General features: G+C 42.5%; 6 protein-coding genes and 2 long non-coding RNA genes across 18 annotated transcripts in view; 5 read left to right on the top strand and 3 right to left on the bottom strand.

The window, feature by feature from the left end:
* Window positions 1-1,741, bottom strand: part of rnf19b (ring finger protein 19B) — a 17,456-nt gene extending 15,715 nt beyond the window's left edge. The window contains exon 1 of the mRNA XM_029166600.3: window positions 1,340-1,741. The gene's annotated coding sequence lies outside the window, so the exon portion shown is untranslated. The remainder of the gene's footprint in view (window positions 1-1,339) is intronic.
* Window positions 1,742-2,721: 980 nt separating this feature from the next.
* ak2 (adenylate kinase 2) lies at window positions 2,722-9,141 on the bottom strand. Of its 2 annotated transcripts, XM_029166602.3 has the most exons (7): window positions 8,935-9,137; window positions 7,806-7,931; window positions 7,297-7,407; window positions 7,069-7,163; window positions 6,265-6,337; window positions 4,949-5,168; window positions 2,722-2,935 (listed from the first exon to the last, which is right to left on the bottom strand). In XM_029166602.3, the coding sequence occupies exons 1-7, from the start codon at window positions 9,031-9,033 to the stop codon at window positions 2,928-2,930; spliced, it is 732 nt and encodes a 243-aa protein (XP_029022435.1). In that variant the 5' UTR covers window positions 9,034-9,137; the 3' UTR covers window positions 2,722-2,927. The 2 variants fall into 2 exon arrangements, with proteins under 2 accessions (XP_029022435.1, XP_029022434.1); XM_029166601.3 differs by lacking the exon at window positions 2,722-2,935 and having other exon boundaries at window positions 3,143-5,168; window positions 8,935-9,141.
* A 94-nt stretch (window positions 9,142-9,235) lies between these two features.
* Window positions 9,236-17,554, top strand: LOC114866014 (uncharacterized). Its single transcript, XM_041072974.2, has 13 exons — window positions 9,236-9,662; window positions 9,883-9,960; window positions 10,545-10,652; window positions 10,911-10,988; window positions 11,150-11,292; window positions 11,369-11,493; window positions 11,574-11,753; window positions 12,098-12,482; window positions 14,592-14,766; window positions 14,876-14,920; window positions 15,481-15,632; window positions 16,370-16,494; window positions 16,574-17,554. Exons 1-13 carry the CDS (start codon window positions 9,599-9,601, stop codon window positions 16,767-16,769), a joined length of 1,854 nt encoding a protein of 617 aa, XP_040928908.1. The 5' UTR covers window positions 9,236-9,598; the 3' UTR covers window positions 16,770-17,554.
* Window positions 17,555-27,478: 9,924 nt separating this feature from the next.
* Window positions 27,479-29,930, top strand: LOC114865614 (CD209 antigen-like protein C). Of its 2 annotated transcripts, XM_055513025.1 has the most exons (9): window positions 27,479-27,651; window positions 27,774-27,813; window positions 28,283-28,339; window positions 28,461-28,568; window positions 28,668-28,745; window positions 28,911-28,982; window positions 29,153-29,304; window positions 29,378-29,502; window positions 29,589-29,930. In XM_055513025.1, exons 2-9 carry the CDS (start codon window positions 27,798-27,800, stop codon window positions 29,755-29,757), a joined length of 777 nt encoding a protein of 258 aa, XP_055369000.1. In that variant the 5' UTR covers window positions 27,479-27,651; window positions 27,774-27,797; the 3' UTR covers window positions 29,758-29,930. The 2 variants fall into 2 exon arrangements, with proteins under 2 accessions (XP_055369000.1, XP_055369001.1); XM_055513026.1 differs by lacking the exon at window positions 28,461-28,568 and having other exon boundaries at window positions 27,483-27,651.
* A 3,719-nt stretch (window positions 29,931-33,649) lies between these two features.
* LOC114865613 (CD209 antigen-like protein C) lies at window positions 33,650-51,990 on the top strand. Of its 9 annotated transcripts, none has more exons than XM_055513019.1 (9): window positions 33,650-33,790; window positions 34,090-34,149; window positions 34,439-34,471; window positions 34,701-34,787; window positions 35,063-35,125; window positions 35,702-35,812; window positions 36,170-36,321; window positions 45,016-45,140; window positions 45,227-45,586. In XM_055513019.1, the coding sequence occupies exons 1-9, from the start codon at window positions 33,730-33,732 to the stop codon at window positions 45,399-45,401; spliced, it is 867 nt and encodes a 288-aa protein (XP_055368994.1). In that variant the 5' UTR covers window positions 33,650-33,729; the 3' UTR covers window positions 45,402-45,586. The 9 variants fall into 9 exon arrangements, with proteins under 9 accessions (XP_055368994.1, XP_029022714.1, XP_029022713.1 ...); XM_029166881.3 differs by lacking the exons at window positions 45,016-45,140; window positions 45,227-45,586 and adding exons at window positions 36,401-36,522; window positions 36,608-36,913; XM_029166880.3 differs by lacking the exons at window positions 45,016-45,140; window positions 45,227-45,586 and adding exons at window positions 36,398-36,522; window positions 36,608-36,913.
* Window positions 41,578-47,073, bottom strand: LOC129604877 (uncharacterized). The gene is made up of 2 exons (XR_008696182.1): window positions 46,720-47,073; window positions 41,578-43,939 (listed from the first exon to the last, which is right to left on the bottom strand). It is a non-coding gene; the product is annotated as an uncharacterized LOC129604877 (long non-coding RNA).
* LOC129604878 (uncharacterized) lies at window positions 49,876-51,027 on the top strand. Its single transcript, XR_008696183.1, has 3 exons — window positions 49,876-50,027; window positions 50,281-50,337; window positions 50,851-51,027. It is a non-coding gene; the product is annotated as an uncharacterized LOC129604878 (long non-coding RNA).
* Window positions 51,991-52,789: 799 nt separating the features above from the next.
* LOC114865620 (CD209 antigen-like protein C) lies at window positions 52,790-55,342 on the top strand. Its single transcript, XM_055513027.1, has 7 exons — window positions 52,790-52,914; window positions 53,874-53,996; window positions 54,096-54,173; window positions 54,339-54,410; window positions 54,574-54,725; window positions 54,799-54,923; window positions 55,010-55,342. Exons 1-7 carry the CDS (start codon window positions 52,887-52,889, stop codon window positions 55,182-55,184), a joined length of 753 nt encoding a protein of 250 aa, XP_055369002.1. The 5' UTR covers window positions 52,790-52,886; the 3' UTR covers window positions 55,185-55,342.
* Window positions 55,343-64,200: the final 8,858 nt, after the last annotated feature.

The raw sequence follows: 64,200 nt of genomic DNA, 5'->3' as shown, positions 1-64,200 counted from the left end.
ACACACACACACACACACACACACACACACACACACACACACACACACACACACACACACACACACACACACACACACACACACACACACACACACACACACACACACACACTCCGTCCAGTGATGCTCATCAATGCACTGGAAGGTGGAGGCAGCCAGATTCCGGCTGGGAGCTTCTATAATTAGAGGAGCGTTCGGGGTCTGTTGAATGTTTCATGTCGGGCCTGCGGGCGCCGAGCGCGGACCCCTTCGCGCCGCCTCGAGAGCAAACACTGGGCGCGAGCGGAGGCCGAGGAAGCGGCGGAAGCAGGAGCGGCTCGTGTGACAGCAGCTCCTCGTTTCCCAGCTACTGTGTGAAACCTGAGCCACATAATAACAGAGGGGCAGCGCCGCGGTGCATGAGGTAATGGTCCACGGCCGCTGGACGTTTGGACCTTTTGAGCTGATTCCAGAATTCATCCTCGTTAACCTCAGCCACGATGTGAAAAATGAGGAAACCGTGTCTCATTTGTTTTCGTGCTGGATTTTTAGCCACATGTCGCTCAGGCGTCATCTCCAGTTCCTCATCCGTGTATTCAGATCTAATCATGTTAGAACATGCGTCCACGCTGGTGTTTTCCGCTCTGCCTTGGAATTAAAGGAGCCATCGTAAAGCTTCCACTGCCTCTGTGTCATTTAGCGAATCGACCCGCTAATTAAGGCGTTTTCTGTCACGCTTTAATCACTATTTAGAAAGATGGAAAAGATCATATTTGAGCCTTTAATGACTTTGCAGCTCCTTAACAGGTGCTTATCTGCATTTACTGACTGCAAACACACCAGGCGAAACCTGACGGAGGCTTATTATTAGAGTTCTGTTTGTTTAAGGGGGAGATTAGAACACATTAGTTGTTTTTATGGCCACAGCCTTTGCATGAAATCCAGCTGGAAAAGTTCTCCACCGTTTTCCAGCCTGAGTCACAGGACGTGGAAGCCGAGCGCCGTTCAGCCGCTCTGCCGCCGTGATGGAGCGTTTTACAGCGGACGTCCAGCTGCGGGAGCGTCTACATCACATCTGCTGCGTGTCCTCTGAGCAAACAGTGGGCTGGGAGTGGCGGGAGTTGAACTCTCAACCTCGGACCCTGCTTCCATTTTGCTGCTTCTCCTCAGAAACCGTCGCTGGACGCCTCCCTGCGCGAGCGGCTCTGTCTCGCGTTATTTCCTGCCTCTGGTCGGAGCGATGACTCTGTCGCTGTGAGTCCTAACATGAACAGTCGCCTCTGCGCCTTCACGTGCGGCTAATCACAGCCTTCCTCCGGCACCTCTCCCACCAACAGCAGGGCTCACCGCCGGTACTCACCCGCTCCGGACCGGATTCCTTCGACGCGGCGGCGCCCTCCTGTTCTGCGGCCGCTGCGGGTCCACGCGGCCGTCCGCTACCGGGCCCGGTTCTGTTCCGTCGGGCTGTGGCGGCCTCTGGTCTCCTGCGCTCCGCGAGCGCAGCGCTGAACTCTGACTAATCTCCGCAGCTCGCTCCGCGTCGCCTCTCGCTCCGCCGCCCGCTGACGTCAGGAGGAAAGCCCCGGCCGGTGACGCAAAGCCGTCGGCTTACGGAAACCCCGCCCCGTGACGTCACGCCGCCCGGTTCACAAAATCACATTTACAGTAAAGATCATAAGGACACAAGAAGACTCATTAATTAGTGCTTAATTAAAGGTGTTGTACAAATAAGAAAGCATCAACGACAGTAAAACAGTCTCTGCAGTAATTTCAGAATCTTCTTATTGAGCTTCGTAAGTTGTTCAGCTCCACTTGCTTGTTAAAACGTCCTTATTCCGCTTTCAAAGTAAAACAATTGGGAGGAATAAACGTGCTTCATCTTCAGACGTCGTGGTTTAAACAGCACCTGAAGTTTCGTTTCCGTGTAATTTTGAAATCACCTAAATTCCAGCGGAGGTCACAGCTCTGAGTTTCTACTGTAATTCATTTCTACTGAGTCTAAACGTCTGTTGAAGTCATAATCAAAATGCTGTCAGACGAGTTTGTTTATAAACAAACCTTATTTATTGTAATTACAGGGGCTGGTGTCAGAGAGACAGGAGGTCACAGTGATCTTATATCATCATGATCTAATCAGTTCGTTCTTGAATCCAAGTCTGAGGAATAGAAAGAGGCGCTTTGAAAAGGATCCAACACACAACCTGTCACCAGAGGCACAACTGAGACAAGTAAAACTAAAGCGTTTCAATTTAAATCCAGCCAGATCCCATTAAAATGTGACATTTCATTCAGGCTGTGGAATCGTTTGCTTACGTATTCAAACTACACATATTACCAGTATCTCCAGTAGTTCAATGTACTGGATTTCACACCGAGCGGTTTTCTTACAGAGGGAAATAAAACTGATTTTAACCAAACTGTCACAGCTGGACTTTCCTCAGACATAAATAGCAGCTCACATTCAATTAGAAGGAGGAAACGCTCCAACTTTAGGTGAGCCTGCTATTCAGCCACATTTCATAACCAGACTGGGATTTAACTTAGGGACTTTATTGGTCAGCACAGAAGGAACTAAAACTCACCAATCAAACACAATTTTATCTTATTTTACAAATAAACTATATAAATGTGTGACTTTTGGAACACAAGGACCTACTGTAAATAGTGTAAGTGACATTCTTTCATTAATATTTGTTTCAGTGAGGTAGAAAAGGAAAACCCCCATAAATGGACAAAATATGATTATTGTAGAAAAGCAAAGCATTTATTAGACAGGAGACAGATCCAGATGCCTTTGTTCATTCCAGCCTGAGGAGCCTGACACCACTGCAACACGTCTTAACTCATGATCCCTACTGTCCGGTTCCCCTCCCTCCAACTGTTCACCCACCCGAATTCTTTTTCCAGCTCCAAACCTTGGGCTCGGGGGAAGTGGAGCCGCGCAGCATTCAACCAGCTGAAAGAGAGAGAGGGGCGGAAAGGCTTCAGGTGAATCACAGGAGAAACAATCATGGGCCATAATATGCTTAGAAACTGAACCTTCAGTGAATCAGGTGTCCAGAATTTACTTAAAGACTAAATCCACAGGGCTTCAGTTGGGCTGAACTCCCAAAGGAGCAGAGGAAACGGGCCTCACTGAGCTCACGCCAGAATATTAGGAGAAATCTAGCATGAAATTGTCTGATTGTGCCAATAAAAGCCTGAAATGTGCCTTCTGGGAGCGCTCAGCATCTGCTTTTGTTTTTCATCACAACAGCCCCAAGAGAACAGAAACACATCAGTATTCAAGGGAAGGTGCAGGAAACACAGTCTGCATGCAAGATGTTTCCACTGAACACAAACACCAGGTGACTACAGAGCAGGGAGGAAACCAGCAGGTGGGAGAGGAACACGAGCCAAGGACGAATCTCCACAACCACCGTCACAGGAAGAGCCACAAAACAAAGCCAAGGCGTCTGACAAATGCTTCACTCCCAGTGTTTTTTCCTCCTTTATGTTCACTGTGACAGGAAGCATCAGTCAAAGTGGTGCCGTGAACAAAGCGGTGAAAGTGGAATTCACTGCAACAAAAAGGAAAAACAACACAAAACAGTGTCTGAACGTCGACTGTGGCTTCGCTCCTCGTCCCGTTTCAGTTTGTACAAGCTGCGACGTCAGCGTTAGCAGCACGAGGTCTGACAGGATCGCGACGCAAAGAAACTACTTTACACCAGAAACAAGAGAAAATAAACTGCTGTATTATTATTATTATGAGAGTTGGATGAACTTTGACTTAACCAAGTGACATATTAAACCTGGAGCTTTTGACTTCGCCTGCCTGTTACTTCCTCATGTACACAACAGGGTGAAGTACGATCCAGTATCAAATTTGAATTCTCCCACAGATCCAGACAAGTTAACTCATCCAAGGAATGCAGTTGGATCTAATTAAATTCTAGACAAAGCAATGAGCAATAACAGACAACGCCTGTGGAAAATCACAGCAGCTGGTTGCTGGTGATCACTTACAAGTGTGCAGTGGTCTGAGATGATGTCACATTAATCAGGCCAGGGTCAAAGTTTCAGCTCCATGAAAACAACGGGTGGTCTGTTCTAATGACTGATAAGAGAGTAGGTCACATCAGACACATCGAGGCAGTGTCGCTGATGTAACGTCCAAAGCTCAATCATGAGTCCAGCAGAAAGAGGATAATAAACAAAAGGAAAGTCCCAGAGTTTGAGGAAACTGGACATTTGGACCTTTTCGTTCATTTGTGCTGAACTCGAGGTCTCACAACGAAGCATCAGCAGCACTGAAACCTGCTTCAGTGCCTTTAGTTTAATAGCAGCTAATGTCTGAAACAAACCTGTTGCAGCATGAAGCTGTGGCTCCGTGGATAAAACGGTTAAATCATTTCATGGATCCTTGATTTTCCCTCTTACAACTATTGTTGGAGGGGACGAATAAAAGGAATTTGATTCTGTGAGGTGCATTTGAAATGACTGGCAGGTTTGACAGTGCATGTCTGATGCCTCTCATGTCTCCACTTTAAGAATAAAATGAGGACAAACAAAACATCCACCACTGGAGTGCGAGAATCAAAGACACTGAAGTAAGAAGGCCAAAGTCATTAGTTCAACAATAGCCGACCATTCAGCGAAGGAAACAGTGTGTCACTTCCAAATGTCAAAAGCTCACATTTGACTGGTCTACAGAGAAAAGCAGAGGAAGCAGCAGCAGGTGCCGAGTGCTTATGGATCAGTTCTGCCTCCTTGTCTTGAATGTGGATGAAGAACAGACAACTATGCAATCTCGTCTGTTTCTACAACAGGGACGGAGTTGCTTCAATCTGCTGGATCTTCAAAAGGCTCAGTGTCCAAATTCCAGGTTCACACATACAGTTACATTCTGTTGCCACTGAGGGGGAAAAGAACGCGGGGAGGAGGATTACGGGAAAGAAACTTTAAATGAAGAACACTTGGTCTTTACAGGCGGTGGCACGGGCCGGGACCTCCGTGGCAGCGGTGAAGGCGGCTACGATGGAGGCGAAGACGACGTTGGGGTTGAGCGAGGCGTCGATGGCCGTGTGCAGGCCCCGGGCGCTGTAGTACTGCACCAGGGGGGCCGTCTGCCGGTGGTAGGCGTCCAGGCGCGAGTGCAGCGTCTTCTCGTTGTCGTCGCTGCGGCGGATGAGCGGCTCGCCGGTCACCTGAGAGCAGAGTGGGACAAAAGGAGACCAATGGGCGTGAAGTGACAGAGCAGGACGGAGCCATTCAGGCATAAACCAGGTCAGCGCTCCTGAACAAACCAACTTAATTAAGTGTCACTACACGCCTCTACCTCCTCACCACACCCGGGTATCATGTTTACAGATCACTCATGATTACGTGTATCCAGCTTAACTCATGTCTAACAGGTGGTGCTACAGTCTGTTGACTGAAGCATTTGCTAAACTCACCTTATAAATCACATTCTGATGTTCCGTCAGTTGAGCCTTTCTGCTCTAGTCTCTCAGACACACAGTGTGTTTCATGCAGCGTTACATAAGCCTCTTGGATGCACTGATGTCCTAATTTATCTGCTGTCATAACTCTAAATAACTGTGTTTTCAGCAGGTCTGGTGAAATCGTTTATAAACGTCACAGGCCACAGGGACTGTGCTTGTGACTGAGTCAACTGAGCTTCAATCACCTACAAGTTACAGGTTGCAGGATTATTGAACCATCACAATGTAAATGGAACAACATGTGGAGCATTCTACCTGTTGCAGACCTGATTTGCAGGTTGAGCCCACTTTAAAGCTGGACGATGCCATGTGCTGCTCGTATTTCACTATAACACATCGACTCATCAGCAGGCGTTTAATGAAGGTCGTAAATCCAAGTGGGAGATGAGTCATTTAATACGTTTTATGGAACAACCCTATCATTTACACACGTGGGATTTTAAAAACCCATCTGTGCCCAACCTGTAAAAAACGGACTCGGTTCAATCGATAAAACAATCAGCGTCATAATGCTTCTCTCTTCACATTAACAATCCATGTTGCAGGTTTGAAACACATCTGGTGTGACAGATGTCTTCATGAACACACATACAGCATTAATCTCAATTGAATAAGGTCGGTGGCTTTTTATCAGATACGTCATATCTACTAAATCAATAGTTAATCTTATTAATCTCAAATGCGTCAAAGCTTTTTATTGAAACTGGCTGCTGGTCACCTTTTTCCTGGCACCTACTTGATGTAGGTGGCAGTTTAGCCACGAGTGGTTTGTAAGTGGGTTAATAGCGAAACTACTTACGTCATCCTTCATGGGCGCTTTGGGGGGGTTGAACTCCTCGTGGTAGGAGCGGCCACTTGGCTGATGGATGAGTCTGGGGAACCAGAGAGAAGACGGTAAGAAGGGGTGGAGGGCAGGACAAAGACGAAGGAGGAATTAGAGCCAGTGGAGAAGAGGACAGAGAGGTGGACAGCCGGTGACTCACTCACGGCTCATCCCACACTCTGCCCTTGTCCTTCTTGGGCAACAAGCAGCAGCTGCCTCGTCCTTCCATCCACAAAGAACCCAGTGGACAGAAAGATGGCAGCTTAAGTAGTTAGCGTTATGCTTTGTCTAGCGACAGCTGGCAACTCAAACGCATACATTTACTACTTTGCCTTTTTGTTTACTCTTAACATACTTGATGTGTTTATCCAAACTGTACTGCAAACTGCAGTTTGGCCACTGAGCGGCAGGAGAAACCAGACTAACAAACTGAACTGACCCAAATGACACAATGTTGACTGCCACCAAGTGGCCCAGAGGTGGAGGGTCTCGGGTAAACATCGACACACATAACAGCTGATCTACACATCTGTGCATGTGAGGCGGGTTATGAGGGCAAATCTGTTCACACCCAAACATAAATGCTTAACATAAAGGAAAACTTTGATGATGCCTGAGAAAATATGCTTCACTTTGAGTTAAGACTGCTGAGAAAGACAAGACTGAAAAAACAACATTCTCATACTGTAGACGTACCAACCTGGGAATTTGTCAGCCACTAATCTAGCAGCTACTGGGTGTCTGGGCATAAAAACACACCTCAATGTCCGTCGCTCTTACCTGCCACAGATCCTGCGGACCAACAGGGAGTCCTCTATAGCAAACTCAATCACAGAGTCCAGCCTCTCGTGTCTCTTGTCCAACAAGTTATCCAGCTGGAGGACACAAAGGTAGATCACAACTAATCCAATAATCAGAATACTACATGCTGAATTATGCACTAATTTAGAATAAATTAATGTCTGAAAAGCATCTAAGGAGGAAAGTAACGTGTATACTTGAACAAACCATCTCTGCCTGTTTGACCGTTCGGGGGAAGCCGTCCAGGAGGAACCCGTTCCTACACGGCGGTGTGTCCAGGTTCTTTTCTATGAGCTCCACGACCATCTCATCGCTGACCTGGAGGAACAACATTAGGTCCTTATCTTGACCACTAAACTACAGCCTACAGCCTGTGTGAGCTCATCACAGTCAACAATACCAGTGTGCACAGCAGTAGCATCTGACACACATCACTATAAAATTATGTCCTGCCAAAATAGCAAAACTGTTTTTCCTAATTAGAATTTCTATAGTTAAAAAGATTTAAAAAAGAAATTAACTTTTAATCTGCGCATTTGTGTTTTTCCTAAATGGTTGTAAATCATCTTGGCAGATGTTACTGAAGACAAAACATCCCACATGTGGTGATGTGAGACTGAACATGAAAGACTTTAAAACCAGAGTCCAACAGAGCAAAGGGGCAGAGAAAGGAAAACACACAGAGCTCATGAGAAGCAGATGGGAGGAAATCTCACCAGTTTGCCTGCATCCATGGTCTCCTTGAGCCTCTTGCCGAGCTCGGAGCCAGACGCCACCATGGCCCTCAGCATGTCTCCTGTGGCCAGGTGGCAGACACAGTACTGCTCTGCTAGTCGAGGAGCCTACAGGTAAAAAAGCCCCTCATGTTAACAGTATTTATCAAAAGACAGGAAATATCAGTTATCATTCAAAAAGGAACAATCAATTTCAGTTGTATTCTACCAAGTGCTAGTCTACAAAATATGATTAAATTTGCAAACAAATAAGTTAAACTAGTTGCTTATTTATTAGTAATCAATATACCAACATCCTCCTGAGTAAATCTAGAGCACTTATGATTTAGTAACGACCAGATTACAGCTCCACTCAACACAAATGTACAATCTGTCCAAGTTGTCGGAGCATGTGCACATGGCTGATGGAATATTACACCACACAGACTGAGGGAGCTCATGTCGACACACGCCTTATGGCGTGGTCCTGCACAAGCTCCTGACTCAACGCATTCCATGACAGATCTACTTTCCTGCATTCAGAACATTACAATCGTCAACTTTTAATGCTGTTTTAACATTAATTTAATGCAAACAAAGATCATACCTTAAAACAGCTTTCTGCTAGAGCACCCAGAGACTTCTTAATATTATCCTCTATAATGTGTATTAAGCACACATGCAGTGTCTGTAGTTTGGCATCTGGTATCTGTTGATACAACACTGCAGCAAAAGGTCTAAATATGTAAAACGTATTCACTTCATATCTGTAACTGCCTGTTGTTTATTTTATTATGCATCTGGAGTCTTCGGGAGAGCTTAGGATGCATGTGTGTTTTAAACTGATTCCATCGTCCAGTTGTGGTTTTGAACTGGACCGATTTGGCAAAGTACAATAAGGCTGATCTTAAGCCGCGGGTTAAGATGGTTTAACGAGAAGCTAATTTCGTCATGAAGATCGTTTGATCGCTTGTGTTCATTTAAGGAGGTTGTCATAACGTTTGAATTAGTACTGATGTTTAACTCAGCAGCAGGTAGGTTAGCACTGACGTTAGCATTAGCTTGTGTAAACCCCACCATGCTCTTCACACTGACATTATCCAAGCTAACGGCTAACAGCTAGCTCGCCTACCTGAGTCCCCTTCCCCGCTCCGGGCGGCCCGAGCAGGACAGCGCGGATCCCCTCCTGCACATCGGCTATTGCCTCCTTCAACTGGGCGCTGGGAGCCATGCGGGGACTTGGACACCAGCAGGGCACTAACTTTACTCAGCAGTCGGCGTCGTCCTAGTGTACTTCAGCCAAGTTGGCCGGAAAGACAGCGAAGAGCCTCCTTGTCGCTACAACAACTAAACCCCGCCCACCTACCAAAACCACGGTGTTTGATTGGATCCAGGATTAGTCAGTTAAGATCGGTGCTTGTTAATTGGATGGAGTTCGTGCTTACTTTATGGCGTAATATCCGCAGACGACTTCAATGACATATCTAAAGTCACACACACAGTGCATTTTCACCGTTTTTATAATTATAAAGACATAAAAAAACAAAATACATGTATTTGTGCTGTCATGAAAAAAATATTCAAGACGTCCTCGATAGGTGTAAACTGACTGAACAGCTAAAGTTAAAGAGGAATAATTGAAGAATTACTGGCATCTAAAATGAGAAGTTAAAAACCGTTCTAAAGGAAGATGCTGTTTAAACTTCCTTATTTTTAGATCTGACAGGAAGCACTTTCTTCAGTCTGTGGAGAAATTATTTGGGTTCCAAACTCTCTAATGACCAGACAGTATTAAAATGAGCGGAGAAGAGGTTTTGTACTCTGATGTCACATTCACTAGAACCAAGGAGAATGAAAGAGGTGAGTCTTATTAAACTAAAAGAGGTATGTTTAATATAAGATATGTAAAGTTTTATTTTCACACAGCTAGTTAGTTAGTGAGTTTTTGTCTTGTAAACTGCTCATAATCCACCAAAACCTGTAAATATGTTTTGTTTGTCAGAATTTGTCTGAATATTAATGTTCATGATGAGTCAGATTAATGAAGCACATTCAACAGCAGTTTGTCTTTGTGTTGCAGAAACGTCTACTTCAGGTTATGACACAACTTACTCTGAAATCAGCATCTTAAAATCCCAACCTGCTGCGAAACCGTCAGGTCAGTAGGAAACAAAGCGACTAAACAGGTCGGCAGTAAGGTCAAAAGTTAATGTCTGTGTTTTTAAATGAGAGCTTTGTCTGTTAGGAGCCGCTGATGCTCAGAGTGGAAACTAAATACAGCAACTCTGAGATGAACCTGAGTTAATTGTGTACCGTAACTGTGTAACTGTGTGTATAATACACTTAAAAAACTAAAAGTTGTGTTTTACACATAAAAATAGCTTCCATCAGGATGTGAATTCTGCTTCTTAGTATGAATGAAACGTCATCCGCTCTTTGTGAATGTCATTTAACCAAAAAAAAAACGAAAACCACTTGTTAGTTTATTGTTAGTTCCAAAAGGAGGAAGTGACTGTGATTACAGCCTTTTGCCCAAAACATCGACTGTTTCACAAGGTACCCTCCTGTTGCTTCACAGACTCCTTACCCCACTTCGCTTAGACAAACGTTGATTTGTGTCACCAAGAGGTGATCACGTTATACTGTTCAGTTGTGTCACTGAGCTTCGTTAAAACAACCTGCTCACATTTTGGGTAAATGATGCCCCAGAGTAACTGGTAACAAGCTCCTGCATGTTTTCAGATACAGGTATTCAACAAGAGGCATCAAACAAAGGGTCAAAGGTCACCCCAGCCAGAGCGTCCCTGCTGCTTCTCTGTGGCCTCCTGGCAGCTGCTGTCATTGGGCTCTGTGAGTTTGTAAGAGTTATTCATTAAAATGCCTTTAAATTCATGTAAAGCTGAGAAACACAAACCAAGTTTGATTGTCAATAATAGAATTAAATGAAATCACGAGAGATCTTTGTTTGAAAAGAAGAATTTACAACTATAAAATATCATTTGTTTTTTAGAATTTATTTTACAGTTGATGGTTGAAGCACATTACCATATATATTTTTAACAGTTGTTTTTGTTGCATAACTCATCTTCAGTGATTTTTCTTTTTCAGCTTTTGATAATTTCCAAACCAAGAAAAATCTGCAAACAATGGAACGGGAAATTAAAGCTTTAAAGAGGAATCTCACAGGTGAGAATGTATAAAATCTCCAAATGTAAAGACCTCATTTGTAAAATAAAAAACAGTCAGGTTTTCTGTGTTGGCTGCAAAATTAAAAGTTAGTAATGTAACTGCTTAAATGTTTTTCCTGCTTCCAAATTACTGAAAAACGTCCTTTACCATGTTCAAAGTTGAACCATGTCCAAAAGACTGGGATCAACATGGGGGAAGCTGTTATTATTTCTCCTCCAATAAACTGACCTGGAACCAGAGCAGAAGTGACTGTAAAAGTCGAGGAGCAGATCTGGTCCAGATAAACAGTGAAGAAAAGCAGGTAGAAACACTGCAGCAGCTTCATCACATCTGAACACTTTATCACACACTAAACTTCACCATCTCTTCCTGGTCAGTGGTTCCTCGAGTACAGAATTAGAGGAAAAATGAATAGTTATAACGACTGGTTCTGGATCGGACTGACAGACTCAAAGGAAGAAGACAGATGGTTGTGGGTGGACGACTCACCTCTGAACACAAGGTTGGACTCGTGGAAACCTTCTTTCTATATCAACGTTAACAATGTCACTGACATGAACCTTTATGTTCAACATTTCCCAGTTTGTCGTTTTGGCACGGCACAGGACCAGACAACTGGACTGGAGAAGATCCTGCTGGAGAGGACTGTGCTATTATGGGAATGAAAACAGGAGCTTATAAGCTGAAGTGTTGGTTTGACATAACGTGTAATGGAGCGGCACGAAGTGTTTGTGAGAAACCAGCTGAAAGTGGACAACGCTGAGTCTCACACGTCTGAAATCCAGTCAAGCTGGAGTTTTCAAAAATGTGCTGCTTTAGCTTCAATGTAAATACATAAAGCTCAGGTAACAAATTCTTTGCAAATGTAGTGAATCGTGTTTCCTCTTGGTTTCATTTCTGGGAGTGGATGTAAAAAGGTGATAAACGAGTCCCAGTAGCAGTGAAAAGGCAAAAAGGAAAAAGGTAAAAAGGCATAGAAAGAGTGGAGACAGATGGTGGTGGTGGAGTTTGATGGTGTGGAGCTGCCTCAGCATGTGTCTATTGGGTTTGTTAAGTATTCAGACAGAGAGTTGGTTCCAAGTCCGGTGAGATGTTATAACTGCCAGGAGTCTGGACACGTGGCTCTGGTCTGTAAGAGAAGGAAGAGGAGGTGAACATGACTATGGGGAATGTGGTGAGGGGGTGGAGCCAAAGTGCTGCAACTGTGGAGGAAAGTACAGCGTTGCGTTCAGGGGGTGTGAGGTTTTAAAGAAGGAAGTCAGGGTGCAGCAGGTGAGGAAGAAGAAGAGTATGACGTCTGTAGAGGCCGTGAAAGAAGTGGAGAGGAGTGAGATGAGGAGCACAGGAGGGGAAGGACTTCAAGATGAGGAAAGGAAGCAGCAGGAGGAAAAGAGGGAGCGGGATAAAAAGAAGAAGTGGGGGACTTTCATAGCGGGAGTCATCAACGCTACGTCTGACATCAAGTCTAGGAGGAAAAGGATTCAGGTTATTGTAAAGGCTGCAGTTCATCATCTGGGCATCTGGGTTAAAATGGGAGGATGAGGGATGAGCTGAATGAGCAGGTGAGTCATTCTAGAGATGCTGTCAGGTGAACAGGAAAGAGGACACAGAGCGGGGTTTTATAGTGCAGACGGGTTAGAGGGTAGAGAACAAAACAGTGTTTTTGTGTGGTTATGAACGATGCACATTCAAATACAGAGGGTGGCGGTAATGCACCAAGTTTGCAAACCGCGATAAACAAGAAGAAGAAGAAGAAGAAGTTTGTTGCCAGATCGTTTGTTACGTCTCCGTAGTGAAACCTTCCAGCAATCACTCCAGTAAATCCCTGTTATGACTCGTGTCTGCTTTGACTCTGCCTTCAGCCTTGTGCCTGTTGCTGGAGTTGTTTTTGTTTTTGTTTTTGTCCGACCACCCTGTTGCCTGCTGTTCTGGTGCCGTCATTATTAAAGTCCTATTTTACTCAAGTCCTGTCTCTGAGCTGTGCGTTTGGGTCCTCCTAAATATTTATATTATATATAACATTAAATATTAGATATTGTATCTTGTTACCAAGAAGCTGCATGAATGAATCTTTATGATGAACTGATGAAATGAATGTCTAAACCAGATGCAAACATGCATTAGATGTGGGCAGGTGGTTACAGTCGTCTACAAACAAGCAAAGATTTAGAGAAGACAGAACATTGCCACATGGGGTTATTCTGTTGTGAATCTCCTCCCAACCTCAGAGGGCGGCACTGAGCAGCTGGTCTCCCTCCGGGAGCATCATTAACTGGAGGACTATTTAAGTGGAGGACGGAGACTCCTCCAGTTGTGTTTCATGGTGGACCTTGTGTTTGAACCAGTCTGACCTCGAGCTCTGGCTTCTTGTACCACGGTTGGTTACGTGTGAGTTAGGTTGTGTGCAGCTCTGTTATTTTCATTTGTTACATTAGAATTTTTGCAGAGAGGCGAAGAGCCCAGTTCTGTAGTGTTTGAAGTTTTGTTTGCTCACAGTTATCTTTGACCTGCTCAGTGCAGTGATTTTCAGTTTCCTTATTTTGTGTTTGTAGCTACTCCTGCTCGGCAGTGTATTTCTGTTTAGTTTGTTTAGGGAACCTTTTGCCTACTCTGGTAGTGACCCTTAGTTCATTGTATTTTCGGTGTATTTATAATAAACTCCAATTGGGATCTGCCATCCTAGCCTGTGAATGCATTTGGGTTCCGTTCTGTGTAACATATTCAGAAATATTTCTTATCTAAAACTGTCCTCAGTAGGTTTGTGCCACAAAAGACAAAGCTAAATGAGGGAAGGAAGTGTAAAGTCACACATACAAACTAAATATAAACAGATGAATTTACAGATCATGTTTAGCTGTAAAATCTTCTAATCTGTCCATCTCTGGGTGTGAGAAAGTTTTTATATATACACAAAACCAAATTAATGAAGCAATGGAAACTGACGATGACTCAGAGTCAAAAGCAGCTGTTGATGCTGCACAACTAAAATAGGAGTTAAGGACTTTTAAGGGTGAGTCTTCAATGTGACTCTAACAGTTAGTTTTCATGTGAGCTTCATCACCGACTGACAGCACTAAGACTGAAGTGAAGACCTGGACGACTGAGCACAATGAGCCGTGCACAGAAACACACCAAAGGTGAGACGACGTCTTAAATGTCTTTATGTGGGTTTAACAAAGTGACTGTTTGTGTCCTGGGTGAAACCTGCACGTCTGTAACGGGCTTTAACAGAACACTGCTACAGTAAGAAAGGTCTAGAGGAGCGGAACCCAAAATTCTCTTCAACTGTTCAGGAACCGATGATGAAGAAGGTTTGATTCATCTGATAATCAGCTCAGTTACAACAATGTCAAAATGAAAATGTACAAATACAAATGTAAACGTGTCAGAATGTGTCAAAAGAGAAAACAGGAACATTATGATGTTAAATAATGAGATCTAGTTTTACAGCAGCAGCAGCAGAGATGAATAAAGTCTCTGGTTCCACAGATATTTATGAAAACCAAAGAGTGACAGACATGAGGATGATTGACAGCCAGAGAACAGGTGAGTGAAAAACCTGCAGCAACAGTGGATTTGATGCAGACGCGTCATTTGTGAGGAGGCTGCGTTTCTTTAGAGCCGTCGTTCATGTCATCGTGTCCACTCTCCTCCATGTGTCCAACAGGTGAACGAGCAGAGTCCAACACGGGGTCAAAGGTCAGATCAGAGAGAGTGGCCCTGCTGCTTCTCAGTGCTCTGCTGGCAGCTGCTGCCGTTGTTATTTACCGTCTCTGTGAGTTTGTGCTATTTAAAAGCATACACATATGAAGCCACGAATCATATTTTTGTTTTGTTGTTCATGTTTTTACGCTCCCTGATTTTAACTTTTAACTTTTTATCAGCCTCTGACCATTGTCGAACTAAGGAAATTCTCCAACTTCTGAAAGGTGAGACTGAACTTGCCTTGACGATGTTTCGGTTTGAAGTGACCACCAACGTCCCCTTCCTTTCCGCCATATTGAATTTTACCTGTAGCGTGTTTTACTCTTCCGCCACCACTAGAGGGCGGTGTTAGCGTCCACTTACGTGGCCAAAAAGGCTCAACTGGGCAGAATTACATTACAGTAATGATTTACAGTAAATCACATTTTATTACAGTAATTACTGTGGTAATAAAACCCATAATGTGATGTACACGCATGTGTTCGCCAGGTCCTAAGAGGTTAATGAAAAGGCTGCAGGTAAATTGTGGGTTTTAAACTGTTTAAAAACATTATCGTGCATCTTCACATGATGAAAATAAATCAATAAATATAAATAATTTAAATCTACCAACGTAATATTGTGTAGCTGCTGATTAGGATTCTTCAGGGAGTCAGTGTGATGAGAATCAACTGTGAGAGAGAAGGAAAGTTCATTTTCTCTGTGACAGTTGAAACACAAAACTCTCACGTCACCAAAACAGGTAAACGTTTTTTTCTCCTCTATTTCTTTCATGCGTTCAAAGCTGAACCATGTCCAACGTGTGAACCAGGCTGGGATCAACATGAAGGAAGCTGTTATTATTTCTCCTCCTATAAACTGACCTGGGACCAGAGCAGAAGTGTCTGTAAAGGTCAAGGAGCAGATCTGGTGCAGGTGGACAGTGAAGAGGAGCAGGTAGAAACACAACATATTTATGATTATTAAGTATAATATAAATGACATACTTTACTGATTCCCTTGGGCAAAAGCTCATTTCCCAGTGGCATCAACTGGGCTGGAGTCATCAAACTCTTTCAGTGTTCATAAATAAGCAATTAACCTTATAAATCTATACCTATAATTATATTTAACATTTTAAATCAAGTATGAGCAGACTTGTGATGGCTCAGTGAGTATAGTTAGTCTCGTAAGCAGGAGGTTGCTGGTTCGAGGCCCACCAGGTCCTGCAGTAAATGTGTGTATGTATGTAGTAATACATGGCCTCTACTAGTGAGGGAAGAGGTCAAATGCAGAATACGTGATTTCCCCCAGGGAATCATTAAAGTATGTCTTGTCTTATTTTATGTAGATATTTCACAATTTAATATAAGGTTCCTCATTACCTGTAAATCAGGTATTTGAACAAATGTAAGGTTTACGTGTAAAATTGCATTAACTTTACGTAATAATTTATTTTTAAGTTATGTAATTTAATGGCATAACCTTAAACTGACTGAATTTACCGTCACCTCTTTTAATGATCATAAAATGTGATAAAATTACATGGAAAATTTACATGTAATTAAATTACAAAAAGTTTTAAGCATTATCTTTTTTTGAATGGAGAAACACTGCAGCTGCTTCAACTCTTTACATCTGAACACTTATGAACACCGATCACACACTAAACCTCACCGTCTGTTCCTGGTCAGAGGTTCCTGGAGAACAGAGTTAGAGGGAAAATGAATGATGCTCAGGACAAGTTCTGGATCGGACTGACAGACTCAGAGGAAGAAGGCAGATGGTTGTGGGTGGACGACTCACCTCTGAACACAAGGTTGGACTGTTGATCGTTTTCAAAACCACGTATCAGTTCTGGTGACATGATTGTTTACTGTTTGTTCTGAATTTGTCAGCTGTTCTTTCTGGAGCTCGAAGCAGCCGGACAACTATGCAGGAACTCATGCAGAGGGAGAGGACTGTGTGAGGATGGGGCTTAAAGGAGGAGCCAAAGACCTGAGGTGTTGGTTTGACAGAGTCTGCAGTGACCCTCAGAAACACATATGTGAGAAAGCAGCAGCACCTGGACGTCGTCCTAACGCTCATCACTGAGACGTCCTCAGGTCACGATGGAGACGCTGAGCAGCGCGTCTGTTAGTGAATAACAGCGTGGAACGACCTCCCTGAGGCCTCCACAATCTCCTGCTCTCAACTTGGTGCATGTTCTGTTTAAATAAGCTGCAAAATCACATCTTTAAAGTCTCGCTTCACTTTACTTTTTAATTATTAAAGCTGTACATTAGTATTTTAGATCACAGCGTGTGTCTGTTCTTCAGGTTTCCATCATGGAAGCTCTGAACACAGACAAACTCAAATAAGTAGGATTTAACAGGTTTGATTGAGTTGATACACGAAATGTGACCACTGTTCATCATGATGTAAAAATATTTTCATTCATTGAGTCTATAATTTCTGTCTCCTTTCATACATTATATAAAATGTACTAAAGTGATTGTGTTATTACAGCTTCATTGTGAGAAACTGAACACAATTAATAAATGACTGATCACTCCCAAAACGTGCAAATTACATGTTATTCAGAAAAAAATTAACTTATTGATGCATCAGTAGAAATGTTAAAACTTCAAAGAAATAAATGAGGAAGACCAGTTTATGAAGTGCTTCCTCATCGCTGTGTTACAGGAAGTCACAGTCTGTAGTCTGGTTCTAGTTCTATCAAACGCTTCAGTGATCACAGCAGCAAAATGCCTGAAGCCGAGGTCGTTTACGCTGATGTCAAGTTCACAGCATCAAAGGAAAACAAAGGTGAGACTGAACCTGTCGTTGACTGTATATGTTCGTAGTCTTCATATGTTCACGATGAAGGACGATCATACGATGCGTCGCGATTTACAGTAAATCACAATATTTCATTAGTAATAAAACAAGCTGTCAGACAGATTCTCCAGAGTTTCATTTATAGTTTAGTATCGTTTTAAACTTAAACACTATGTTGTTGTTAGTGCATTTGACTGTTTTCTGACTAATAAACATTTGTTCACACATAAAGATTTACCTTTAGGCTCCGTGAGCAGATTTTACCAGCTGTTTGGTTTTGTGTTGCAGAAAAGTGTTCTTCACCTGAAACCACTTACGATGAAGTTAAGATCATGAAACCTCCTTCAGGTTGGAGAAACACACAGACAGAGAAGAAGTGAATTAACAGTTAAAAAACTAAGCATTAAATAAATGTTAGATGCTATAATTCTTTCATTTATATTGGTACAAAGACAAAAGGAAGGAAGTAATAATAGAAATTAAACCATCTCATGTCTCCTGTTAGATGTCAGACACCATCAGCAGCCTCTGCAACATGTTTACTAAACCTGAATACAAATACAGACATTGTCTGTTCGTGTTCTTACTAACCTCTGCAGGTGGGAGGTCAAAGGTCACAGAGAGAGCGCTGCTGCTGGTGCTCTGTGCTCTGCTGCTTGCTGCTGCCGTTGGTCTCTGTCTTGTCTGTGAGTCAAACGTTTTTGGATTTTGTGTTTTAAAACTTTGAAAAAACAGATTGTAGTAGATTCAGAATCTTTAAAACCAAAATTCTACTGAGTGACTGAGTTTAGAAGTATTATAAATATTTCCCTTCTACTAATAATCATCTAAACACATCCTGTGAAACCTTCATCAGCCAAAGTGTGGCAGCGTTTCCACATCTGTACATTTACAGTTTTTTTTGGGGGGCTTTGACGCAGCCGTCCAATGAAACAACACATTCTCTTAATAGTTCACACACAGGTCTAAACAGCTGCTCCAGTGTCATAATGACACGCTTTGTTTGCAAAAGGCTCTAACCATCAAAACACTGGAAATATGCAGCAAAAACTCATTTTGCATTCAAACATCACAACTTTCAACCAAGTACATGAACACGTAAAGAAAGAAATGGATCCAGACGAAGAAATGCTTTGATGTATTGAATCCATGGCATTCACTTTTCAAACTGTGGCAGAAAACTGAAATATTGCAAATATTACAGAAAATAGGTGTAAACTAAAATACAGTTAAACCTATTAGAGGATGAGACACAGACACTGTATTTACACAGTCTCTGCTTTAGACTCGAGAATGGGTTTACACATTTGCTTCATGTGTCTGATGCTCTGTTGGAATAGTGATGATGAAAATAAATGAAACCTAGTTATGCAAAACAGGTCAAAGCGACCTATTATATCAGTTGTGGAGTGGGAGTTAACAGTGCTGATTATTATACAGTCTGACAGCAGTAGGTAGGAAAGACCCGCCATTTCTCTCCTTCACACATAAGCGAGGGTGGATCAGTCTGCTACTGAAGCTGCTCCAGAGCAGACAGTGAGTCCTCCAGTGGGTCAGAGTCCTGGTCCATGATGGATGTGAGTTTAGCCAGGACCCTTCTCTCACCACCTCCTGCACCGTGTCCAGAGTCCAGCTCAGGACAGAGCTGGACTTGTTGGTGACCCTGTCCAGTCTCTTCCTGTTCCTGTGTTTTCTGACATGGAGGGCCCGGTACAACACTGATCCTCGGTTGGCCGCTGCCTTGCATCCAAAGCTCACCGCGCCTGTCTCCTCTGCTTTTTTGCCTGCAGGCGATCTTTCTGGAGTACCTGTTGGCGGCACTGCAGCTGGTCAGTCTCCCTCCTTGACTCCTGTTCCTGTGGAGGCTGCTCCATGGGTTCCTGAGCGCTACCATGCCTCGGCTCCGTTCAGCTCTCTGGTTCTGGGTCCTGCTCTTCAGTCTCACTCTCCAGCTGCTAGTCTGTACATTGCTGCCATCCTGCATCCTAACTCTCTTCTTCCTGCCCCTGGTGGCTCATGCGACGCTCTCTGGTTGCCCCATCCTCTGCTGCTGGGTGGGTGGCCTTGCCCTCGTCGCCCTCCTTTGTCGCCAGGTCTGCTATTGTAGGACATATCCAGGGTGGTGATGTCACAGAGTATGAAGGAGTGGTGGACAGATTTGTGGACTGGTGTGGACAGAACCACCTCCAACTGAACATCAGTAAAACTAAGGAGCAGGTGATAGACTTTTAGGAAATCTTGTAGTCCTGTCACCCTCTCACTATTAAAAATAACTTTTGATCAACCTAGATTTTGACAGCTCTAGGTCAAAGGTCACTTGACCTTTTCATCCTTCAACCTGCAATGTCAAAGTGTACCTGCACTTCATCCTCCGCATTAAAGGGCAATGTGATCATCAGAGCGTTGTGTTTTGCTACACCACCGGGGAGTTGCGTCTTTACCGGCTCAGAGAAGGTGATGCTTTCTACCCAGACACTGTAACGATGCCCGTCACGGCGAATGCGCGGCGTAATAGCGGGGTATCTGAGTGAGCTTTTTGAAAGAATGGACAAGGAGGAATCTGACGAGGAAGATGAGCCGGGTGAGAAGAGGATGCGAGCGGTGCCGGATACCGAGGAGCAGCGTCTGAGCGACGCTATGGGAGTGTTCGACATGGAGGACCCCGACCCAAAAATACTGAAGTTTGTTTGGGAAACCTGCGGCTCCTCCAGCGACCACCGGTACTACAGACTGAGCAGACATGCGCCCAGAGGGGTAGACTGTCGGCTGCTCGTAGCTGTCACGATCTGGGTTCTTGTTTCTTGTTTCTGGTATTGTTTTGAAAGGACTTTGTTGTCACCCATGTTTTGCTCCAGTTTCATTTCCTGTTTTAATTTGAAAGGACTTCCTGTTTACCGCATTATGTCAGTTCCCGCTTCACGTCCCGGTCCTAGTTACGCACACCTGTCCCGCACCAGTCATTACTCACCTGTGGATTTAAGCGCCAGTATTCACCATAGCCAGTTGCCAGATTGTCGAGTCTTAGTACCACATTCCAGCGTTGCCGTATCAGCTAACTTGTGACTCCTGTCCGTACCTGACAGCCCTCGTCTGTGCCTCTGCCGTGTTTAACCGTGTACCGAACTCCTGCATGTTTCCCGGACCTGATCCTAGAGATGTCCAACTCGAGACCTCCCACTCGACTCAGCGTCGATCTTTTGAAACGGAAGTGTCGTCAAGCAGAATCTCGAGCGCGTTCCGAATCACGTGACCAAGGAGAGCGAGAGGTGTCGATACGTCACGTGACTGCCGAGCGGCTTAAGTGCAGTTTGAACGGACGGTTGTTTTAATATGTCAGAGCTTTATAAACGTGGCAAGCGGTCCGGAGATGATCTACTGTATAAGATGATAGATGATCTATAAGATGATAGACGATCTATAAGATAGACAAGTTTCACCTTACAGATATCTGCAATGTATTTATGACAAGTTCAAAATGTAATTAAAAACTAAAACTACATTTTGACAAGTCGCAATTCCAATATCATATCTTTATTAGTCAGACATCAGTGCCGTGCAAAGCTGGAGAGGTGGTGAGAATGTGATTAAAGTCATGTTCTGTGGAAAAATAAAATTAAATAAAGGTCTTTGATTTTTTTTTTTAAACTAACTGACAAACATGTCTCCTCAATGTAGTAATAAACAGAGTTGCAGAAGAACAAATACAGCTCTAATAACATCGGACATCAAACATATTTGCCACATCAAGGCTACTTATACATTATTATCCAGAGAAAAACACAATTACACACCTTTGATTAAATAAGTTTTATTTGACAATAAAACATAGACTGTGATCCTGAACAACAACGTATCAGAGAGGGTTTGATGGTCAGTCTGCTCAAGTAGTTCTCACGCACAACCAGCAGACGTCGTTGTTCTGACTGTGTCATGATGGTGTCGAGCAATGTGTCGATTTCAGCCCAACTGTGTCAAAGTTGCTCAGTGATTCATAAGGCTTCGATTTCGCCATCTCTACCTGATCCTGCCTGCCGCTTTTGTGCCTTTGAACTGAGCCTTCGTGTGTATGACTTGGACCGTCTGACTACGTTTGAGCAATAAACACTAGTGATGGGTAGATGAGGCGTCATGAAACGTTTCGATACATTGCAAAACTGTATTAATACTGTGCCGATACTGTGTAACTGAATACTGACACCTGCTGGACATTAAAACTCCCTACAGGCAGCCTAGTTGACAGACTCAGCTGACACTGATTTTGTGACTTAATATATACAATAATATAATTTAAGCCATTGTATGTTATATAGTATTATTTCATATCTTCATTTAAAATTTATATTTTTAGATACAGTCGATAAAGTGGACATGTATCATAACGTAAAAATCTAAGTGAACATATTGTGAATGAAGATGCCTTTTTTTTTTGTTTTTTTTTAAACAAATTTGGTCTCTCTGCCCACTGCAATGAGGAGATCTTGCCAAAGGTTATCTAGAAACAACACACTGCCTTTTTAGTAAGCGATTTCCAAACAAGTGACAAACAATGCTGAATAACATGCCTGAAGTGGGTGCAGACAGCTGCTGTTCTGACTGCAGTCTACTGACGGCCTCATTGCACTTGGAAGAACTGCGGAACCAGAGTGATTTAAATCTGGGTTCTAGAAGTGTTGCTGGGGTCAACACACTGAGGTGGTTTTGTTTAAATAGGAAAGTTTTGTCAAACAAATACGAAATTTAACCTGCATAAAACAATATGATTAGTAAAGAGTCACTTTGGAAATTAATCTGAATTCAAATAGATCAAGTGAAAACTTTTTAAAATTAATTAATTATTTTAATAATACACTTTATTATAAAATTAAATCAAAAAAGAAACCTTATTTTCCGGTATGAGATGAATTATAGATGAATTTGACGATGAACGGCAAACGCTCATGGATTCCTTTCGGCAGATGCATCCCGACACGTGCGCTTCCTCATAAACACAGTCTGGCGCGTCAGACAGTGACTGATACAGGAACTGTATCGGTCACGTGCTTTCCCAACGCGATACGCGCACCGACAGTGTTTCACGCTATGAGCTCGACGCATGCGTCGACGCATCGGCGTTGCCGGACCCATCACTACTAAATACATTTTTCTGGAGGCCATCTAGCGGTGGCGTATCAATTCACCTAGCGGCGGGCTGGTATCAGGCCAGTCACCAGCTGACCTAGGATCGGTAGTGCGGCCGTGAGTAGCAGAAACAGAAACCCACCTTTTTGAATAAGCATTCTCTTTTTTGCTAGAGGTGCGTTTATCGGCCAGGATTCTGTCAGGATGACCCATCCATGAACCAAATCTCCCCCTCATTCAGAGCCACGTCTGTTAGGTCTGGCCTTACACTGCTTCTCAGTGTTTTCAGCACAGCCCTCTTCAGGGGATGGCATGAGTGTGGAGGGGTTTAATGTTGTGCATCTCTGAACAGTGATGTGTGGTTGGAACATGAGTGTTGACATAACAGACATATGTCATGCAGGTGACAGGAATGTCATTTTAGTCTGAGTCAATAGCATAGGGGAACTAACACCTTTAGCAAGTGGAACAGGACAACTTCTTCTGAGGCCTGCACTAGTAAGGCTGCTATTGTGGTGTATCAAAATCTGCTAAACAGTTGTTTATCTCTTGTGAGAAGATTGTTGGGCTATCACAAAACCCCTGTGGTAATCTGGTATAAGTGTATTTATTCTTCTGATAGGTGAAACCAAACCATCCCTGTGATTTTTCGGCTATTGGAATTGAGAAAAAGGCGTTGCTCACATCAACCACTGTAAACCACTGGTTGTAACTGGTTTCACAGGGTGTGTGGATCGGGAACGCAAGGTGCTCAGCGTTCTATTGCTTGATTGAGTGCTCTTAAGTCTTGAACGATCATCTACGTTCCTGATTCGGCTTTCTTTACTGGGAAAAAAGGAGTGTTACATTGGGACGACAATAGCTACCTGTATTCAAGCTCGGGGGTTGTGTGAGCAGGCCTGCGCTGGTTGTGGAGAGGTGTGAACACGTGGGGGTGGATGCCACTCTGGACTGGAGATGTGTAAAGTGAAGGGGGGGATGGCCGAAGTCATATCTGTTAAAAAACACTAATATAATATAATGAATATGTTTTTATTGAGTTAAATAAAAACATTTATGACAACTACATAAATGTACAATTGTCTGTAAACGGGAGAAAGGTTTAACTGGTAAAAATAAATGAAGACAAACATTAAAACTTAAAGGTCCCTGCACATGCAAAATTCACTTTTTGGACATTCTGGTACATTTACATGTATATGACTCCCTGGTTCATGTTAAGACACTCCTGGTGTGTTAAGTAAGTACATTCCCTACTTATTTCACATTTTGTGACTTTATCCAGTCCGGTTTAAGAACGTTTCAAATTTGGCAGATTGTCTACATCTCCAGTCTACAGAACCAGCTCCGGGCACGCCCAGACAAACCTGGACGCACAAATTGCGTTTCAGTCACTCACTGTGCACTCTAGCATAGCAGGTGGCGGTAATGCACCTTTCAGTTGGTTGCCACCTGCCATTTAAAAGACAAAAAGAAGAAGTCACTCACTGTGACACGAATTGAAACGGGTCCATTAGGGTTTAGAAAGAGCTTCGTTTTTGGTTGTTCCAACCAGCATCAACCAACGCAGCCTAGACAAAGATTTTGAAATTAACATTTGAGTAGTTGTAGTTGAAGTATTAATTATCTAATTAGTGTCTATATATTTTGAAGTTGGTCAACTTATTTTGATATTTTAGTCTGTTTATGGATAATTTATAATTCTCGTTATGGTACAGATTATGTGGAAAACCTGATGGAGACCATCTTCAATAAAGTCCTGCAGGACCCAGGTCGTTATACCTGGGTCCTGCAGGACTTCACAAGGCCGGTGGGACCTTGTGAACATACCTGTCCCACCGGCCTGACAGAAAGGAGGTCATTAATGTCATGCCAAGATTTAACAAACCAGCACTATAAAAGCTAAGTTGAAAACGTATTTGCTCCAAACACCATTACAGCTGATCTAACTACCTCTATATATTGTTTACATTTGTGAGGGTTGTGAGGTACATAGGAAATACTGGACATTTCAGTAATCTACTATTCTATTTTCTATACCTTCTAGAGTGGTGTCAAGAAAAACAGCTGCATCCTCCATCTGTACTGCAGCTGCACTGCTTCCGATCAAAATGTTTTCCAAAACGTGATGAGCTCCTCACATCTCTCCAGCCAACTGCCCATGACTGTGCCTGTTCCACTCCAGAAACTATGCTTTTAACATAACTATGAATCCTACCCATTGTCAGGGCGTTGTAGATGACGGACCCACATGCACAGCACACACGCGCTTGAAGATAATAAATGAGAATTTATTCCAATAGACAGAGTCCAGATCAGGCAGAGTAATACACAGGTAGGCAATGCTGAGTAATACAAAGGATCAGGCCGGTGGTCAGTAGCAGAGTTCAAGATAACAAGGCTAGGCTAGAATACAGGACGCTGGAAAGTGGTGGATATCACGCAACAATCTGGCAAGGTGCTGGGGTGAGAGGTGGTGTTTAAATACTGGGTGACTGATTACTGATGAGATGCAGGTGTGGATAATGAGGACCGGTAATGGCAGGGAACAGCTGTGATGTGACATAAACAGGAAGTCCTTTCAAAATAACAGCGGAAGTAGACCTAAGAGTAGACCTAAGACGTGACATCCATTCATTCCTTGGTCTGCACATTGACCTGGGAAGTTAACTTCCATCCATTTTCCAAGCAGCTTATTCCCTAATGTGGGTTCACGGGGGTGCTGGAGCCTATCCCAGCTGGCTATGGGCGAGAGGCAGGGTACACCCTGGACGGGTCGCCAGTCCATCGCAGGGCAACACATAGACAGACAACCATGCACACACACACTCACACCTACGGGCAATGGAGAGAAGCCAATCAACCTAATGCACGTCTTTGGACTGTGGGAGGAAGCCGGAGAACCTGGAGAGAACCCACGCAAACACGGGGAGAACGGAAAGACTCCGGGAATCGAACACAGAACCTTCTTGCTGTGAGACCACACCACCGTGCCGCCAGGAAATTAACTTATCTAGCATTATAGTTTGGTTGACAATAAAGTTGGCTTTGACTATTGCTGTTTCACTGAACTATTTTTATGAGTGGAAAAAAGACAAATGTTTTATAATGTTTCAACTTTTATTCAGGTATTGCAACAAAAACAGTAATTTAGTTATTTTCCAGGTGGTCTAAGTCCAACATAGGTGCCTTGTCCCTCAGGAAACACTGCCTGATCCACAAGACCAGCGAAGATAGGATGACAACTCGGACTCTTCACCCTAGAAGTCCCCAGCACCAGCTGACAAGACTTCTAAGCTAGATACCTGCAACAACTTGAGATACACACAGACATAGTACTGTCAAATTTACTGTATGAAGAAAAAAACTAACTACATTTCTATTACTTATATATTAGCACTTGATATATCATACACCTTACTAAAAACAATTAAAAATATGTTAGGTCAATATGTATTTAGAACCAAGTTCCAGGAACCAAGTTCCCAGGTACGTTATGCAGTGATTAATCTGTAAATAGTAAAATGTTCTAAAATTATTTATGACATTTTGAGATACTCATTTATTCCATGCATGTGTAATTGTCCATACAGTAGTTTGTCTGATATACTGTATATTAAGTGTTCTGTAATTAATACACATTCAAACATACTGGCTCCAGTCCTGGATCATCAACCATACATGACAGTAGGTTTGGCAACTGGTTCAGGCATCTTGACTTTAATATCAAATACCATGTCACAATAATAAGAGTATTAAACACATGCAATATCTTGACAGCAATAGTTGCTGTCACACCATGCCTCTGTAGGCATTCACTGTTCCTACATTTGGCACTTAATTACAGACAAATACGGCAAAATATAAGCTGCAGCTGAAGATCCCATTATGGAAAAATTATTTTGACACAGCAGCAGCACGAGAAAGAAAAAAACATGTAAAAATGAGTTTATTAGTTTATCGAGCTATGCTCCCAAACAGGCTGTAGTTGAGTTATGATCTTTCTGTTTCAATAATTCAGGCTGTTTATTGGCAATTAGCATTAGCAGCTAATCAAGTTGCGTATTATATAAATCAAAAAATTAAATGTGAAAATGCCAGTTAGACGCACCAAGACCTTGCTGTTGAAGTGTACTCAGAAGTCGAATGTGAGGCTGTTGAAGTTTAACCACTTCAACAGCCTCACATTGGACTTCTGAGTCCGATTTTGGATCAAACATATGGTTGAACTCCACTACAAGGACGAGGTAGCCAGTTTCGCTGTTACAGTGGCTTCAGTGACTGTGACTTTTGATCCCTGCGGCGGATCACGGCTATGCGCTATGTGGCGATCAACTTCGCTTGCGACACACACCTAAAACAGAGCATTGTGGACGAGAGCTTAAAACACATGTTTTCAGACGATCTACAGAGCTTTTTGGCATGAAAAGTTACAGACACCTTATTGAGAAATCAAGGTCCAATTCTTTGGCATTATTCAGCGTGGAAGAAAGCGTGTGCATGGACCTTTAAAAAACAGCAAAGTCTCGGTCAATGAGAAAATGACTGACAGAATGAAGTAACCTGAGCTCCTTTATTAAACCATGTTCAACCTCAACTAGAAACAAATGTGACCCAATGAACCAACTGTCACAATCCATCATCCAGGATGGCGGAGTGAGGCTGTGGAAGTCCATTTGGGCCAAGTAAGAGCCAGGGAAACCAAAATAACATAAAAATAGTCTTGTTTAATCAAAACTTGAACACCAAAAAACTCCTTCACAGAAATAAACCAAGATGAACTAGGAGGACAAAAACTCTCAATAAACCGAACAATGAATAAACAAAGCAAACTAGGAAAAACTAGCAAAATGAGAGCTAACGACATGGCCTGAACAAAACGACCAGAGTAGAAAACATCTGTGTAACTGTAAAACTCTTTGGGGAAGTAGAGTCTCCTCCCATTTTAGGAAGTTAACTGTTTCAAACTATTCATGTGTCTGAGTCTGACGATCCAAGTTAGAGTCGCTGATGCACAAACTGTCAAAACAAATTAAAGGTGAGTCTTAAATAATTACATCTTAAATATTTAAAATATTGGTGAAATTTAAGTCTGGCTCATGGTGTGAAAATAATTAAAAACATTATTTTTGTGTTTTCTCATCAACACTTCCAACACAGTCAGGATCCTGAGGACTGAGCACAATGAGCCACAGTGAAGGTAACAAACACTGACATAAAGCAAGAAAGAGAAACACACTCATTAGGTTTAGCGATGGATTAAGGATAAAACCTACTTTACTGACGGAGGATTGTGTTCTGCTTTGGATCCATACCCTCACTGGAGAATCAACAGGCAACCACATATGGGGGGCTGAAGGACACAAGCTGAAAACTAGATGTGTTGCTTATTTCAGTTTTTAAAACCAGGCTGCAGAATTTAGCTTGAAACTGTAATTTATGTCATTTATATCTTCATGAAGATATAATGAGAAGATCAGTTACTGTGGAAGTGATTAAAAAGGAACCGATGATGAGGAAGGTTTAATTGACATGTTGCTCTAATGAAGCAGCTCAGTTACAATGTGTCAGAATGTGTCAAAAGAGAAAACAGGAACATTATAGCGTTAAAATAATGAGATCTAGTTTTATAGCAGCAGCAGAGATGAATTAAGTCTCTTGTTCCACAGATATTTATGAAAACCAAAGAGTGACAGACAAGAGGATGACTGACAGCCAGAGAACAGGTGAGTGAAAAACCTGCAGCAACAGTGGATTTGATGCAGACGCGTCATTTGTGAGGAGGCTGCGTTTCTTTAGAGCCATCGTTCATGTCATTGTGTCCACTCTCCTCCATGTGTCCAACAGGTGAACGAGCAGAGTCCAACACGGGGTCAAAGGTCAGATCAGAGAGAGTGGCCCTGCTGCTTCTCAGTGCTCTGCTGGCAGCTGCTGCCGTTGTTATTTACCGTCTCTGTGAGTTTGTTCTTAGTCAAGTTGTTCACTTTAGTTTCTGACTTTTATTACACTTCATTCACTCATTGACCTTTAACCACTGTTTGATTTTTTAATCAGCTTTTGCACATTTTCAAACCAATAAAAATCTGCAAATATTGAAGGATGAAAATGAAGCATTGAGGGAAAATCTGACAGGTAAAGTGACAAAATTATGAGCTTTTAGTCTCACGCTGTTCAGAAAACAGCAATGATTCAGTCACTCATTCGTTTCGTAGCAGCTCATGTTCTACAGTAACTAGTGTCAGAGGATTAAAGCTGATGAACGTCTGAACAAATCTGTCTTTTCCTGTCTCATCACAGAGAAACTGTCTGAATTAAGCTCCTGCACCTCAGAACAGCTGATCAGACCCAAACCTGCTGAAGCCAAAACCAGTGAGTTATAGAAACTAAATGATGGAAGAGTCATGAGTCACAGTGATGTTAGTGTTTAACTGTTACAGTAGTGGAGGCTGATTGAAAAACTAGGAAGGAGAAAACTTTCAGTTTCCAAGATAAATATTATCAATTACTAACCTGAAACATTTCTTTTCATGTGTTCAAAGCTGGACTATGTCCAACGTGTGAACTAGACTGGGATCAACATGGAGGAAGCTGTTTTTATTTCTCCTCCAATAAACTGACCTGGAACCAGAGCAGAAGTGACTGTAAAGGTCGAGGAGCAGATCTGGTCCAGATAAACAGTAAAGAGGAGCAGGTAGAAACACTGCAGCAGCTTTATCTCTGAACACTTTATCACAGACTAAACTTCACCATCTCTTCATGGTCAGAGGTTCCTGGAAAACAAAGTGGGAGAAAAAATGACTTCTTATAATGACATGTTCTGGATCGGACTGACAGACTCAAAGGAAGAAGGCAGATGGTTGTGGGTGGACGACTCACCTCTGAACACAAGGTTGGAATGATGGGTTTTTATTGTTAATTCTTTAAACCAAGGTATAAATTTCCCTTAAGCTGTTTTTAATCTTCAACATTTCTCAGTTTGTCCTTTTGGTGCAAAGCTGAACCAGACAACTGGACTGAAGAAAATCCTGCTGGAGAGGACTGTGCTAGGATGGGATTGATAAACCAAGAATACCCGTGTTGGTGGGATAGATCCTGTGATTTACCTCAAAGAAGCATCTGTGAGAAAGCAGCTAAAACTGGATGACTCATCTGTGTTTGAATCCAGTCAAAGACCAGTCCTCAGGTCAAAACAAACAAAGTGTGAAGTTTGATCGTTAGATATTTTACATTTTTAACACGTCTTCAGGCAGATCTCTGCTCTAAATCATTTTAAAATTGAAGTGATTAAAAGTGCTTTGATCTTATTAAAACATCATAAATCTGTGTCTGGATCTCATTTACTATTTATTTCTCATTATTAAAATCTAGTTCTGTACACTGACTCCAGACCAGCACTAAACCTTTATCTACAAACTAAACAGTCATCTTTCACATCCTGTTCGCTCAGAAAGGAGATCGAGTGTTTGACCGTCAGCAGTCTTCCAGCAAACAGCAGCAGCCTCTACAACTAGGCTTTAATACGTTGTTTGGGATGTAACTATTACATGAAGCTCCCTGTTTTAGCAACATCTCATTTCAGTCACTGTGAAAAAACAATGCGTTGGTAGAAATGCATTAAAAGCAAAGACACTGACGTGGAGGAAGATGAGCTCATCGTTGCGTCTGACAGGAAGGACTGCACATCAGTCTGCTGCATCACCAGTTCTCCTTTAGATCCTCCGCTGATCACAGCAAGAAAATGCCTGAAGCCGATGTCGTTTACTCTGATGTCAGGTTCACAGCATTGGAGGGAAACAGGTGAGACTAAACCTGTCACTGACAAATAAAATGACCTGCATGTGTTTGAACAGTGAACTGATCTAAAGTCTTAATCTTAACATGTGTTTCCTCAGCTCATAGACTTTGAACTTGACGAGTGCTCAGTAAACAACTGAGGAACTTTCAGCATCAGTCTGTTGTGTGTTGCAGATGAAACCACCTGCTCTGAAGTGAAGCTCTCAGGAGCTGAGGCGGTGGAGCTGGCAGGTGGATGCATTCAGTGTTTGATTCTGCAACGCTCACATTGTGGAATATTTGTCTGTTCAGTTGTCGTCCTACAACTATAACCTTCAGACACCACTTGGTTGAGACGCGATGCACATGTGTGACTGGAAATACGTGTAGTCACAATATGTTAAATATAGAGAATGTAACATTCATTTAACTAAAGTTCATGTTCTTTGACATAAAAAGTCTAAATGTGTCCACATTCATGGGTGACGTGTGGAATAAAACACTTCAGCTCCTGAAACTTGAGTTGTTTGAAGTGTAAAAGGCTGAAGGACGTAAGAGCAACAGATCCACTCATCAGTTCTGTTCTGAGTGTTTCATCTCACAGTGAGCTGAGACCAGTGAGGAGCAACAACACACCTGTATGAGCTGATCCTCACGTCTGTATCTGTGACCCGTTCAACAGTTTACCACCCAGAGGCGGAGGTTGGAGGTCAAAGGTCACAGAGAGACAGCGGCTGCTGCTGCTCTGTGGTGTCCTGGCGGCGGCTGTCGTTGGTCTTTGTGTCCTCAGTGAGTTTATAAGTTTAAAAACTATGACATCATCTTCACTCTGACCTGATCTCTAACTGTTATTGTTGTTGTCACGGCGCTCTAGGAAGCGGACCCTCATGCACAGCGGAGACAAGGCTCGGTGACAAAAGGGTTTAATAGTTCTCGTGGTCAGGCAGGCAAAGGTCGATACACAGAGGAAGCAGTTACGGTACAGGCAAGGATCTGGCAATCGGTGGTAAAAGAAGAGGCTCGGGTCGAATACACAGCAATACAGAAACTCCAGCAACGGTACAGACGAGGGCAAGGCAAAAGACACGGTCAAGACGGCAGACAGAAACTGGTGCACGATAACTTATAGGCAGGACGCTGGAGAGTTGTCACAGGTGGATGAACAAACAATCTGGCAACTGGGCAAGGCTAGAGCTGGTGCTTAAATATACTGTGCTGATTACTAATTGCATGCAGGTGTGGGTAATGACCGGTAATGGCAGGGAACAGCTGTGGAGTGACTTAGCAGGAAGTAAAGCCGAAACAGAAACAGAAACCGGGAGTGCTACCAAAATAAAACCGGAAATGGAAACTGGAACCAAAATAAAACAAGGAACAGAGCCAGAGACTGTGACAGTTGTTTATTACTTTATCTTTTCAAATCAGCTTTAGATAATATTAAAACAAAAAACAATCTTCAAACTCTGAAAGATGAACGTGATGCAATGAGGAAAAATCTCACTAGTAAAAAGAAAGCACATCACAGCTGATCAGACCTACATGTAATTTCCTTTAACATTTCCATTACTGTGTAGAACCACTGCAGCAGCTTCATCTAATCACATCTGAACACTTTATCACACACAAAACTTCACCATCTATTTCTGGTCAGTGGTTCCATGAATACAGAGTTAGAAGAAGAATTAATGATGTACATGTTCTGGATCGGACTGACAGACTCAAAGGAAGCAGGCAGATGGTTGTAGGTGGACGACTCACCTCTGAACAATGTTGGACTGATGGGTTTTTATTGTTCACTTTTAACATCAAGGTATAAATTTGTCTGAAGTTGTTTTTAATCTTCAACATTTCTCAGTTTGTTGTTTTGGCACAGCACTGAAAGAGACAGCTTGGAGAAGATCCTGCTGGACAGAGCTGTGTGAGGATGGGAATGATGAGGAATTATAAGTGTTGGTCTGATGAATCCTGTGAAGCAACTCAAAAAAGCATTTGTGAGGAAGCAGCTAGAGCTGAATGATAAAGAGTCACATGTGTCTGAATCCAGTTAATTTCAAATTCAGGTCAAAAGGAGCAGTGTTACAACTGTAAAATAAAAATATAATAAGACCTTATTGATACATGTGTGAAAAATTGCTCCTTTTTTCTGCAAACCAAAGGAAAAAAGTCTTCCTGTCAGAATGAGGAGCAGAGTTTCTGTAGGTAAAGATAGCAGGAATTTTGTCTCCAAACATCTCAAAAACATCTACTGTTAATGAATTCATAATATGCTTTAATTCATAGTTATGATAAGAAGTAAAACATATTCACCTTCTTTTAATAAAACATCCTGTGAAACCTTTTGCAGCCAAAGTTTGGCAGCGTTTCCACATCTTTCCACACGGTTGGAGTTTTCAAAACCACGTATCAGTTCTGGTGACATGATTGTTTACTGTTTGTTCTGAATTTGTCAGCTGTTCTTTCTGGAGCTCGAAGCAGCCGGACAACTATGCAGGAACTCATGCAGAGGGAGAGGACTGTGTGAGGATGGGGCTTAAAGGAGGAGCCAAAGACCTGAGGTGTTGGTTTGACAGAGTCTGCAGTGACCCTCAGAAACACATATGTGAGAAAGCAGCAGCACCTGGACGTCGTCCTAACGCTCATCACTGAGACGTCCTCAGGTCACGATGGAGACGCTGAGCAGCGCGTCTGTTAGTGAATAACAGCGTGGAACGACCTCCCTGAGGCCTCCACAATCTCCTGCTCTCAACTTGGTGCATGTTCTGTTCAAATAAGCTGCAAAGTCACATCTTTAAAGTCTGGCTTCACTTAACTTTTTAATTATTAAAGCTGTACATTAGTATTTTAGATCACAGCGTGTGTCTGTTCTTCAGGTTTCCATCATGGAAGCTTTGAACACAGACAAACTCAAATAAGTACGATTTAACAGGTTTGATTGAGTTGATATACGAAATGTGACCACTGTTCATCATGATGTAAAAATATTCATTCTCATTTATTGAGTCTATTATTTCTGTCTCCTTTCATAATTATATAAAATGTACTAAAGTGATTGTGTTATTACAGCTTCATTGTGAGGCTTCGCTGCTTTGTCTCTTCTTACAGTCAAACAGAAACTGAACACAATTACTTGTAATTAATGACTGATCACTCCCAAAACGTGCAAATTACATGTTATTCAGAAAAAAATTAACTTATTGATGCATCAGTAGAAATGTTAAAACTTCAAAGAAATAAATGAGGAAGACCAGTTTATGAAGTGCTTCCTCATCGCTGTGTTACAGGAAGTCACAGTCTGTAGTCTGGTTCTAGTTCTATCAAACGCTTCAGTGATCACAGCAGCAAAATGCCTGAAGCCGAGGTCGTTTACGCTGATGTCAAGTTCACAGCATCAAAGGAAAACAAAGGTGAGACTGAACCTGTTGTTGACTGTATATGTTCGTAGTCTTCATATGTTCATGATGAAGGACGATCATACGATGCGTCGCGTTTTACAGTAAATCACAATATTTCATTAGTAATAAAACAAGCTGTCAGACAGATTCTCCAGAGTTTCATTTATAGTTTAGTATCGTTTTAACATAAACACTATGTTGTTGTTAGTGCATTTGACTGTTTTCTGACTAATAAACATTTGTTCACACATAAAGATTTACCTTTAGGCTCCGTGAGCAGATTTTACCAGCTGTTTGGTTTTGTGTTGCAGAAAAGTGTTCTTCACCTGAAACCACTTACGATGAAGTTAAGATCATGAAACCTCCTTCAGGTTGGAGAAACACACAGACAGAGAAGAAGTGAATTAACAGTTAAAAAACTAAGCATTAAATAAATGTTAGATGCTGAAAATCTTCATTTATCAGTTTCCTTGAAAGATATTTGTCAGACTATGTATTGACTAAATGACCTCGGAGCAACAAATTCAAGAGCTTCAGGTCTTTAATGTTCAAAACAACACATCAACAGAACAACATACTACTGCACGACTGAACCTGTACGACTGAAGTCATTCACACGTGAGATCCTTTACCATCGTCTCGTGTTTGCTTTTGTTGCAGAGGCTCCTTCAGCAGCTGAAACCAATGGATCTGGTGAGAAATGAAGGCTTTTACTCTGATGTTCTCTGATTCTCCAGTTGTGGGAAACTCAGCCACTGCTTTACTGTACAGAGACAATAGGAAGGAAGTAATAGAAATGCAGAACTTTAGTTTTACTGTCACAACAGTCTCAGGTTTCCTAACTGTTAGAACTGCAACATTTTTACCAAAGCTGAATACAAATACAGACATTGTCTGTTCGTGTTCTTACTAACCTCTGCAGGTGGGAGGTCAAAGGTCACAGAGAGAGCGCTGCTGCTGGTGCTCTGTGCTCTGCTGCTTGCTGCTGCCGTTGGTCTCTGTCTTGTCTGTGAGTCCAAGGGATTTTGATTTTGGATTTTGTGTTTTAAAACAAAAAATGATGACATTGGATTTATAGAATAAAGCAAACAGATCCAATTATTCATTTTTTCTCACTGTGTAGATTTTATATATGAAAAATATATTATTGAGCACTGTAAGAAGAACTTACAAATATTAAATAAATGTTATCAGCAAACCAAATTTGATTCACTGGTGAAATCAAACCCAGTGCAATTCTAGTTGATTTTCATTTCATTTATTCTATGTTTGTTCATTTTTTAGCTGTTCATAATTTACAAACCAGGAAGGAACTTGATGAAATTCAAGCGAAGGTGAAAAGTTTTGGTGAGGCTCTGGATTTTAATTTATGCATTGACTATATCCAACATGTGAAAGTGTCACATGCACAGCTGGAGAATAACAGGTGAGTAAAAGGTTGGTTTAATCTCAAAGACAGGTCCAAGGTTCAGGCAACGGTCGGTACACAGGTGAGACACAGGCGGCAGTACAAAGATATGGCAGACAGCGCTGATGAGCAGGTTTCACAGGGACAGGCAGGCGACAAGGTCACGGACGGAACCGGATCAAACGCAACAATGCTGTGGAATAAGAACGCTGGAAAGAGGTAGTTACACGCAACAATCTGGCAATGAGTCAGGTGCGTACTGGAGCTTAAGCAACAGAGATAATGACTGATAACAGCTGTAAACAGCTGGTGAGAACACATGGCCAAAAATGACAAGTGGAACTAACAAGACTGAACACAAACCGGAAGTGGTATCAAAGTAAAACAGGAAATGTTGAAGCAAACGGTGCACGAATCTGGTTTTGTGACAGAAAGATGCTGATCTATTTACAGTCATAGCTCATTAGGGAACATGTCATAACCAGACGGTTGCTTAGTCAAAGTGTTTATTACAGAGAACTGCACTGTTGTCAACTCGTCCGTCCTGGTGAGGCCCACGTGTCTGAATGAGAGTCAACTCCAAACCTGCATGAATGAAAACGAAGCACTGAGGAAAAACCTAACAGGTGAACGATCAGGATGTGAAGTGATTTAGTGTTAATGTGTGACAATATTTTTTTACAGTTTTATATTTAATCTCTGTTTAGTTTATTTTAATGAAGCAACAAACATTGTGTGTTTCAAATAGTGAAGTGTTGTTTGCGAACGAGCCGTCTCTCAGAGCCGATGCTTTGTAGCGTAGTTCTATTTAACAGAGTTGTGCTGAATCTTTGAAAAGGACCGGACTTCCCGTCACTAGTTTCAAACAAATGATTAGAGCTGATGAATCTTTGTACAAGCTTTTGATTCCTGTCTCATAACAGAGAAATGTTTACTCATCTGACTGGAAAGGAACTGAAGCATTTCCTTTACTGTGTTCAAAGCTGCACAATGTCCAACATGTGAAACAGAGTGGGATCAACATGGAGGAAGCTGTTATTATTTCTCCTCCAATAAACTGACCTGGGACCAGAGCAGAAGTGACTGTAAAGGTCAAGGAGCAGATCTGGTCCAGATAAACAGTAAAGAGGAGCAGGTAGAAACACTGCAGCAGCTTCATCACATCTGAACACTTTATCACACACTAAACTTCACCATCTCTTCCTGATCAGAAGTTCCTGGAAAACAAAGTGGGAGGAAAAATGAATGATGATGAGGACAGGTTCTGGATCGGACTGACAGACTCAGAGGAAGAAGGCAGTTGGTTGTGGGTGGACGACTCACCTCTGAGCCCAAGGTTGAACTGATGTGCAAACATTCTTTTTCTATTTTCAACATTAACAATGTAACTGACATGAATGTTTATGTTCACCATTTCCCAGTTTGTCTTTTTGGAAAAGCGGTGAACCAGACAACTGGACCAGAGAAAATCCTGCTGGAGAGGACTGTGCAAGGATGGGACTGAAAGGAACTACAGACCTGTCGTCTTGGTTTGATAAATCATGTAATGCAACTCAAAGAAGCATCTGTGAGAAAGCAGCTAAAACTGCACGATAAACGACTCACTGGTCTGAATCCAGTTAAAATCGAATCTTCGGGTCAGAAGGAGCAACGTTACTGTAGCTAAGATAAATTACAAATATAATGAATATTAAGATGTTGTTCTTTTAAATAAAAGCATTTATGAAAACTAAGCTGCACAGTCATCTGTAAACAGGAGAAAAGTTTAACTGGTAGAAACAGGACGTTTCCCACATGAAGCCTGTTTGTTTCTGACTCTGTATGTGGCATCTTTTGCATCTCAGAGGTTCAGAGGTTGGACAATCCTTCAAACAAACAAACCTCTGAGTGGTGTCACACAAATGATATGTAGCTCGTTTGTTTATTTCTGCCTTTTCATCTACATCATCGTGCCCCAATTTAGCAGGATCGAGGGTTTGAGTGACAGTTATATTGTTGTGGCGACCTGCTGTTGACACAGTCTACACGCTGCTCTGGCTAGCGCTCCGTCCTATTAGCAGGGGCGCTGATAGCAGTTGTGGGTCCTATGAAAAAAATTGAGGTTGGACTCTAATTTATGAATTGGATTTACTGCTGCTGTTCATCCTAGCATGTTGGTGCAATTGTTTAGTGTGAGTTGCTGGTAGTAACAAGGTTGTGAGTTTAAATCACAAAATTTAAAGTCAAAATCACATTAATTTAACGTGTAATAGGGAAAAACATACGCTCTTAAATTTAGAGTGTGATTCCTTTCAGGTGAGGCAGAAAAGTGTTAAAAGATTGATTCTGTACACGTGTCAGAGTGAGAGCTCCGCATTCGGATCTTGGGAAGTAGTTGGAGTCAAATAGCGCATCTTGGACGTATTTTCCCGTTTGTGAGTTCGCTTCAGCAGTAAGAAGGAGAAACAGTAGCTCCTCATGTTCTACATCTTGGAATATAATGCAAGTAACTAATGCCTTGTGTGCACATAGCAGCACATACAACAAAACGTCTGAGAGCCAGGACGCTCTCAGGGCTGTTTTAACACCACTGTGTGGACGGAGCTCTGCGACACACACGCGGAGGACATTAATGCCACCACAGCCTGTATTACAGATGAACGTTCCCTCCAGGCGGGTTCGGTGCTTGGCCAACAACAAGCCGTGGGTCACCCCTGATACTAAAGCTCTGCTAAAGGAGAAGAGAGCGTGTAGATCATGGGACAGGGAGGAGGAGGAGGATGAGGAGGACGTGTGAGGGGAAGGTCGGCCACAGACAGCTCACTGCTCTGGAGCCGCTTCAGTAGCACACTGATGCACTCGCTGAAACCAGCACTGGTACCAAAACTCACCCACTGCATCCGTGTTTATGTAGAACCACGAGACGCATCCAACCATGGCGGTGTCATCTGAGAACCTCTGGAGGTGACAGTGGTTGGAGTTGTACTGGAAGTCCGACGTGTACAGTGTGAACAGAAGGGGAGAGCACCATCTCCGCCTCCATCTCTTCCTCACTGCTGCGTCTCAGAGCGGAGCTGCTCTCACCACTGTCTTTACACCTTTCCTTTGAGTCTTGCTGACACTCTTCTGTCACACAACGCTCCTCACACTTTCCTCCACCTGCTCCAACCGTCTGCACTCTTCTCTACACCTCTTTTTCACACTCGCCATCACACTGAACTGTTAAACTCCTTCACCTCAGCCCCTGTAGCCTCACTGTTCTACCTCTCATTCAGACACATGTATTCTGTCTTACTACCACTTTCATGCCTCTTTTTCCAGCAAACCTCCACCTCCAGCTGTTCCTCCACCTGCTCTCTACTCACTGCAGATCAAAGCACAGCAAAAAGAAGGGACTCAAAGCTGGTCCTTGGTGTCGTCCCACCTCCACCTTGAACTCCTCAGTCTGACCTACAGCACGTCTCACCACCGTCATACTCCTCTCATACATGTCCTGGACGACTCTCACGTACTTCTCTGCCGCTCCAGTCAACCTCATCCAGTCCCACAGCTCCTCCCTCCACCCTGTCATCACCTCCTCTACATCCACAGACACAATGCAGCTCCTTCTGACCATCTCTGTACTTGTCCACCAACATTCTCAGAGCAGACATGGCATCAGTGGAGCTCTTACAGGGCATGAAACCACACTGCTGCTCACAAACCTCCACCTTCTTCCTGAGCCTGGCTTCCACTGCTCTTCCCCACAGCTTCATTGTGCGGCTCAGCTTTATTCCTCTGTAGTTGCTGCAGTTCTGTGTCGTCCTTGTTCTTAAAGATCGGCACCACAACGCTTCTCATCCATTCCTCAGGCATCTTCTCGCTCTCTAGAATCCTGTTGAACAAACTGGTTAGAAACTCCACAGCGGTTTCTTCTAGACGCTTCCACAGGTTGGTCATCAGGACCAACAGCCTCTCCACTGCTCTCTGTTCCTCTCACCAACATGCCCATTGAAGTCTGCTCCAGCCACCACCCCCTCTCCTCTGGGGATTCTCTCTGTGACCTCATCAAACCCACTCCAGAGTCCTCCTTCTCTTCTAACTCACAGCCAACTTACCCACTGACTACATTCACCGTCGCCCCTTCGATTTCCAGCTTTACGCTCATCACCCTGTCTGAGACTCTTTTCACCTCTAGAACATTGTTCACAAACCCCCATCAGCATCACTCCTACCCTGTTTCTCTTCCGATCCACACCGTGGTAGAACAGTTTGTATCCTGACTTTAGCAGAAAACCACCATCTGTTCCTATTTAGTGATTCTGTGAGTACAGAGTCAGAGGAAAAATAATAAGTGATGAGGACAAGTTCTGGATTGGACTGACTCTGAACACAAGGTTGTACTGATGGGTTGTAATGGCTCATTATCAACATCACGGTATAAATTTGTTTGAAGTAGTTTTTAATCTTCAACATTGGTCAGTTTGTCTTTTCAAGCAGAGTACAAGAATGAACCAGACAACTGGACTGGAGAAAATCCTGCTGGAGAGAACTGTGCCGACAGACAGGAATGATGAGGAGTTATAGATCTGAGGAGATGGTTTGATGAATCCTGTGAAACAACTTAAAGAAGAATATGTGAAATGCAGCTAAAACTGGACGATAAAGACTCAAATGTGTCTGAATCCGGTTAAAACCAAATCTTCATCTCAACCAACATAGGTCTGTCGTTTAAAACGCACGAACGGCATTGAATGAAGTAACGAATGTCCCAACAAACTTTCCGTAGTTATAGGCACGCATGCGCATTGCACAGGATGCCGCTTTCAAATCTTTCCCAGTAATTACGCAATGCCGTTCGTGCCGTTTTAAACGACTTACGAGTTATGTTGGTTTAAATTAACAGTATTATGTATCGTTGAAAACACACAATATTACGTTGATTCAACATAACTGCCTTGGTTTTCCTCACTAAAATTAACCTTTCTTCGCAGTTTTAACGTAATACAACAGTGTAAAGCTAACAAAACCCAAATTTCATTTCTTTAGAGTTTGTGCACTTTAAAAGCAAATATTTATCATTTTGCATGTGCTGTATTTTTTTTTTTTATCAACTAATAAATTTTTGTTGGTAGGGTTTTTTTATTTTGCATTTGCCTTCTGGATGATTCAGAGGGATTTAACAATTGTAGTAAATGTCTGATTGAAGCACTTTATCGAGTCAGGTAAGGTGGTTGTAAAGAGTTGTGTATATATATTTAACATCCTGAACCAGTACTAGTGCGTTGGTACAGTGGTTAGTGTTGCGCTGTTGATTAAGAGATTGCGAGTTTGAATCCGTAGAGAGATTTGTTTCGTAAAGGGTAAAGGGTATTCGCACTGGTGATTAGTTACAATGAGAACCCTAAAAAAATGTGTTAGGTTAAGTACACTGAACATAGTATAGGATCATGTTGCCTCAATGTATTAGTAACATGTGGTAGCATTTACTTAATAATGTTAAGTTCAAATAGCTTAAGAGCATTTGTTGGATTTATTTGTCCATTTTTATTTCTATTTAAGCAACTGCGTTGTGTGGGACCGGTTTACTTAACCCAGTTAAGTAAATCCAACAACTCATTTCTTTGAGTGCAGTTGCAGCAGGTATGAAACCTGAACAGGATGTGAAGCTGGAGAAACAGAGAAACGTGGAGCAGGGTTTGAAGCAGGACATGGAGTCCGATGGAGTCCATAGAATCCGATGGAGAACATGACAGAGTCTGTGAAGTTACAGCAGGAGTGTGGATATGGCAGAACCACATGCACAGCTCAGAGGCAGTCAGATGATGGAGAAGCAGATTATGGGCTACCAGGCCCATAATCAGTGGTTTTAATAAAGAAAGACGCAGGAAAATACAACGAAGGGCACAACGAATACTCAGAAACACAAAACTAACACACACAGAAGAACAGATAACAAGTAAAAACTAGTGATGGGCTTGTGTCAAAAAAACACAACACAGCGGTGTGCCGATGTTTGATTAGTTTGGCAAAAATCATGTAATCAGTGACGTCCAAAGCGCCAGCCATCACATTCATACGTCACCGCTTCAAAGTTCACATCTTTATGAGGAGCAGAGGTGTTGGCAGGATTTGTGGTGTGTTTAGGTGGAGATGTTGTTTAATTGAAAGTAACATGAGACACATGGAGCCTGCGAGGAAGAGAGAACATTGTGTCGAATTGAAGTGATTTCAGCCTCAAAAGCATTTTTATAGCCCAGTTTAGAAGCAATTTTACCTCCAGTTCAAATCAATGAAAGAAGGGAGATCTGTTTTACATATAAGTTACGAGACCGATAAATTAACTTTATTGATCCCACAGCACCTCATAGCACAAGCATAATTCTTTCAGTGGACTGTTGTTCTCTCATATCACATATCACATACTGTAACAGGACGTTAACACAGTAACGTTTATTTAATTAATCACAAAAGTGTATTTTTCTCAAAGCATCACAATTCTATCAAACTAAAACGGTCAAATGGTATTAATAAGAAGGCCTCAACTTGAGTTTGAAACCATAAAGGAGCGGTTCATTACAGTAACTTCAAGCTGCAATTCATGTTTTAACCACTAGAGGTCACTAAAGACACTGTTGAAAAACTTCGAGTAATGATGCCTGTTTTTGTTACAAGCTTCGTTTGGCCATCACTACTGCAGAGCAGGAAGCCTAAACAATAAATAATCTTGCTACAGGTAACAAACACAAAACACACATGGACCAAACCATCCTCGACACCAGACAGGACACCCAGCAAATAACTGGCTCAAATGAACATAGCATCACCAACGAACAAACAAGATCTGTACAAAAAACTAGAACTTAAATAATAACTAAAACAGGTGAACTCAATCAAATTAACTACAGGAAATGACAACAAAACAAGTGGACACTAAACAAAACCAAACCAGACTGCCCCCTGGTGGCACGGATGCAGATTTACTACAACGTTACTGTAGATGAAGTAGAAATAGAATAGGATTTTTATCTCCAAGCATCTTTAAAATTAAACAAATTTACTTAGTGACTCAATGATCTGCTTTAAATCTACTACTTTTTTTAATTCTACTAATAATCATCTATACACGTCCTGTAAAACCTTCATCGGCCAAAGTGTTGAAGCGTTTCCACATCTGTACATTTAAAACTGTTGAGTTTGAACATAAATAAAAAGACTTAATGATAAATATCTGTGACCTTGCTGTTAAATGTTTGTTACAAATGCACAGTTTAAACCTGTGTTTTAATATTAAAGCTTTAAAAGCAGCTGTTTCCTGTGTGAGTCTGACAGGAAGGGTTGTTCTATGAACTCACTCAAACTGATGGTGACGCAGTTCACTTCACTTACGAGTGTTGATGCTTCAGTGTTGAAACGCAGCAGCAGCAGAGACTGAAGGTGAGTCTAACAACACGTCACACTAACAGATGATTGATGACTGACTGCTGTGACAACAAATACTATGATTTACACACAAAGCTTCCATCCATTAAAACTGGAGTCTGGATCCTGAAGACTGAGAGCGATGAGCCGAGTACAAACCTACAAAGAAGGTAAAGAAACTAATGAGGTGGAAAAATAAGAGGAACCGTTAGAGACAAAACCATCAGATTAAAATGAGATTAGCCTCAAAATCAAGTCATTGACTGAAGGTTTTTATGGAGGAAAAGTTAAAAGGCTCATGATCACACGACAGATAAAGGAGAGATGAGACAACGTCATTCAATGATTTCATGATTTGTAGAAAAATAAATTCTGAGGTTAATTATCTTTGGAGTAAAACCACTACAAGATGATTTTTTGCCTAAACTAAGAAGGTGTAAAACAATCGGCAGCCAAATAAACATGTAGCTGACGATTAATACAGAAGTAACTGTGTCTAATAATGAAGTCGTATTTTTTGCGCATCTCAAACAGATCTTACTTCCTTCTTGTTTGCTGGTTTGTAAATTTAAATGTGTGAAGTTCATTTTGTAATAATTTAGACAAACAAGATTCTGACATTGAGAGAAGAATGAGGAGGAAGAAGAGCTGATGAGGAAGGTTTGTTTGACACGTTGGCTAGAAGTTTTAGTAAAACCAAGAACTCAGTGAACAATTAACAAGGATGTAGATCAGGAAGTGCTCTCAGTCACAAGATGTGTCACAGTCTGGACTCATGTGTTGGTCAGGTCTAGCCTGAGTTTCACATACAGTCACATGACTCATGCAGCTGCAATAAATTGACAAGCTGTCTTGTACCTGTATTTAGTCTCCAATACTCACCTCATTCCTTTCAGATTGTCACGTGTTATCACCACTTTCCAGCGTTTGTCCTAAAACAAACCTGTTGCCGAATCTTGAACCGAACCCTGTCTGTACCGTCGCCCCATCTGATCACCTGTGTATCTGACTACCGTACCTGCATTTCTGGACTTGTGATTAAAGCCTGTAATCGTATCTACCTGTCTCAAGTGCCATGCATGTGGGTCCGCCATATTAAGCCGCCTGACAAGATGTAGAAATTAAATATGAGCACTTGCTAATAAAGAAGAACTGAGAGAGTGTTGGTATTATTAGTTTCTTGTACCAGTCACCAATAGAAACCACAGGTCCACAAACACCACAGGAGGTTCTGCATCCGTCAGTCAGACACAGACCACGAGGCCCAGAATCCAGAAACAGCTGGCAGAGAATCAAAGCAGAGGGTTGGTGGGTCGTCATGTAGGAGGAGACGTCAGAGGCCTCAGTAGGAGGAGACACCAGGTGAAATTAGTCTGAGGAGATGGAGGAAGAAAAGGCTCTGCAACATCAAACCTGGTGAAGAACAGAAAACAAAGAGACGCTGAGGTTCATGTCATCGTGTCCACTCTCCTCCATGTGTCCAACAGGTGAAGCTGCTGCCTCCCAACAAGCAGAGTCCAACACGGGGTCAAAGGTCAGATCAGAGAGAGTGGCCCTGCTGCTTCTCAGTGCTCTGCTGGCAGCTGCTGCCGTTGTTATTTACCGTCTCTGTGAGTTTGTTCTTAGTCAAGTTGTTCACTTTAGTTTCTGACTTTTATTACACTTCATTCACTCATTGACCTTTAACCACTGTTTGATTTCTTAAGCAGCTTTTGCACATTTTCAAACCAATAAAAATCTGCAAATGTTGAAGGATGAAAATGAAGCAATGAGGAAAAATCTGACAATGTTGAAGGATGAAAATGAAGCAATGAGGAAAAATCTGACAGGTAAAGTGACAAAATGTTGAGTTTTTAGTCTCACACTGTTCAGAAAACAGTGATGATTCAGTCACTCATTCATTTAGTAGCAGCTCATGTTCTACAGTAACCAGAGTCAGAGGATTAAAGCTGATGAACGTCTGAACAAATCTGTCTTTTCCTGTCTCATCACAGAGAAACTGTCTGAATTAAGCTCCTGCACCTCAGAACAGCTGATCAGACCCAAACCTGCTGAAGCCAAAACCAGTGAGTTCTAGAAACTAAATGATGGAGGAGTCATGAGTCACAGTGATGTTAGTGTTTAACTGTTACAGTAGTGGAGGCTGATTGAAAAACTAGGAAGGAGAAAACTTTCAGTTTCCAAGATAAATATTATCAATTACTTGCCTGAAACATTTCTTTTCATGTGTTAAAAGCATGTGAACCAGACTGGGATCAACATGGAGGAAGCTGTTATTATTTTTCCACCAATTATTTGACCTGGAACCAGAGCAGAAGTGTCTGTAAAGGTCGAGGAGCAGATCTGGTCCAGATAAACAGTGAAGAGGAGCAGGTAGAAACACTGCAGCAGCTTCATCACATCTGAACACTTTATCACACACTAAACTTCACCATCTCTTCCTGGTCAGAGGTTCCTGGACGACAAAGTGGGAAGAAAAATGACTTATTTTGATGACAAGTTCTGGATCGGACTGACAGATTCAAAGGAAGAAGGCAGATGGTTGTGGGTCGACGACTCACCTCTGAACACAAGGTTGGATTGATGGGTTTTTATTGTTCATTTTTAGCATCAAGGTATAAATTTGTCTGAAGTTGTTTTCAATCTTCAACATTTCTCAGTTTGTCTTTTTGGTACAAAACTGAACCAGACAACTGGACTGAACACAATGCTGATGGAGAGGACTGTGCTAATATGGGAGTACAAGGAGGAGCTACAGACCTGAAGTGGTGGTTCGATAGATCCTGTCGTTCAAGTAAAAGATACATCTGTGAGAAAGCAGCTAAAACTGGATGACTCGTGTTTGAATCCAGTCAAAGACCAGTCCTCAGGTCAAAACAAATAAAGTGTGAAGTTTGATCTTTAGATATTTTACATTTTTAACACATCTTCAGGCAGATCTCTGCTCTAAATCAGTTTAAAATTGAAATTTTTCCTTTTTTTTCATTAAAACCTCATAATAAACCTGTATTTGCATCTCATTTACTATTTATTTCTCATATTTTTAACATGTAGTTCTGTACACTGACTCCAGACCAGTGATCTAACATTCCATTATTGGTTCATCAGCTCTTTCTCCTCCAAAAGCCTAAAACCAGCTCTATCCTCCTGAGAACCAGCCTATACATTTGTGTCCTCTCTGGTGAACATTGGTTTTTGATCCATAACCCTTGACTCATTTGAGCTTCCCTACTAAGTCATGGTGTGCTCTATAGAGGACATCCTGGCCTTTCCAATGATATCTCATGTGTTTGGGTGGGATGAGGGGAACTTTGTTTTTATGCTGAGACAAAATAGAGGCATCAGCAAAATGCATCAGTTGGGAAAAAAGTCAAATATTGTTAAGGTCTTGTTATTTTACTATAATAATCCTATATTTCCTTGATAATGAACATGTCAGGAATTATAAACTGGAGTCAAAGGTCAGTTAAACGTTTTGCTGAGAAAATTAATTCATGAATTTATGAATATCAACTGTAATGGACATGATAACAATTTGCTTGTTTTTATTCAATTCAAGTCATAAAACACATTTTATTGTGGGATAATAACCATAAAACTCTTCAATTTTACACTGTAGCAGCAGGCAGAACTGAGGCAGAAATAATTATGTACCAAATTGTTGAGGAAGTTTTCAGATCTGAAATAGTCAGATGAGGAAATTTAGATTTCTGCTGCTGGAGAAGACAGAAAAAGCTCAGAGGATCAGGCAGGAGGCTCGTCATATGAGAAAACAGACAGGAATGAACAGGAAAACTGTCTTCTTATGAGAGATCAATAGATAAATAGATTGACATTTACAAAAGATACTGTATTTTGATATCCAAGCATCATTGTAATTTTACAGTTGTCAGAGAACGGCAGAGAAAGGACCCAAATGCGCAGTGCACACGCAGCAGACGGGAGGTACGATTAAAGTAATATTCAATGACGGAATCCAGGTCACAAACGGTCCAAGTCATACACAAGCAGGCACAGGTTAGCAGCACACAAGGCATAAGCGTCCGGTAACAGGCGTGGGTCAATAACAGAACGGGCTCAGATCTTAGAAACAGAATCGGCAGGCTTAGACAGGTCCAGAAACAGGCAGAGTTCAGCAACGGAGTAAACTTACAAAACTGGTCAGGATCAGGCGAGAAGCAATGGTCAGAAAAACCGTTACTGTGTCGACAACAGGATACGATGAACTGGAGAATTGCTGGAACAATGAATCAACGATCTGGCGACGTGCTGGTGTGAGAAGTGGTGCTTAAATGCAAGGTGAATGATTACTGATGAAGTGCAGGTGTGTAAAATGACCGGGTGAAGCCGGAACAGCTGTGACGTGACGTAAACCGGAAGTGAAGCTAGAACAGAAACAGAAACCGGGAGACTACCAAAATAAAACAGGAAATGGAAACCCAAAACATGAAGATATGGCTGATGAGTCAAGTCATGACAAGTCCTTTCGAAATGAAACCGAAAACAGAACCAGAACCTGACAACAGTGTCCATTACACTGGACTGTATGCTGTAAAATCTAAAATAAATATATTTTTATAAATTTCTAAATTGTAAGTGACCCTATATCGCCTGCTTTCAAATTCAATATTATATTCAATTCCAACTTTGTTTTATTTACTCCTAAGCACTCTATCATCCTTCCTATCCTATACTTTGGTCAATAGACTATTACCTGTTTGTTCCGCTCCACATTCACACTCTGTCTCATGCTTTTTAAGTATCTTCTTTGTGCTATTAAGATCTTTACGCCCAAACCTCATTCTGCTCATCAGATCATCCCTCCTCCTATTCCCACTGCATCCTATTAGTGTTCCCACTTACCTTTGTATGTTGTATGTAGTATGTTCTTCCTTTACTCTCTCTATCCCATTCTTCCTGCTCTTTATTTAACTATACTCTTTATTTCTCCTTTACTATACTTTATTTCAGGATGCATTTTCTTTTCCCGCTGCTTTCTTGGCCTGTTTGTATTTCTGCTGGTTCATTTCCCTCTATTCCTATAAGTGCTGGTATCCATACACACTGCACTACCACCCCTGTCCTCCTTATTCAATGCACTGTGTTTAAGATTCCACCACCACATCTTGTCTAGCTTCTGATTCCATTTGTTTAATACTTATCAATGAGCTACTTGACTCTGCTCTAATGCCCTCCTCTCTTTTCCTTCCAGCAGACTCAGATACACCTGTTTATCTTCTATCACCCATGGTGGAACTACTGACAGTGGCACCGTTGGGCTCACCTCCTTGTTTCCTACTTCCATTTTCAATATTTCTCCTATTATCCACCCAAAACTCCTGCTTTTCCCCATTCTGGTCTCCTGACATTGTCTCAACACTGCCTTTGTTGGATGACTTTACATGTGTCCTTTTAAATTGGCCCAGTAATTAATTGCCAAGTGCCGTCTCCTCTCTCCTAATGGCATTTCATTCATTTCCACCTGTAATGCTGATACTGCTGTGGTCTTAACCGCTCAACAGCATAACCTTAGAGCCTGATATTGAATTCTACCCAGTTCCAGTTTTATCCAGTAAAGTTATACTACCTGACTCATATATAATGCTTCCATAATCCAGCACCGATCCAATCAATCCATTCTACATTATCCTCATAACATTCCTGTCGGCCCCCACCTACGTCCTCTCAGATATCTCATTATATTAACACCTTTGTACTTTTTCCTACAATTTCCTTTACAGCTCCACCCATGTCAGGTTCTGATTCATCCATATCCCTAGATACTTAAAAACTTTTACCTGTTCCAATGTCTCCCCATATGTCTTGAGATTGACCTGATTACTTCTTCTTTTCCCTACAGAAAATCTGAAACTCCATTTCAGTGCCCATTTCTCCTCCTCATTTATTGCCTCTTGCAGCTTCCTGTTCATGTACTCCTCATTCTCCCTCTCCTCCACGTCACCCCATCATCTGCAAATAACACCAGCCACACCGATTTGTCTACTTTCTCAACTATATTATTTTCCATGATTGAATAGAGTCCTGGGCTGATGATACTCCCGTGTGGTGTCCCATTATCTACTGAACATCCCTCACTCATTTCTCTCCCTACCTTTACCAATATTTACCAATTTGTTATAAGGTCCTTGATCCACCTGTGCACCCTGCCTCGTAACCCACACTGATATACTTTAATCATCAGCCCCTCCCTCCACAGTCTATCATATGCTTTCTTTATGTCAACAAATACTGCTACTACCGATTCTCTATTGCTTTGTGGTCTCCTGGTTTCATGTTCTAGGCAAACTCCTGAATCTAAAGTACTTCCACCTGTTCTAAACCCACTATGATCATTTTTATTTGTTCCCTTACTTTCTGAATTATTCGCTCATTAACAGCAGCAGCTTCTACAGCTAGGCCTAATTAGAAGGGGCGTGTCTCTGTTTTAATTGACAGCTCTGTCTACCAATGGGTGGGTTCAGGCGTTTACATGGTGGTTCGCAAATGTACAAAATGTTTAATTTGGTTTAAAATGTCAAATTAAAGTAAAGCTCTGTCACAAACGGTGTGTGAACGAGGATGGCGGACCCACAAGCACAGCTTCAGGAGACTCGTGGATGCAGATAAAAGAGTTTTAATGTTTTCTCAGGTCAAATACAGGCGAGGGTCAAGAACCAAAGAGGCAGATTAGCGAAGGTACAAAAACGGCAGGCAGGAGATCACACAACTATATGTTCAGGCTACGGTACCGACAGGGAGAATCCAGGAGACGAAACGATCAATCAGGCACAACGGTAACAGGTAGGCGAACAAACAGAATGCTGGAACGGTACAAAGTCAACGATCTGGCAGGGAACAACGGTAAGTGCTGGTGATTATATTCTGAACTAATGACTGTACAGAAAACAGCTGGCGGATCACGTGACTGGTAACATAAAGCGGGGAACGGCATGGCTGAACAGAAACCGGAAATAACTTCAAAATAAAACAGGAAATGTAACACAAAACCCAGACTATTTCAAACTCCAATGTCCCACGTTTCCTAAACTCAGCATCTAATATACAATTACTGTCAGAACGTCAAAGGCGGCGGACCCACATGCACGGCACAGACAGACCGATATATGATAAATGAGAGTTTATTCCAGATTACAGGGTCCAGATCAGGCAGGGTCATACACGGGAAGTCAATACGTGAAATAAAATTACTTTGTTTAGGACGTAACTATTACATGAAGCTCCCCGTTTTAGCAACAAATCATTTCAGTCACTGTGAAAAAGTGAAGAGAAAACGACGTGGAGGAAGATGAGCTCATCATTGTGTCTGACAGGAAGGACTGCACATCAGTCTGCTGCATCACCAGTTCTCCTTTAGATCCTCCGCTGATCACAGCAAGAAAATGCCTGAAGCCGATGTCGTTTACTCTGATGTCAGGTTCACAGCATTGGAGGGAAACAGAGGTGAGACTAAACCTGTCACTGACTGTAGGCAGACAAATAATGGCAATGGTTCTCCTATTTGTAAATGTGTGAGATTATGTGTGTTGTTGTTTCAACTTATTTCACATGTTTGAAAGAATAAATAATAATAATAATAAAACAGATCCAAAGTCTTAATCTTAACATGTGTTTCCTCAGCTCATAGACTTTGAACTTGACGAGTGCTCAGTAAACAAGTGAGGAACTTTCAGCATCAGTCTGTTGTGTGTTGCAGATGAAACCACCTGCTCTGAAGTGAAGCTCTCAGGAGCTGAGGCGGTGGAGCTGGCAGGTGGATGCATTCAGTGTTTGATTCTGCAACGCTCACATTGTGGAATATTTGTCTATTCAGTTGTCGTTCTACAGCTATAACCTTCAGACACCAATTAGTTTGAGACGCGATGCACATGTGTGACTGGAAATATGTGTGGTCGCAAGGTGTTAAATATAGAGAATGTGCCACATGTGGTCAGACCTGTGACTTAAACACGCTGCAGTCACGTCTATATGACAATGACATCCTGGATGTTTATCTCCAGACACTGAACTGAGGTCAGAAGAGGAAGTGACAAACACACAACCAACTATACAAGACATTCATTTAGCTGAAGTTAATGTTCTCTGATCTAGAAAGTATAAATGTGTCCACATTCATGGGTGACGTGTGGAATAAAACACTTCAGCTCCTGAAACTCATCAGTTCTGTTCTGAGTGTTTCATCTCACAGTGAGCTGAGACCAGTGAGGAGCAACAACACACCTGTATGAGCTGATCCTCACGTCTGTATCTGTGACCTGTTCAACAGTTTACCACCCACAGGCGTCAGGTTGGAGGTCAAAGGTCACAGAGAGACGGCGGCTGCTGCTGCTCTGTGTTCTCCTGGCGGCTGTGTGCTAGTGTTTAACTGTTACAGTAGTGGAGGCTGATTGAAAAACTAGGAAGGAGAAAACTTTCGGGTTTCCAAAATAAATACTAACAATTACTAACCTGAAACATTTCTTTTCATGTGTTCAAAGCTGGACTATGTCGAACGTGTGAACTAGACTGGGATCAACATGGAGGAAGCTGTTATTATTTCTCCTCCTATAAACTGACCTGGGACCAGAGCAGAAGTGTCTGTAAAGGTCGAGGAGCAGATCTGGTCCAGATAAACAGTGAAGAGGAGCAGGTAGAAACACTGCAGCAGCTTCATCTCATCTGAACACTTTATCACACACTAAACTTCACCATCTCTTCCTGGTCAGAGGTTCCTGGACGACAAAGTGGGAGGAAAAATGAATGGTTTTGACGACTTGTTCTGGATCGGACTGACAGACTCAGAGGAAGAAGGCAGATGGTTGTGGGTGGACGACTCACCTCTGAACACAAGGTTGGACTGAAGGGTTTTAACAGTTCGTTTATATTATTATTTTATATATTATTTTATTATTATTATTATACCTTGATGTTGAGATCATAGATTTCTCTGAAGTTATTTTTAATTTTTTCTCAGTTTGTCTTTTTGGTACAAATGTGAACCAGACAACTGGACTGGAGATAATGCTGCTGGAGAGCACTGTGTGAGGATGGGAGTAAAAGGAGGAGCTACAGACCTGAAGTGTTGGTTTGACAGATCCTGTGATTCACATGAAAGAAGCATCTGTGAGAAAGCAGCTGAAACTGAACGACTCATCTGTGTCTGAATCCAGTTTAAACCCAATTTAAAATGTGCGCACACATGTTTTAATAACTTAATACTTTAATAACAAACCAATGTGAGTTTGATCACGTTGGAACTAAATGTATAAATATTGATGTATTTATTTTATAAATGTGCTGTTCTCTTCTCAGTTATCACTATTTGTCACCTGGAGGCTTCAAGTTTGTGTTTAGTAACTGAACTATAACACTTTGAAATGTACTTTGTTTTGAATAAAATGAATTGAAGTAGGATGTATGATGTGTTCAAGGCTCGGTTTACAGCAGAACACAGGGATCTGCTGTGAAGTGATCCAGACTTTAGGGTTTCAACTCCTGCTTCGTGCTCATCACTCACCCGATGTCTGGTCCAAAGCTCTTCTCTGTCGGCACTGCACCTCTCGGACGCGTCCGTACCAGCATGGCCTCCATGACTCTCCCATCCAGGGGGGCGGAGGAGAACCACTAAAACAGGTGAACTCAATTAAATTAACTACAGGAAATGACTGACACCACAACAAAACAAGAGGACACTAAACAAAACCAAACCAGACTGCCCCCTGGTGGCACGGATGCACAGTAACTACAACGTTACTGTAGATGAAGTAGAAATAGAACAGGATTTTTATCTCCAAACATCTTTAAAATTAAACAAATTTACTTAGTGACTCAATGATCTGCTTTTAATCTACTACTTTTTTTAATTCTACTAATAATCATCTATACACGTCCTGTAAAACCTTCATCAGCCAAAGTGTGGAAGCGTTTCCACATCTGTACATTTAAAACTGTTGAGTTTGAACATAAATTAAAAGATTTTATGAAAAATATTTGTGACCTTGCTGTTAAATGTTTGTTACAGATGCACAGTTTAAACCTGTGTTTTAATATTAAAGCTTTAAAAGCATCTGTTTCCTGTGTGAGTCTGACAGGAAGGGTTGTTCTATGAACTCACTCAAACTGATGGTGACGCAGTTCACTTCACTTACGAGTGTTGATGCTTCAGTGTTGAAACGCAGCAGCAGCAGAGACTGAAGGTGAGTCTAACAACACGTCACACTAACAGATGCTTGATGACTGACTGCTGTGACAACAAATACTATGATTTACACACAAAGCTTCCATCCATTAAAACTGGAGTCTGGATCCTGAAGACTGAGAGCGATGAGCCGAGCACAAAGCTACAAAGAAGGTAAAGAAACGGATGAGGTGGAAAAATAAGAGGAACCGTTAGAGACAAAACCATCAGATTAAACTGAGATTAGCCTCAAAATCAAGTCATTGACTGAAGGTTTTTATGGAGGGAAAGTTAAAAGGTTCATGACCACACGACAGATAAAGGAAAGAGAAAGATGAGACGACATTCAATGATTTCATGATTTGGAGAAAAATAAATTGTGAGGTTAATTATCTTTGGAGTAAAACCACTACAAGATGATTTTATGCCTAAACTAAGAAGGTGTAAAACAATCAGCAGCCAAATAAACATGTAGTTGACGATCAATACAGAAGTAACTGTGTCTAATAATGAAGTCGTATTTTCTGTGCATCTCAAACAGACCTTCCTTCTTGTTTGCTGGTTTGTAAATTTAAATGTGTGAAGTTCATTTTGTAATAGTTTTGACAAACAAGGTTCTGACATTGAGAGAAGAATGAGGAGAAGGAAGAGCTGATGAGGAAGGTTTGTTTGAAACGTTGGCTAGAAGTTTTAGTAAAACCAAGGACTCAGTGAACAGTTAACAAGGATGTAGATCAGGAAGTGATCTCAGTCACAAGATGTAGAAATTAAACATGAGCACTTGCTAAAAAACTGAGAGCATGTTGGTAATATTGGTTTCACAAATCATTGTACCAGTCACCAATAGAAACCACAGGTCCACAAACCCCACAGGAGGTTCTGCATCCGTCAGTCAGACACAGACCACGAGGCCCAGAATCCAGAAACAGCTGGCAGAGAATCAAAGCAGAGGGTTGGTGGGTCGTCATGTAGGAGGAGACGTCAGAGGCCTCAGTAGGAGGAGACACCAGGTGAAATTAGTCTGAGGAGATGGAGGAAGAAAAGGCTCTGCAACATCAAACCTGACGAAGAACAAGAAACAGAGACGCTGAGGTTCATGTCATCGTGTCCATTCTCCTCCATGTGTCCAACAGGTGAAGCTGCTGCCTCCCAACAAGCAGAGTTCAACACGGGGTCAAAGGTCAGATCAGAGAGAGTGGCCCTGCTGCTTCTCAGTGCTCTGCTGGCAGCTGCTGCCGTTGTTATTTACCGTCTCTGTGAGTTTGTTCTTAGTCAAGTTGTTCACTTTAGTTTCTGACTTTTATTACACTTCATTCACTCATTGACCTTTAACCACTGTTTGATTTCTTAATCAGCTTTTGCACATTTTCAAACCAATAAAAATCTGCAAACGTTGAAGGATGAAAATGAAGCAATGAGGAAAAATCTGACAGGTAAAGTTAAAAAATGTTGAGCTTTTAGTCTCACGCTGTTCAGAAAACAGTGATGATTCAGTCACTCATTCATTTAGTAGCAGCTCATGTTCTACAGTAACCAGAGTCAGAGGATTAAAGCTGATGAACGTCTGAATAAATCTGTCTTTTCCTGTCTCATCACAGAGAAACTGTCTGAATTAAGCTCCTGCACCTCAGAACAGCTGATCAGACCCAAACCTGCTGAAGCCAAAACCAGTGAGTTATAGAAACTAAATGATGGAGGAGTCATGAGTCACGTGATGAACTCATGTTACAGTAGTGGAGGCTGATTGAAAAACTAGGAAGGAGAAAACTTTCAGTTTCCAAGATAAATATTATCAATTACTAACCTGAAACATTTCTTTTCATGTGTTCAAAGCTGGACTATGTCCAACGTGTGAACCAGGCTGGGATCAACATGGAGGAAGCTGTTATTATTTCTCCTCCTATAAACTGACCTGGGACCAGAGCAGAAGTGTCTGTAAAGTTCAAGGAGCAGATCTGGTCCAGATAAACAGTAAAGAGGAGCAGGTAGAAACACTGCAGCAGCTTTATCTCTGAACACTTTATCACACACTAAACTTCACCATCTCTTCCTGGTCAGAGGTTCCTGGACGACAAAGTGGGAGGAAAAGGGAGTCTTATTTTTGACTGGTTCTGGATCGGACTGACAGACTCAAAGGAAGCAGGCAGATGGTTGTGGGTGGACGACTCACCTCTGAACACAAGGTTGGACTGATGGGTTTTAACAGTTCATTTTCAACATCAAGATATAAATTTGTCTGAAGTTGTTTTTAATCCTGAACATTTCCCAGTTTGTCCTTTTGGTACAAAAATGAACCAAACAACTGGACTGAAGAAAATCCTGCTGGAGAGCACTGTGCTAGTATGGGAGCACAAGGAGGAGCTACAGACCTGAAGTCTTGGTTTGACAGATCCTGTGATTTCCCTCAAAGAAGCATCTGTGAGAAAGCAGCTAAAACTGGATGACTCACTTGTGCTTGAAACCAGTCAAAGACCAGTCCTCAGGTCAAAACAAACAAAGTGTGAAGTTTGATCTTTAGATATTTTAAATTTTTAACACGTCTTCAGGCAGATCTCTGCTCTAAATTGAAATGATTAAAAGTGCTTTTGTCTTATTAAAACATCATCATCCTGAACCTGCGTGTATGGATCTCATTTACAATTTATTTCTTCTTCTTGTTTTTTTATGGTAGATTGTGTCCTACAGTGCTTTCAAATTCAATATTATATTCAATATTATTACTTTTATTATTACTTATTATTACTATTACCTGCTCTACTGTTTGTTCCGCTCCACATTCACACTCTGTCTCATGCTTTTTAAGTATCTTCTTTGTGCTAATAAGATCTTTACGCCCAAACCTCATTCTGCTCATCAGATCATCCCCTATTCCCATTGCATCCTATTAGTGTTCCCACTTTCCTTTGTAGGTTGTATGTAGTTCCTTTACTCTCTGTCGGACTTTGGCAGATGTCGGACCCACATGCACAAGGCGGACAACAGGAGACACGTATCGTTAACGTAGAATGCTTAGTCTTTATTCCACAATGGTTAGTACAGACGGTCCAGGTCGTACACAGAAAAATATCGAATGGTAAGTACTGGAGGAACAGGCTCAATCGGGTCCAGCGACAGGCAGGAGTTCGGTAACAGTTCGACCCGGCAAAGGTACCAGGTGAGGAGCAGGCTTTCTCAGAGTCAGACAATCAGATACGTTACCAGCGTTCAAGGCAACGGTACAGGCAGAAGTCAGGGACGGAAACACGATCTCGAGCTAAGTAATCAATCAAGGATATGCTGGAATGTGGTGGATATCACGCAACAACCTGGCAGAGGTATGAGGTGAGTGCCAGAGCCTTTATACCTTGATTTATTACAAGATAGAATCCGGCTGCGGGGTCATGTGACCAGGAGCGACCCCGGAACAAAAACACAAAGACAGGAAGCTAACAAAATAAAGCAGGAAATACAAAACGGCCCCAGGAATCATAACACTCTCTCTATCCCATTCTTCCTGCTCTTAATTTAACTATACTCTTTATTTCTCCTTTACTATACTTTATTTCAGGATGCATTTTCTTTTCCCGCTGCTTTCTTGGCCTGTTTGTATTTCTGCTAGTTCATTTCCCTCTATTCCTATACGTGCTGGTATCCATACACACTGCACTACCACCCCTGTCCTCCTTATTCAATGCACTGTGTTTAAGATTCCACCACCACATCTTGTCTAGCTTCTGATTCCATTTGTTTAATACTTATCAATAAGCTCCTTGAGTCTGAACCTATTACCATACGCTCTATACTTTACATCAATGTATTTTTCCACCTCATCTCCTTCTCTTCCAGCAGACTCGGATCCACCTCTATATCTTCTATTTTCCAGGCTTACCTCCTGTGGTAGACATTTCCTATAAACACGCAGATGAGAGAGTTGTCTTTTGTGTGATTTATTATAAAAATAAAAATAATGGGGAAAGCAAATCGAAAACATGGATGTGTGAAGTAACAAGCCCACAATCTTCAGGTTGTTTCTGCCTTTTAACCCCTTTCTCTGGCCCCAGTGAAACGTCTCTCTGCACCAATTGAATGGTTTGTGCCACCTTATCTCACTGTGAGTGAGAATGTTTACACTCTCATCATCTGCACCATCGTGTCTTGTTATCAAAAAGGAAGGAACACCAAGCTTCGAAGACAAGATGCATTTGATTTTGATATTTTGGTTTTTACGACATTGGGTCTGGTGAGGAATCAGATAGAGAGAGATAGAGAGCCAGAGACCAGGGTGTAAAAGACACCCACAGATCATAAACTACTAGTCAGTCAAATGGAACATCAGATGTTTTAAACTTGATGTGCGACAGGGCACAAGAGATTAGTATTTTGCGTGAGAATGTTCAGTATTGCACCTAACCAGCACATGATGACTGTGTTGGATAAGAAAAAGCACAAAGGCACAATTTTTCCCATTACATTTCCCGCTTTTGATTTCACATTAATGTAAATGCACCTTCACATAAAATGCAATTGACTTAGGGATAAAGGTTCGACTGTAAGTGACAATTAATGTATGTTAGTCATAAGTGTCATGTAGGGTTCTGTTGCATGTAATTTTGAGCTGGTTTTCATGCTTTCGGATCTTTGTACATTTGGGTCACAGTGAATGGAGAATCAGGGATTGAGCAGAATGATGGTACGTACTGATGCTTGTGTTGTCTTATAAACTCTATCTGTAGATGAAGGATAAACACTAAATTGTAGCAGTGAATATGATATTTAATGATATTAAAACAGTGTCGGTGTGAAATTTTCTCCTTTAAAAGTAGTGGGTAAAGTTACATAGAACATCACAGGTAATAATCACAGTAACATAAAATGAAGTCTAACACAAGGTTACAATTGATGTCTTGTAACAATCTGCATCGTCCTGTTGAACAGTAGCGTTAGATTGTTTCCAACCTGTGTGTTGATGTATTCCCAGTTCGTTGGAGTTCTTCAGGTTGTGATCAGCTGATCACAGAGACACTTGGGGTTCGTTATCACCGCCAGGTTTCCTCCCAATGTCGTCTGAGTCACTGTCACTCCCGTGATGTGAAGAGTCTACACGTCGTCCAGCGTCGGCAACTCAAGGCTGCTTGTGTGTGTGTTTGTGTGTGTGTGTAGATGTATGGTCTGATGGTGTGATTCACCGGCGCAGCTTCAGGCGGCGCTTGGCTCACACCTTTAGCTGAACGGTCAACGCTGCCTCGCCTCAGTGCGTGTGTGAGCACAGCGAGGGTCGTCCTTCTCACTTCTTTCCATTAGTGGTGGTTTGTGGGATGTAGATGGAGGGTCGTCTGTCGGATCCGGGACCTTCCTGCAGTGGATGGAGCAGATCCACGGCGCTCTCTCTGCAACCTTCACGGCCATGTGGGTCGTCAGAAGGACCTGGAAGGGCTCTTTCTGGGGCCAGTGGGTGAGGCCAGTTGTAGCCTCACCCACTGGCCCTGGTGGAGAGATCACCACACAGCTTTAACTGCACAATAGACATTTAGGGTGGAGGGGCACTGTCGGGGTCACACCGTCAGCCAGTGGTCGTGCTCCTGGAGGCGTCCCCCACTTTCAGTGCACTCTAGTTCCACACACTCACGTCCAAGCTGGGTTGCAGGGTTCTGGGGTGCCTTTTCTGCTGCCCTCTGCTTCTCCCGGGTTGGGGGGGGGGTGGGCGGGGCTCGGGAGAAGCTGCGGTCCCTGCCTGAGGCCACATGGGCGGCAGGCCGGAGACCTACCCTCCCCACTAATGAGATGAAGCAAATGGTGTGGGTTCGAGAATGCATCTGAGAGTGCATTGGTTCACGTATGATTGTTCAGCTCGTTGTGAGAGAGTTTGTGGTGTGTGTGGGTTGTTGTGTGTTGATGTACGTGTGTGTGTGTGTGTGTGTGTGTGTGTGTGTGTGTGTGTGTGTGTGTGTGCGTCTGTATCTATGTTAGTTTGTATGCGTGTGGTGCGGTTGGAGTGTGGGGGGTCCGGTTTTACGTGGATCGTCTGCCTGGGTGGTCTATTTTCGGCTGACCCCCATCATTTGTGGGTGCCAGGGAATGAGGTCGAGGAATGAGGATGAGGAGAGGAAACGAGGATGAGGAGACGGAGGGGCTGTCAACCTTTGCAGCAGCGTCTGCAGCTTCATGTCGGCAGAAACAAAGTCATCAGTGATGATGTGAGTCAGACATTTACAAACAGCATTAGCTGTAGGCAGCAGAACAACGTCCAGTAAAGCAGGAACCTTACCATGATTTAAGATAGGTTTGCTATCAGACTTCAAAAGCTTTCTATGTATCAGGCGGGCGGACGAATCAAACCCACATGCACGGCACAGGAGACTCAGAGGTGGAATTGATCCGATTTATTAGACTTACAGGTTTCCAGGAATAAAGAATCACAGGAAAACAAGCAAGGTGGTAAGCAGGAGCAGGCAGGATCAGTCGTCACAAAACAGGCAGTCCGAACCGGGATATCTATGACGAAGGTACCAAAGGGCTAGGCTATGACGAGGTCCACAAACAGGCAAGGTCTGGCAACAAGATCTGTACATTATGATCGCAGGAAAGAGGACATGCATCAGTGCAATCTGGCGGAGGTCTGAGGTGAGGACTGGTTAAATACCTGAGCTGATTGTTTATTGCCGACAGGTGATGTGAAAATCAACCGGAAGTAAAGCTAGCACATGACAGTGAAGATCAACAAAACCCGGAAGTAATGCTAAAATAAAACAGGAAATGACCATCGTGCAAATGTCCACGCGGCAGTTGTGACACTATGCTTCCATAGAGCATCAAAGTGTGACAAGCATCTGTGGAGTCTGTGTAGATGGTAACAGACTCTCCTTCTGCTGGTTTAATAGCTTCAGTCAATGTGATCAACTCTGCAGCCTGAGCAGAGTAGTGTCTTAGCAAAGAGCCAGACTTCAAGACGGCCTCTTGTAGTAACGTTCAGCATGTTGAGCAAGGTGGTGTTGTATCTAAGCCATCGAGCTGTAGAAAGATGTGATGGTTTCTGTTCTTAAAGGATCAAAGACACAGTAAACAACAAGGTGACGTCAGAGCAGCCAACAACGTCACATGACGCCAGCACAGCTCTCTCTGCTGCAGCCACTGCTCGTAGACACCGTGGACGTTCACCAACAGCTGGTGAAGCAGGAAAATAGGCTACAGGACAAAAGAACAGAAGTCGTACAACCTGATTTCTCATCCACTGCTTGAGTGAAAGGTCGCGTAGGGTCAGATCAGGAAGACCCAAAGTAGCAGCTTGAAGAGCAAGCTTGAGGTCAGTGAACGTCGTTCAGTCTCAGACGTCCACGTGAGACAAGAAGTGAACGCAAAAAGCATGTAAAGTCTGTAAATACGTCACATGGGGTCAGAAGTTGTTCACCAGTCTCCACCCCGTTGACATCTGTTCACGAAAGGACCCTCGTCCTGCATCTGTCTCCATCATGTTTTCACAGAGGAACGTGTGGAACTGTAGAATCAAAGTCAAAAACCTTTTTGTTCGTTAGTAAAAGAAATCGCAAGCGCAGACCTGTGTTCATCCCAAAAGAGGGAAGTTGAGGTCAGTTTGTCAGTGTGTGTGTGATCATAACTCTTCTTACTTATAATCGGGACCAGAAGACACATGTGCTGTAAGATCTCTCCCTAATAGTTTAACTGGGCATATGTTTAAAAGCAAAAATTAATGTTAAGGGGTCTTGCTGTCAGATGTTGCACAAGAGTGCAGTGAAACAGTAAGTTTTTCTTTTATTGTCTGGTACGTACAGTAATTATTATTACTTCTCTCTGATAGTCGTCTCCCCTTTTAATAGTCAATAATAGTCTGTTTCAGTCTGTTTTATTCTTTCTTCTACAGTCTGGTTTTGTTTTCCTATAGTCTGTCCAGACAAACCTATATTGTGCACAAATCCTTTTAGAAACATGGAGAATTTTATTACTGAATTTGTAGCTAATTGAAATTGTTTAAACCCATCAGACTGCAGTCACGCAGCAGTTGTCATTTAGCTTTTTTTCATCATTTTAAATCACTCTGTGGGATGTTTTCAGAAAAAAGCGAGTTTTCATTGCGAGCAGATAAGCACAGATTTGGATCAGTTGAGCATTTATCAGCTGTAAGCGTGTTTCTTCATTGCGTGTGTGGAAATGTGTGTGTGCGTGTTTGTGGTACCGTCTTCTACGTCATGTGAAAAGGAACCGTCACCTTCCTCCTTCCCCAACCATCAGTCTGATGTGAGCACCAGTGGGTGGAGCCTGACGTAGATGGGACAGTTGTTCCTCGATGACAGACCTTTCCTGGATCCTCACATGCAGCTCTATTGGGCCGATCACGTCTGAAGCCTCTCCTGTTGTTTCAGCCAGTGTCTGTGTCAGAGCACGTCTTCTCTGCTGTTTCTCTGTCCTTGTTTTAATTTGCTGATTGTCATTAGCAGGTGTCTATATCAGACTCATACGTTTGTGTGACAGTTTCACGTCCTCTGAAGCTTCAGTCCTTTCATGCTGGTGCAGGGCTTGTAGTAGCTGGTTCATCTGATGAGCCCAGAACGTGACGGCTGCAGACGTTGTGGAGTCGCTGAGGCGTCCATGCTGTGGTCTGTGTCCTCCAGCTGCTGTGGTGTCAGAGCTTCCACCCTGTTCTGGTTGTTGGTCGGCGCTTCTTCTCCTTCGGTTCTTCTGCTGACGGTGGGAAAGGAGTCCAGATCTGGATTTACCCTCATCGCGCTCCTCTGCATTAGGAAGAGCAGAGGTTGCCCCCAACCCGTCTTCCAGAGGTTTCCTGCCTTAGATTTTTTTTGCTTTCTGGCCGGAACATTCCCCAAAGTCCTTTTTTATCGGACGTCTCCGTAAAAAGGAAACCAACCTGAAATACTCAAAGTATTTCCACACCTTCAGGCCTCTCTGAGACCCGGGTCCCTCGTATTTTGAAAAAACCTCACTCTGTGAACGCGTTCCATCTTTCAGAAGCCGTCTTTTAGACTTTATACACGGATCAAAAAACCTTGTCTGTACGGTCAGTACTGACGAAAGCTCGGTTCCACGAGCCAACCCTTAGCAACCGACGTCTCACCACCCAGAGCAGACTTTGACCTGATTGTACTATTGTGATTTTTATTTTAAAATAATCAATTTTCCTAATCAAATGTAATGTTTCAAACAAATAGAAGATTTTTTTTCCAACCAATAAAAAGGTTTCAGCCAAATTAAAAATAAAGAGTTCCAACCTTGTTTTTCCAAATCAAATCAATCACCACATAAAGAAATCTCTCTTAAAAGGCCGCGCCAAGTTAAGATTTGACAATGAATTTAAGTTCGTGGATCTCGTCAGAGGTGATCCAGGCGGGTGAGCAGTCCTCCCAGCTCTGAACGTCTGTAGAGGTTTGGAGGCTGAGCGACCCGAGTCCTCAGGACTATCGTCACTGGTCACACCGTCCAGATGGCCTGCAGCGGATCCTGTTTGTGGACGCCAATTTCTGTGGTGGAAATGTCCTATAAAGAGGCAGACATTAGAGTTGTCTTTTGTGTGATTTATTATAAAAATAAAAGGAAAATAAAAATAATGAGCAAAGTAAATCAAAAGCATGGATGTTGATCATGCACATCAACAAACCAAAAACCAGCTGAGATCAGTGGAAACACCACGAAGGTGTGATGCAAAGAGCCCACGATCCTTAAGCTGCTTCTGCCTTTTAACGTCTCTGTCCGACTACGGTGGAACGTCTGCGTGGCCCAATCACACTGATGCACCGTCTCATCCCTGTCACAGTGTGTGAAGATGTTTACATTCTCACACCTGCATCACTGGCGTCTGACATCAGAGAGGAAGGAGCACTAAGTCTGAACAGACAGAGACACAACTCCCAACCATGGGTTTGGAGCTAGAGTCCAGAGTTCATCAGGCAGAGACGAGCATTGAACAATGGGTGAAAGGTCAAATACATAAAACAGATGCAAGACAAAACATAAGATATTTATTGCAGAATACAAGTCATAAATCATATAATAACCGCATAGAATAAGGAAGAAACTATTTTCCATTACATGGTGCAGGTGAGGACGGTTCAGACTTACAGAATCAACACTGAAGAGAAGTGACTAAACACGACGATGCGGCCGAGGACTGAGGTGAGTACTGGAGACTAAATACACTGATTATGTGATGAGGAACAGGTGGCTGATCAGCTGATGCACAGTAAAGGTGACATGGAGCACAGAGCAACAGAACCCGGAAATAGCTGAACAAAAACTCAAAATGTGACAATTTACAGCAGGACATGACAAAGGAGGTTCTGTTCGTCTGGACTACACATCAGGCAGCTCTGGGATTGAGGCCCGCATGGACAAAGGGCTGATGGTGGGAGCTCCTCGGCCTGCTCTGACTGGGTCGGTTGGTGCCTGATCATTCTGTTACGATCCTCACCACCAAAGATGGCGGAACAAGTCTATGAAAAAGCTGTGGGGCCCAAGTCAGAGCCAAACAGAACCAGGTTCTTTAATACATTCAACCAGAACATAATAACCAATAATGGAACCAGAAATACTTCTACTAAACAAACAGGATGAAACTCACTAACAAAACGCTTTAAGGCTTTGTCCTGAACATGACACTGACTATGACTCAAACAATGCACGTGTGCTGTGTTCTACACCGTGCGGCTCACAGGACTCTAAGGGTGCATGTCTAACATGTCCTAGCACTGACACAGCTAGCAAAGCTAGCAAACACAGAGGAGCACGGACATGGTCGAATGCTGAGCTCGGTGGCTCTGTTGGTGGGGGGTGGAAGCTCTGCTCCCTCTCTGCTCCCTCAGAGGACGGGTCAGAATGCAGAGAGCAACCTCCCCAAATGGAAGTTCAATTCATTATTATCATTAGTCTGCAGAAAGAGAGCGAGGAGAAGGGAGAAACTATGGCTGGCAGGGCAAGTACAGGGATCCTGATAAAATGGGGAAACTGCGCCATCTGCTGTTGGAATAACACACTGATTTAGGGGTAAACAAAAAAAACATCATTCAAGATTCAAAAAACTTCATTAATCCCAGAGGGAAATTATTTTGCACACTTTGATCGCTGTCACAGTTGGAGGTTCACGCAAGACATGAAAACATGAAGTCTAATTGCTATTGCATGGAGAAAGACCAACGCTTGTACAGGCTGATGCACCGGTAGGAAGGATCTCCGCTAGGATAGAGAGGAGTTGGACCAGCATCCTCCTCTCAGCTACAGCATGTAGGGGGTCCAGCTCCACCCCAGACCAGAACCAGCCCTCCTGATCACTTTGTCCAGTCTGTTACATTCATGCTGATGCCCCACAGACCACAGCCTAAAACACTGGACCCACAGACTCACAGAACATCCTCAGCATGGAGCTGCACACGTTAAAGGACCTGAGCCTCCTCAGGAAGTGCATCCTGCTCTGAGCCTTCTGGTTCACAGCTGAGGAGTCCTTTTTCCAGTCCATTTTAT

This window comes from Betta splendens, chromosome 11 (genome assembly GCF_900634795.4).
Source record: "Betta splendens chromosome 11, fBetSpl5.4, whole genome shotgun sequence".
Lineage (NCBI taxonomy): Eukaryota > Metazoa > Chordata > Actinopteri > Anabantiformes > Osphronemidae > Betta > Betta splendens.
The sequence above is the reverse complement of the archived record's forward strand: the minus strand, read 5'-3'. Positions and strand labels throughout refer to the sequence as shown.

Bases quoted from the DNA above. Each gene is read 5' to 3' on its own strand.
- LOC114865614 (XM_055513025.1), top strand. The intron at 28,746-28,910 runs GTAAAGTGACAA...GTCTCATCACAG, and splicing joins ATTGAGGGAAAATCTGACAG to AGAAACTGTCTGAATTAAGC. The intron at 29,503-29,588 runs GTTGGAATGATG...AACATTTCTCAG, and splicing joins GACTCACCTCTGAACACAAG to TTTGTCCTTTTGGTGCAAAG.
- LOC114866014 (XM_041072974.2), top strand. From the start codon at position 9,599: ATGAGCGGAGAAGAGGTTTTGTACTCTGATGTCACATTCACTAGAACC. The intron at 10,653-10,910 runs GTGAGTTTGTAA...TTTCTTTTTCAG, and splicing joins AGCTGCTGTCATTGGGCTCT to CTTTTGATAATTTCCAAACC. The intron at 15,633-16,369 runs GTAGAAACACAA...GTTCCTGGTCAG, and splicing joins TGGACAGTGAAGAGGAGCAG to AGGTTCCTGGAGAACAGAGT.
- LOC114865613 (XM_055513019.1), top strand. From the start codon at position 33,730: ATGCCTGAAGCCGAGGTCGTTTACGCTGATGTCAAGTTCACAGCATCA. The intron at 34,150-34,438 runs GTTGGAGAAACA...CTTTTGTTGCAG, and splicing joins GATCATGAAACCTCCTTCAG to AGGCTCCTTCAGCAGCTGAA. The intron at 36,322-45,015 runs GTAGAAACACTG...CTTCCTGGTCAG, and splicing joins TAAACAGTAAAGAGGAGCAG to AGGTTCCTGGACGACAAAGT.
- ak2 (XM_029166601.3), bottom strand. From the start codon at position 9,033: ATGGCTCCCAGCGCCCAGTTGAAGGAGGCAATAGCCGATGTGCAGGAG. The intron at 7,164-7,296 runs GTTTGTTCAAGT...TGTGTCCTCCAG, and splicing joins CGGTCAAACAGGCAGAGATG to CTGGATAACTTGTTGGACAA. The intron at 5,169-6,264 runs GTAAGTAGTTTC...CTCTGCTCTCAG, and splicing joins AAGCGCCCATGAAGGATGAC to GTGACCGGCGAGCCGCTCAT.
- LOC114865620 (XM_055513027.1), top strand. From the start codon at position 52,887: ATGAGCCGAGCACAAAGCTACAAAGAAG. The intron at 52,915-53,873 runs GTAAAGAAACGG...TGTGTCCAACAG, and splicing joins AGCACAAAGCTACAAAGAAG to GTGAAGCTGCTGCCTCCCAA. The intron at 54,924-55,009 runs GTTGGACTGATG...AACATTTCCCAG, and splicing joins GACTCACCTCTGAACACAAG to TTTGTCCTTTTGGTACAAAA.